The sequence below is a fragment of the Arachis ipaensis genome, chromosome B8, assembly GCF_059453495.1.
Source record: "Arachis ipaensis isolate K30076 ecotype BB chromosome B8, ASM5945349v1, whole genome shotgun sequence".
NCBI lineage: Eukaryota > Viridiplantae > Streptophyta > Magnoliopsida > Fabales > Fabaceae > Arachis > Arachis ipaensis.
In genome coordinates, this window is record NC_142443.1 from 99,777,058 (window position 1) to 99,849,146 (window position 72,089).

The following is a 72,089-nucleotide window of genomic DNA, read 5'->3' on the forward strand; positions in this document are numbered from 1 at the left end:
TGAATCCCTCTATGAAGCTTGGGAAAGATACAAGTAAATGATCAGAAGGTGTCCTTCTGACATGCTTTTAGAATGGAGAATCTTATGTATATTCTATGATGGTCTGTCTGAATTGTCCAAGATGTCATTGGACCACTCTGCTGGTGGATCTCTTCATCTGAAGAAAATACCTGCAGAAGCCCAAGAACTCATTGAAATGGTTGTAAATAACCAATTCATGTATACTTCTGAAAGAAATCCTGTGGATAATGGGATGACTCAGAAGAAAGGAGTTATTGAGATTGATACTCTGAATGCCATATTGGCTCAGAATAAAATATTGACTCAGCAAGTCAATATGATTTCTCAGAATCTGACTGGAATGCAAGCTGCATCCGGCAGTACTAAAGAAGCTTCCTCTGAAGGAGAAGCTTATGGCCCTGAAAATCCTGGAACGGAATAAGTGAATTACATGGGAGAATCCTATGGAAACACTTACAATCTTTCATGGAGGAATCATCCTAATTTCTCATGGAAGGATCAGCAAAAGCCTAATTAAGGCTTCAATAATAATAATGGTGGGAGAAATAGGTTTGGCAATAGCAAGCCTTTTCCATCATCTTCTCAGCAACAGACAGAGAATTCTAAGCAGAGCATCTCTGACTTAGCAACCATAGTCTTTGATCTATCTAAGACCACTCTGAGTTTCATTACTGAAATAAGGTCCTCCATCAAAAATTTGGAGGCACAAGTAGGTCAGCTGAGTAAAAGAGTTACTGAAACTCCTCCTAGTACTCTCCCAAGCAATACAGAAGAGAATCCCAAAAGAGAGTACAAGGCCATAAATATATCCAAAGTGGCCAAACCTGGAGAGAGTAAAAAGGCAGTGATTTCCAGTAAAGAAGACCTTGCTGGACGTCCACTGACCAATAAGGAGTTCCCTATTGAGGAACCAAAGGAATCTGAGGCTCATATAGAGACCATAGAGATTCCATGGAACTTAATGCTACAGTTCATGAGCTCTGATGAAGATTCTTCCTCTGATGAGGATGAAGATATTGTTGAAAAGCAAGTAGCTCGGTATCTAGGAGCAATCATGAAACTGAATGCTTTGGTTCAACTGAAATTACCTCAGAAGAAACCGGGTCCCGAAAAGTTCTTAATACCCTGCACCATAGGCACCATGACCTTTGAGAAGGCTCTGTGTGACCTGGGGTCAGGAATAAACCTTATGCCACTCTCTGTACTGGAGAAACTAGGGATCTTTGAGGTACAAGCTGCAAGAATCTCACTAGAGATGACAGACAAATCAATGAAACAGGCTTATGGACTTGTAGAGGATGTCTTAGTGAAGGTTGATGGCATGTACATCCCTACTAATTTCATAATCCTAGACACTGGGAAGGATGAGGATGAATCCATTATCCTTGGAAGACCCTTCCTAGCCCCAGCAAGAGCTGTGATTGATATGGACAGAGGAGAGTTAGTCCTTCAACTGAATGAGGACTACCTTGTATTTAAGGCTCAAGGATCTTCCTCTATAACTATGGAGAGGAAGCATGAAAAGCTTCTCTCAATACAGAGTCAAATAGAGGCCCCACATTCAAACTCTAAGTTTGGTGTTGGGATGCCACCATCATGCTCTGAGTGTCTGTGAAGCTCTATAAGAGCTCACTGTCAAGCTATTGACATTAAAAAAGCGCTTATTAGGAGGCAACACAATCCTATTTATCTATGTTAATTACTTTCTCATTTCATTTTTCATTGTTATTTTATGTTTTCTTTAGGTTGATGATCATGTGGAGTCATAAAAACAGCTGCAGAATTAAAGTAGAATAAAAAAATAGCATAAAAAAATAGCACACCCTGGAGGACAGGCTTACTGGTGTTTAAACGCCAGTAAGGATAGCAGAATGGGCGTTTAACGCCATGCAGGCAGCATTATGGGCATTCAAAAAAATGCCCAATAAAGAAGGAATCCTGGCATTTAACGCCAGTCAAAGTATTTGGCTGGGCGTTTCAACGAGGCAGTCAAGTGGGCGTTAAATGCCAGAATGGATAGCATTCTGGACGTTTAACGCCAGGATAACACAAGGGAGGTAATTTTGTTTCCAATTCGATTTTTTTCAATTTTTCCTGTTTTAATTCATAAGTTTTTTGCATCAAACATATTTTAAACGTTCATCTTTCAATTTCTATTTTCAAAAATTAATAATCTTTCCAATTCTTTTCAATTCTTTTTCAATTCTTTTCAATTTCTTCCAAAACGTTTTCAAAACTTACATATCTTTTCAAATTCTTTTTCAACTCTTTTTAATTTTTCTTGTATACAGTAATAAGTTTTCATAATTAATTGCATCATTCTTCTTCTACTCCCTTCTATCTTATTTTGCTCGAGGACGAGCAAAGCTTTTAAGTTTGGTGTGGAAAAGCTCAGCTTTTTGCTTTCCATAACCATTAATGGCACCTTTTTGCTTTCAAAAGGAAGAAGAAGCCACCATCACTAAGGTGGACCCGTTTTTTAATCTCCTTGTTTATTTTCTTTTCTATTTTTGGTTTTTATGCTATGTTTTGACTATGTTTGTGTCTTCATTACATGATCATTAGTGTTTAGTGTCTATGTCTTAAAGCTATGAATGTTCCATGAATCTTTTACCTTTCTTAAATGAAAAATATTTTCTGAAAAAAAAAAGAAAAAGAAGTACATGAATTTCGAATTCTATCTTGAAAATAGTTTAATTATTTTGATGTGGTGGCAATACTTTTTGTTTTCTGAATGAATGCTTGAACATTGCATATTTTTTATAGTGAAGTTTATGAATGTTAAAATTGTTGGCTCTTGAAAGAATAATGAAAAAAGAGAAATGTTATTGATAATCTGAAAAATCATAAAATTGATTCTTAAAGCAAGAAAATGCAGTGAAAAATACAAAGCTTGCAAAAAAAAAAAGGGCGAAAAAGAAAGAAAAAGAAAAAGCAAGCAGAAAAAGCCAATAGCTCTTTAAACTAAAAGGCAATGGTAAAAAGAATCCAAGGCTTTGAGCATTAATGGATAGGAGGGCCCAAAGGAATAAAATCCTGGCCTAAGCGGCTAAATCAAGTTGTCCATAACCATGTGCCTGTGTCATGAAGGTCCAAGTGAAAAGCTTGAGACTGAGTGATTAAAGTCGTGATCCAAAGCAAAAAGAGTGTGCTTAAGAACTCTGGGTACCTCTAACTGGGGACTCTAGCAAAGCTAAGTCACAATCTGAAAAGGTTCACCCAGTTATGTGTCTGTGGCATTTATGTATCCGGTGGTAATACTGGAAAACAAGATGCTTAGGGTCATGGCCAAGACTCATAAAGTAGCTATGTTAAAGAATCAACATACTAAACTAGGAGAATCAATAACACTATCTGAATTATGAGTTCCTATGGATGCCAATCATTCTGAACTTCAAAGGATAAAGTGAGATGCCAAAACTGTTCAGAAGCAAAAAAACTACTAGTCCCGCTCATCTAATTGGAACTAAGCTTCATTAATATTTTGAAATTTATTGTATATTCTCTTCTTTTTATCTTATTTTGTTTTTGGTTGTTGGGGACAAGCAAAAATTTAAGTTTGGTGTTGTGATGAGCAGATAATTTATACGCTTTTTTGCATTATTTTTAGGTAGTTTTTAGTATATTTTAGTTACTTTTTATTATATTTTTATTAGTTTTTATGCAAAAATCATATTTCTGAACTTTACTATGAGTTTGTGTATGTTTCTATAATTTCAGATATTTTCTGGCTGAAATTAAGGGACTTGAGCAAAAATCTGATTCAGAGGCTGAGAAAGGACTGCAGATGCTGTTGGATTCTGACCCTCCTGCACTTGAAGTGGATTTTCTAGAGCTACAGAAGCCCAATTGGCACGTTCTCAATTGTTTTGGAAAGTAGACATCTTAGGCTTTCCAGCAATATACAATAGTCCATGCTTTGCCCGAGATTTGATGGCCCAAAATGGCATTAAACGCCAGCCAGAGACCTATTTCTGGCGTAAAACGCCAGAACTGGCACACTTCTTGGTGTTAAACGCCCATTTTGGCACCCAGGGTGGCATTTAACTCCAATTTGAGGCATATGCACATGGAAGCTTGAAAACTCAGCCCAAACACTCACCAAGTGGGCCCTGGAAGTGGAATTCTGCACTATCTACACCTAGTTACTCATTTTCTGTAAACCTAAGTTACTAGTTTAGTATAAAAACTACTTTTAGAAATTCATTTAGCAACTTATGACCTTTTACATCTCATATTGTATCTTCTACAGCATGAGTCTCTAAACCCCATAGGTGGGGATGAGGAGCTCTGCTGTGTCTCAATGGATTAATGCAATTACTATTGTTTTCTTTTCGATCACGCTTGATTCTGTTCTAAGATACTCACTCGTACTTCAATATAAAGAATATGATGATCCGTGACACTCATCATCATTCTTAACTTGATGAATGCGTGCTTGACAACCACTCCTGTTCTATCTGAGCTCAACGTAGTCATTGGGCGACAGCTTGAGTACGTATCTCTTGGGTCTCTGATCCACGGATTTGACTTGCCTCTCCTGACAACAGAGCATTTGCATCCGTGAGATTAGAACCTTCGTGGTGGAGGCTAGAACCAATTGGCAGTATTCCTGAGATCCGAAAAGTCTAAACCTTGTCTGTGGTATTCCGAGTAGGATGTGGAGCGGGATGATTGTGACGAGCTTCAAACTCACGAATGTTGGGCGCAGTGACAGTGTGCAAAAGGATAGAGAGATCCTATTCTGACACAAGTGAGAACCGACAGATGATTAGCCGTGCGGTAGCTGTTCCTGGTATTTTTCATCTGAGACGAGAGATCTGATAGTTGATTAGCCGTACAAAAACCGTGCCTGGTATTTTTCATCCGAGAGGACGGATGGTAGCCATTGACAACAGTGATCCACCAACATACAGTGATGGACTGGCAGAAGTTAACCAATTAAGAGATTTCGAATAAGAGAATAGCGTTGCACGTATAGCTCTTAACCAGCTAAGATCTGCCTCACCAATTTAAAAAGGGTTGTCACAAATTTTAGAAATAAAAATACTGGAGTATGAGTCCCAGGTCGTCTCCCAATGAGTTGCAGGAATGAGTGCTAATTAATTAATCAGAAAATTCCCAGAAAGTTTGAGTTTTGATAATGAGTAATTAAAATAATTTTGAATTAAAGCAATAAAAATAAACTAAGAATAATTATTGATATTCCAAATAAAAGGCCTTGACTGGGGGAATAATTAAGTGGAAGTCCCATCCTTGTTGGAATCTTCTCAAGTGTAGTGTAAAGAGGTTGTTGTTCTCACTTGGTTAACCCTTACTGAAGAAAGAAAAGTATAGTGATTGAACTAACTCTTACCCGCAAATCCTAGTCCTCTTCCTTGGGAAGGTCCAGCGTTAGCAGATACAGAATTAGCCAATAACGTCCAATTTAACTAGGCACTCAAGCATTCCAACTCAAGTGTCTCCTCTTAATCAACCCCCATGTCAAGTAGAGGATCTACTCCATTGACATGAAATTAATAATCATAAAAATATAAGAAGACATAATTAAATAAAATTAAATAGAGAATTAAAATTAATTAAAAATAAAAATAACTCTATATATTAATAAACTCAAAATGTAACATATTTGAATAGAGTCAATAATCAAGTGAAAAGAGTAAGGAATAAGGAAACAAACTAAAGTAGTGCCTTCACAGAGGTAATGGCTCTTCAACATCCACAATCCAAAGCAAAAGCATAAACTATCAATGTAACACTAATCTAGATTTAGATTTAAAACTAAAGTAATCCTAATGTGATGAATCTGAATATGTGTGGATGCGAGTTGAGTTTCTGCATGTTCCCTAGCTTTAATCTGTGTTTCTGGGCCAAAAACTGGGTCACAACGCGGCCCAAAATCGCCCCCAGCGTATTCTGTAATTTCTTCAGATCGTGCAGGTCACGCGTACGCGTCGTCCACGCGTTCGCGTCGTTCAACGATTTTCCTTGTCACGCGTTTGTGTCAGGCACGCGTTCGCGTCAGGCACGCGTTCGCGTCGCTTCGATTTCTCCATTTCGCGCGTTCGCCTGAGCCATGCGCTCGCGTCAGTGTTTGCTAGTCATCTCCTTAGTTTCTTGTGTTCCTTCCATTTTTGCAAGTTTCCTCTCCATTCTCTAAGCCATTTCTGCCCTATGAAGCCTGAAACACTTAACACACGGATCACGGCATCGAATGGGATAAAGGAGAGTTAAAATGTATAATTAAAAGATCTCTAGGAAGCAAGTTTTCAATCATGGAACAATTTTGGGAAGGAATTGTAATATCATGCTAATCATATGAATAAGTGGGTAAAGACTTGATAAAACCATTCAATTAAACACAATATAAATCATAAAATAATGGTTTATCAACCTCCCCGCACTTAAACATTAGCATGTCCTCATGCTTAGCTTAAGGAGATAAAATAAATGAGTAGGGTAAAGGTATATATATATATGGCTAAGTGAGCTATTGAATTGAATCTTTGACAAGTCTAAGCTTTTGCCTAACACAATATACTCTATATAACTCTAGAATCATGCCTAGCTACCCAAAAATTTCCCACTTTGCATTACATACTCATGCATCAACTTTCTTTTAATTTTTTTTATCACATATGCATTGATCTTGGAGCTTAACTTAACTTAGAATTGGGGTAATTTGGTCCCCTTAGTTATTTATTTAATATTTTTGGATTTTTTTTAATAGGAAAATAAACATAGCTTATCAATGCACATGGATTTTTAATTTTTTACAGTTTCACATGAGTAGGTACCCAAATTTCCATTGTTTTATCATGACACATTCCCTTATTAACCCTTGTTCCCACAATTCTCCCATACTTAATTAACACACAATTTCTATCTTAAGCTAACCAAAGATTCAATTGGGATATTTAATTATTTTTTCGCTTAAGGCTAGTAATGTGGTAAAATATAGAACAAATGGGATTAAAAAGGCTCAAAGTGGCTAACAAAGGTAATTGAAAGGGTAGGCTTATTTGGGATAGGTGAGCTAAAATCAAACAATGGCCTCAATCATATGCATGCATATAACACATTAAACATTGGACATATAGGATGAAACAAAATAAAGATTACAATCATAGAGAAGTAAACACACCAAAAATAAAATATTTATGGTTAAATAATGTAACCATATAAATAAGCTCAACTCTCACAGGTTGTGTGTTCTTAGCTTTTTAAACTATGTTCCAAATACAACTTCAAACAAATTTAACACAAAAGTTTTTATTTAAATTAGTGAAATTTTTTCAAAATAGGGTCTTAGAAGAAACTTATTATTTTTCAATCAAGTAGAACATGCATGCAACTAATATTTGCTATGCAATTTATCCTATCTTAAACAAAAGAAAAATTAACTAAATATCCTATTTTATTAGTGTTTAGGGAAGAGAATTTACCTCTGGAAGTCAGGTACTGACCGACCTCCCCACACTTAAGGCTTTGCACCGTCCTCGGTGCCATCTGTCAGGAACAAAGGTGGGTTGGTAGCAGTGTCTCCACCATCGGGACCATCATGACTCCCTGTGCTGGTAAATGAAGTGGAGTCCGGGGTGTATGGGTCTTTGTCAGGACTGTAGTTTCCCATAAGTAGCTGATACCAGGGCATTTTGGCCAGTTTCACTTACATCTTGATTCAAGCAAGTTTTGGGTAAATAATCACTTACATCTTGATTCAAGCAAACATTGTGAATTTTACATGATTTCATGAGAATTATGCATGAATTAAATGACAAAATTGAATGATTCATGTCTTATAACTTGGATTAGAGCTTTGATGCACTGTATTGCTTGATTTCAGGACAAAGGAAGCAAAGAAGAACCACGTTAGTAGCCACGTTAGTCTAGCTAACGTGACCACTAACGTGGAATGGAGGCTAGCTTGCAACGTTAATGAGAAAAGTGATCGCCATTAACGCCTTCGTGAGCCATCATAGCCCACGTTAGTTGCCACGTTAACTATGTTAACATGGAAGCTAACGTGGAAGAGAAGTAGAACTCCAACGTTAGTGGTAAAAGTAAGTGCCACTAACGTTCCAAAGTGGCAGCTGGCCACGTTAAGAGTCACGTTAACTCAGTTAATGTGAACTCTAACGTGGATGAGGAAGATAATGCCAACGTTAGTGACACTCACCTTTGCCACTAACGTTGGACTAAGCTCATATTTGCCACGTTAAGAGTCACGTTAACCTAGTTAACGTGGACTCTAATGTGGAGGGAGCAAGGAATCACCAACGTTAGTGACACTCACCTTTGTCACTAACGTTGGATTAAGCCGCTATGAGCCACGTTAATTACATTAACGTGGAAGCTAACGTGGAGAAGAGGGATGATGAGCCAACGTTAGTGACACTCACCTTTGTCACTAACGTTGGAGATGGCTATCAATACCACGTTAGATGTCACGTTAACCTAGTTAATGTGAACTCTAACGTGGGAAGTAGGGGCGTTTTGAAGTGTTAGTGACAAAGGTAAGTGTCACTAACGCTCTCGAAGATTTGGCAAGCCTACGTTAAAGGCCACGTTAACTATACTAACGTGAACTCTAACGTAGGGAGAAAGGGGTACTCTCAACATTATTGAAAAAGGTAAACCCTAGTAACGTTTGCGAAGGGCCAAGAAGCAACGTTAGTGCCACTAACGTTGAAGTTAACGTGGACCATTTTTGGGTTAGGAACGTTAGTGAAAAAGGTGATTGTCACTAACGTTCTCGACCCCACAATTTCACTTAACGTTAACACCACTAACGCCCCAAGCTAAAGTCCATACCTACTGCACACTTTCTCTGCAAGTAAAGCTGAGCCCACTGAAGAAGATAACTGCTTCAACTCAAGATCCAAAGGCCCATATCCAAGACGTGAAGAAACAACTAGAAGATCAGAAGAATAGTATAAATAGGGAGAACTTTGAATTAGAAAGGAGCTTTTGGCATTATTAGAATTACTTTCTATATTTTTTACATTCTCAGCAACTTCTAGTTTAAGTTTTCAGAATGCATTCTCCATCTTTATTTTTCATTCCCAGAGCTATGAACAACTAAACCCCTTTCATTGGGTTAGGGAGCTCTGTTGTAATTTGATGGATCAATAATAGTTTTCATTATTCTTCTTCTTTCTTTTCTCTTGATTTTACTAAAAAGCTTTCAATCTTCATCCAATTGAGTAGTTATCTTGGAAAAGAAGCTATTCATACTTGGATCTCTTCGGAACCTTGGAAGAGGAATGAAGAGATCATGCTAGAAATGCTTTCTCATGTTGGACCAAATTGTGGTTTGGATGGATATAGTGACATATAATCCTACCAACACTTTGATTTGGAAATACATGTGGTATAATCAGTGACCATACCTCATCTATTCTCATGAGCAATTGGACCAAGGAATTGACTATTGATCAAGATTTGAGAGATTGAATTACCAAGGAATTGGAATTCAATCACTTAAGATTGCCAAGGAGATCAATTAATGCATTGATTGAGGAAGAGATGAAAATGAACTTGATCCGGAGGATGCAACATCTCCTAAGCCCAATGAACTCCCCATTTCTGATCTTACCCATTCTCTTTAATTTCTACCAATTACTTTTATGATCATCTTCCCCATTCCCATTTAAGATTCTGCAATTTATTTTCCGTCATCTATTTTCAGCTCTTTATTTCCAGCATTTACATTTTCTGCTATTTACTTTCCCGCCATTTAATTTCCTGCAACTCTCAAACCAAATTCTGCTTAGCTCAACTAGAACATTTCTCCAATTAAAGTTGCTTGACCAATCAATCCCTGTGTGATTTGACCTCACTCTATTGTGAGTTTTTACTTGACGACAATTCGGTATACTTGCCGAGGGAGATTTGTTAAGAGACAAGTTTCCGTGCATCAAGTTTATGGCACCGTTGCCGGGGATTGATTTTGTATCAACAATGATTAAATTGGTGGATAACTAGATTGAGCATTTTCCTTTTGTTTGATTTAGTTTCATCTGAGTAATTTACTTTCAGTTTTAGTTATTTCTTTCCCTTTACCTTTCACCCATTAGTAGTGTTACCTGCATTTTGTTTTAATATTTGGTTCGCTGACCCACTAACTGTTTGATATATTGCATCACTCACACTAACAACATTTCTACAGAAAATATTGTCTGCATCTATCTTTTTTGCTTGTGCCTTATTGGGTGTATGACAGGTAGAAGAAGCAGGGCTTCAACTTCCTTTGATTCTGAACCTGAGAGGACCTTTCTTAGATTAAGGAGGGAAGCAAGAGGGATGAGAGTAGTTGGTGCTGAGAAAGAGGAGGAGTACTTTGAACCGGACATGGATGAGAATATGGAGAACCATCATGAAGAAGAGGCTCACAACCATGGCAGAGAAGGTCCAGCGCATCAGGCTGGACAAGAGAGAAGAGTTATGGGTTCTTACATCAACCCAAATCCAGGAAACTATGGAAGTAGCATCCAAAGGCCAACCATACATGCCAACAACTTTGAACTAAAGTCACAGCTCATCACCCTTGTTCAGAACAATTGTTCATTCAGAGGAAGTGTCCAAGAAGACCCCAATTAACATCTAACCACCTTCCTGAGGATATGCGATACTGTGAAGTCTAATGGTGTTCACCCTGACACCTATAGACTACTTCTGTTTCCCTTCTCACTCAAGGACAAAGCATCTAAATGGCTGGAATCCTTTCCAAAAGAGAGTTTAGCAACCTGGGAAGACGTGGTGAACAAATTCTTGGCAAGATTCTATCCTCCTCAACGAATCAAAAGGTTGAGAGCTGAGGTATAAACCTTCAGGCAGCAAGATGGTGAGACTCTATATGAAGCATGGGAGAGGTTTAAGGACCTGACAAGAAGATGCCCGCCAGATATGTTCAATGAATGGGTGCAGTTGCACATTTTCTATGAAGGCCTTTCGTATGAATCAAAGAAGGCAGTAGACCACTCATCCGGGGGATCTCTGAACAAGAAGAAGACCATTGAAGAAGCCATAGATGTCATTGAGACTGTAGCAGAGAATGACTACTTCTATGCTTCTGAAAGAGGCAACACTAGAGAAGTGATGGAGCCGAACAATGTGGATGCACTGCTAGCTCAAAACAAGCTTATTACCAAGCAGTTGGCTGACCTTACCAAAAAGATGGAGAGGAATCAAGTGGCAGCAATCACCACCTCAGTAGCAGCTCAAGAAGGAGTGAATGAAGAAGCAGAGGGTGATCAGGAACAAGCTAACTACATTGGAAATTTACCTAGGCAGCACCACGACCCATACTCCAAAATATATAATCCCGGTTGGAGGAACCACCCAAACTTTGGGTGGGAAAACCAACAGGATCAAGGCCAAGATCAGAGACGCCACAACCCCAACAACAATGCAGCTCACCAACACTCCACACAGAAGTCATATCAACACCCACCTAACAACACCTCTCAACATCCATACTAAAGCCAAAATGCAGATTAACATACCCTTTGCTGAAGCAATAGAGCAAATGCCGCTCTATGCCAATTTCTTGAAGGAGTTGATGAACAAGAAGAGAAGCTGGAAGAACAATGATACTGTGATACTAACCGAGAAATGCAGTGCCATCATTCAGCATAAACTGCCCCAGAAATTGAAGGATCCTGGGAGCTTCCAGATTCCTTGTATTATAGGAGAAATAACAGTGGAAAAGGCTCTATGTGATTTAGGAGCCAGCATAAATTTGATGTCTGTAGCTATGATGAGAAAAATGAAGATTGAGGAGGCCAAACTAACAAAAATGGCCTTACAACTGGCAGACCGATCATTCAAGTTTCCTCACGGTATAGTGGAAGACTTGCTAGTGAAGGTAGGAGACTTTATCTTTCCAGCAGACTTTGTAGTGTTAGACATGAAGGAAGGAGCTAAGGCTTCTATCATCTTGGGTAGACCATTCTTAGCTACTGCCGGAGCTATCATCGATGTCCAAAAGGGCGAACTTACCCTTAGACTACACAATGAAACAATGATGATCAATGTGTTCAAGGCCATGAACTACCCACAGGAACCATTGGGAGAATGTATGAGGTTGGACTCACTGGAAGATGTAGTACAAGAGACTTTTGAAGAAGAAGAACTTGAGGGGTTAACAGAAGAGGAAGAATCAGCATCAAGCGAAGAAGCTGCAACAGCTAAGGTTCAAGCTCAGTGAACAATAGAGGAGAAGAATAGAAAGAAAGAAGCACCCAAACTTGAACTAAAGGCACTGCCACCCACTCTCAAGTATGCATATCTAGGAGAAAATGAAAGTTATCCAGTGATCATAAATTCATCCCTCAGCCAAGAATAAGAGGAAGAGCTACTCCAAGTATTTCAAAGGCAAAAAGATGCCATAGGATGGACCCTTGCTGACTTGAAGGGAATCAGTTCGGCCATATGTATGCATAAGATACTGTTGGAAGATGATGCCAAACCATCCATTCAACCCCAAAGGAGGCTGAACCCAGTCATGAAGGAAGTGGTACAGAAAGAAGTCATGAAATTGTGGCAAGGAGGAGTGATCTATCCGATCTCAGACAGCCCATGGGTCAACCTTGTACAAGTTGTTCCAAAAAAGGGAGGAATCACTGTAGTCCCCAATGAGAAGAACGAACTAATCCCTACAAGGACCGTCACAGGATGGCGGATGTGCATAGACTACAGAAAACTCAATGAAGCTACACGAAAAGATCATTTCTCCCTTCCTTTCATGGATCAGATGCTGGAAAGACTTGCAGGACATGCATATTACTGTTTTCTCGATGGTTATTCAGGATATAACCAAATAGTGGTTGATCTAAGAGACCAAGAGAAAACCTCCTTTACTTGCCCATATGGAGTGTTTGCCTACAAGCGCATGCCATTTGGGCTATGCAATGCACCTGCAACCTTCCAACGCTGCATGCTCTCCATTTTCTCAGATATGATAGAAAAATTCATCGAAGTCTTTATGGATGACTTCTCAGTATTCGGAGATTCCTTTCCTAATTGTCTAGATCACCTAGCCCTGGTGTTAAAGAGATGTCAAGAGACCAATCTAGTCTTGAACTGGGAGAAATGTCACTTCATGGTAACAGGAGGAATAGTCTTTGGCCATAAGGTGTCTAACCAGGGCATTGAGGTAGACAGAGCTAAGGTGGAACTCATTGAAAGATTACCTCCACCAAGTGATGTCAAGGCAATTAGGAGTTTTTTAGGGCATGCTGGCTTTTACAGACGGTTTATTAAAGATTTTTCAAAGATAGCCAAGCCCTTAAGCAATCTCCTTGTATCTGATACACCATTTGTCTTTGATGAAAAGTGCATGCTAGCTTTCGAAAACTTAAAAAAGAGGATGTCCTCTGCCCCTATCATTTCCCCACCTGATTGAAACTTACCATTTGAACTGATGTGCGATGCATCTGACTTCGCAGTTGGGGCAGTGTTAGGACAGAGGAAAGAGAACTTAGTCCATGTAATATACTATGCCAGCAAAGTCCTCAATGATACTCAAAAAAACTATACCACTACTGAAAAGGAGTTGCTGGCAATAGTTTTTGCATTTGACAAGTTTAGATCATACCTCATTGGTGCCAAAGTAATCGTTTTCACAGATCACACAGCACTTAAATATTTGTTTGCCAAGCAAGAATCAAAACCAAGACTAATAAGATGGATCTTGTTGTTGCAGGAATTCAACATTGAAATTAGAGACAAGAAGGGAGTGGAGAACAAGGTAGCGGATCACCTGTCCAGAATCCCTCATGATAAGGGTGGAACACATGGTACAAGTGTGAATGAATGCTTCCCAGATGAGCAGTTAATGACGGTTCACAAAGCACCTTGGTTTGCAAACATTGCCAATTTCAAGGCAACTGGGGCTTTACCTCCAGAGATCAACAAACATCAAAAGAGAAAGCTCATCAATGATGCTAAATATTTTGTCTGGGATGAGCCATATCTCTTCAAGAAGTGTCCAGATGGAATCCTGAGAAGATGTGTTTCGGAAGAAGAGGGACGAGAGGTCTTGTGGAACTGCCACGGCTCATGCTATGGAGGCCATTTTGGAGGGGACAGAACTGCAGCCAAGGTGTTACAAAGCGGATTCTTTTGGCCCACCCTTTTCAAGGATGCCAAAGAACTAGTAAAGAATTGCAATGAATGTCAAAGAGCTGGAAACTTACCCAAAAGAAATGAGATGCCACAAAATTTCATCTTAGAACTGGAACTGTTTGATGTGTGGGGAATCAATTTTATAGGACCATTCCCAACCTCATATTCAAACAAGTACATCTTGGTAGCAGTGGATTATATTTCCAAGTGGGTAGAGGCTATTGCAATCCCAACAAATGATAACAAGGTGGTCATGAACTTCCTCAGAAAGAATATCTTTAGCCAGTTTGGAGTCCCACAAGCACTCATCAGTGATGGAGGGAGCCATTTTTGTAACAGACCACTAGAAGCTCTCCTCCTATGATACAGGGTGAAACACAAGATTGCCACGCCTTACCACCCCCAAACAAGTGGGCAAACTGAGATATCTAATAGAGAGCTAAAAAAGATTATGAAAAAGACTGTGGGAGCATCAAGAAAGGATTGGTTGAAGAAGCTGGATGATGCTCTATGGGCATACAGAACGGCATTCAAAACACCAATCGGGATGTCCCCATACCAACTGGTGTATGGAAAGGCTTGTCATCTACCATTAGAACTGGAACATAAAGCCCTTTGGGCTCTCAAGCTGCTAAATTTTGATAGCATTGCTGCTGGTGAAAAGAGGGTCTTGCAGCTTCAAGAAATGGAGGAGTTCAGATCTTAAGCCTATGAAAATGCCAAGATTTATAAAGAAAAGGCAAAAGGAAGGCACGACCTCCATTTGACACCCAGGAGCTTCGAAGAAGGACAGCAAGTGCTCCTCTACAATTCCAAATTAAGATTTTTCCCTGGAAAACTCAAATCAAGGTGGTCAGGACCCTTTCTTGTCATAAAGGTCTCGCCGTATGGGCACATAGAAATCATGGAGGAAAGTTCAAAGAGGACGTTCACTGTGAACGGACAAAGGCTCAAACACTACATGGGCAACATGGGGGAAAACCCCAAAGTGAAGTATCACCTCAAATAATGGAGGAATTGTTGAGCTAGCGACGCTAAAAGAGCGCTTCGTTGGGAGGCAACCCAACCTAAGGTAGTGTTCTTTTCATTTGCATTTCAATAAAAATCACAAGTAGTTTTCCCCGTATTGTGAGGAGCTAAGTTTGGTGTTACACACCAAAGCAATACAAGAGTGAGTGTGTAATTCTAAGTTTGGTATTCCACCAAAAATTTCAGTTAGAATCACACTACACTCCTTCAAGGGCAAATTGCTAGATCCAACCAATCAGGGGAACCACTTAACAGTAGTTAGTTTCTAGTTCATAGTTGTTTTGTTGATAACAATACATGAGCTTTTCTACATGTATTCAACCTACTGTATTAGGCAAGGAACTAAGTTTGGTGTTCACACACCAAGTTAAGTTCAGAAATTCACAAGCATACATGCATACTAACTATTTCTCAAGTGCTTTGGGAACAAGCAACTTCCAACGACTTTGCAGGAATCTCCTGGAGAATTGGTGCACCATCATCCAAGAAGGCGAAGAAAAATGCAAAAAATTATGGATGATGACAAACAAGAAGGAGAGCGCGAACAACCTCATAAGTAAAAGGTGGTGGAGTTCCCTCATTATCCCATCTTTTTCAAGTTTTAAATAAGGAAAATCATGTATGAGATAGAACATGCTTCCATGGTAGTTTAGGTTTTTCAATGCTGTCTTTAGTATTTTTCTTGCCTTTTTCATATGTGTGCTGGTTCAAGTTACCTATCTTCATCTGCATCTTGCTTATTGTATGTTTGTCCTTTTAAGCTAAATAAAAAGAGATGTTATGAAAGACCAGAGTGGAGTTCAATTTGTGGAGTAAGTCCTTAAATTTGTGGTGTAGTAATCACTTAGCTAAGTTGGTTCACCAACAAGGTGGGAAGGCAACTATCTATCCTAAATCATATGCTTGAAACACACCCCATGATACTAGCTAAATAATAAGATCCCAGTAAGAAAAAGGAAAAGAACACTAAGAGTTGAAAAAGAAAGAAAGGTAATAAAGAATAAGGCTAGGCACCAAGGGCTTGAACCTTGAGGGATGTGTCTGTGGTGCTCTTGTACCAAGGATCTGCTTGGATGAATAAGTTCTTAGGAGTGCTTCATCACTTGGTAACTTGGGTTAACTAACCCGGGATTATCAACTGAAAATCCACTATCAAGAGCAACCTTGCTACAGAACATTTAGTAACCCAAAGAGGTGCTGGACACCAAGACCTCAAGGAAAGAAAATAACAAACCATGTGCCTGTGGTGTGCATGTATGGGGGAGAGAGACTTGAGGGAGTAAGTCCTTAGGGGTGTTTCAACACCTAGCACCTTGAACCAACTGGTTCGGGAGTGTTGGCTGAAAACTTATCTTAAAGAGTCGCCCTCTCACAGAACACTTAGCCTAAGGATGCAATAAACCTTGGAAAGACAAAGGGATCAATAAATAACAGTCTCAAAGGGTGCCATCAAGTGAGTATTCCAAGGTATGATAAAGGTCTGAAAGCCAGTAAACGAATGAACCTAAGTTGCTATGCATGAAACCCCATAAAACCAAGGACATGACTTCCACAAGAATGATTCATTCATCTTGTCATTTCATTCATCATTCTCTTGTTCCAGTATTTGCTTAGGGACAAGCAAGCTTTAAGTTTGGTGTTGTGATGCCAGGGCATTTTGGCCAGTTTCACTGACCTTTTCTTTATGGTTTTAGGGTAGTTTCATGCACTTTCTTAGGAAATAAGCAAATTTTGGGTAAATAATCACTTACATCTTGATTCAAGCAAACATTGTGAATTTTACATGATTTCATGAGAATTATGCATGAATTAAATGACAAAATTGAATGATGCATGTCTCATAACTTGGATTAGAGCTTTGATGCACTTTATTGCTTGATTTTAGGACAAAGGAAGCAAGGAAGAACCACGTTAGTAGCCACGTTAGTCTAGCTAACGTGACCACTAACGTGGAATGGAGGCTAGCTTGCAACGTTAATGAAAAAAGTGATCTCCATTAACGCCTTCGTGAGCCATCATATCCCATGTTAGTTGCCACGTTAACTATGTTAACGTGGAAGCTAACGTGGAAGAGAAGTAGAACTCCAACGTTAGTGGTAAAAGTAAGTGCCACTAACGTTCCAAAGTGGCAGCTGGCCACGTTAAGAGTCACGTTAACTCAGTTAACGTGAACTCTAACGTGGATGAGGAAGATAATGCCAACGTTAGTGACACTCACCCTTGTCACTAACGTTGGACTAAGCTCATATTTGCCACGTTAAGAGTCACGTTAACCTAGTTAACGTGGACTCTAACGTGGAGGGAGCAAGGAATCACCAACGTTAGTGACACTCACCTTTGTCACTAACGTTGGATTAAGCCACTATGAGCCACGTTAGTTGCCACGTTAATTACATTAACATGGAAGCTAACGTGGAGAAGAGGGATGATGAGCCAACGTTAGTGACACTCACCTTTGTCACTAACGTTGGAGATGGCTATCAATACCACGTTAGAAGTCACGTTAACCTAGTTAACGTGAACTCTAACGTGGGAAGTAGGGGCGTTTTGAAGCGTTAGTGACAAAGGTAAGTGTCACTAACACTCTCGAAGATTTGGCAAGCCTACGTTAAAGGCCACGTTAACTATACTAACGTGAACTCTAACGTAGGGAGAAAGGGGTACTCTCAACGTTATTGGAAAAGGTAAACCCCAGTAACGTTTGCGAAGGGCCAAGAAGCAACATTAGTAGTCACGTTAGTGCCACTAACGTTGAAGTTAACGTGGACCATTTTTGGGTTAGGAACATTAGTGAAAAAGGTGATTGTCACTAAAGTCCTCGACCCCACAGTTTCACTTAACGTTAACACCACTAACGCCCCAAGCTAAAGTCCATACCTACTGCACACTTTTTCTACAAGTAAAGCTGAGCCGACTGAAGAAGATAACTGCTTCAACTCAAGATCCAAAGGCCTATATCCAAGACTTGAAGAAGCAACTAGAAGATCAGAAGAATAGTATAAATAGGGAGAACTTTGAACTAGAAATGAGCTTTTGGCATTATTAGAATTACTCTCTGTATTTTTTACTTTCTTTGCAACTTCTAGTTTAACTTTTCAGAATGCATTCTCCATCTTTATTTTCCATTCCCAGAGCTATGAACAACTAAACCTCTTTCATTGGGTTAGGGAGCTCTGTTGTAATTTGATGGATCAATAATAGTTTTCATTATTCTTCTTCTTTCTTTTCTCTTGATTTTACTAAAAAGCTTTCAATCTTCATCCAATTGAGTAGTTATCTTGGAAAAGAAGCTATTCATACTTGGATCTCTTCGGAACCTTGGAAGAGGAATGAAGAGATCATGCTAGAAATGCTTTCTCATGTTGGACCAAATTGTGGTTTGGATGGATATAGTGACATATAATCCTACCAACACTTTGATTTGGAAATACATGTGGTATAATCAGTGACCATACCTCATCTCTTCTCATGAGCAATTGGACCAAGGAATTGGCTATTGATCAAGATTTGAGAGATTGAATTACCAAGGAATTGGAATTCAATCACTTAAGATTTCCAAGGAGATCAATGAATGCATTGATTGAGGAAGAGATGAAAATGAACTTGATCCGGAGGATGCAACATCTCCTAAGCCCAATGAAGTCCCCATTTCTGATCTTACCCATTCTCTTTAATTTCTGCCAATTACTTTTATGATCATCTTCCCCATTCCCATTTAAGATTCTGCAATTTATTTTCCGTCATTTACATTCCGCCATTTACTTCCAGCATTTACATTTTCTGCTATTTACTTTCCCGCCATTTAATTTCCTGCAACTCTCAAACCAAATTCTGCTTAGCTCAACTAGAACATTCCTCCAATTAAAGTTGCTTGACCAATCAATCCCTGTGGGATTCGACCTCACTCTATTGTGAGTTTTTACTTGACAACAATTTGGTATACTTGCCGAGGGAGATTTGTTAAGAGACAAGTTTTCGTGCATCAGTAGCTCCTTAAGGTATGTGAATCGGCGCTGGTTACGGTGCTCTCTTAGCTTTGCTTTGTGTTCCTGCCGATCCAACCTTTCAAGTATTTGGTGGAGCAGTTGGTTTGTTGTAGGTGCTTGTGGTGTGGAAGAAGAGGGAATATCTTCTGCTGGTTCTGTGCTCCGGTTGATAGTTACTGCTGGAGGTCTGATATACTTCCCGTTAGGGATGTACTGATCATCCCGTGGAAGCATGGCTTTGGTGTCCCCAGCCCTGTAGGAGACTCCGGCTACTGAGACGAGATCTAAAACAAATGCGGAAAAAGGTAAGTTACCCGCAATTTGTACGTGTCCTATAGTATCCTGAATGTGTCTTGGTAAGTTTAGAGGCTGGTCTGTAAGAATACACCAGAGTAAAACAGCCATGTCTGCAGTGAAGGAGGACTCGTGAGTGCTCGGAAATACATAGTGTGATATAATCTGTGCCCATACTCGAGCCTCCAAGGTAAGTGCTGAAGCCGATATGCCCTTAGGACGAGAACGATGGTATCCATGGATCCATCTGCTACCAGGTTGTGCTATGACTCTGAGAACGGCGTCCCAGTCAAATTGGTATGTCTGGCGCTTGAGTGAGGCTTCTTGGAATGCGTCCAATCCTTCTGGAGCAGGGGGAAGATCTAAAGTGATAATCAATGCACAGTAAAGAGGGATGTCGTTAACACATGGTCTAGACTACATGTGAAAAGTTCATCAAGGGTAATATAGCAAGTGCATGTGATGGCAATTGAATGCGAGATGTTTATTGGCATGCCGGCAAAGGCATGAGTAGCATAGATCAAGTATTCAATATCTAAGTTAGATTACCAAGTCTCTCAAACTGGCAATCTGTTTGTATTGACAATTATATTTAATCAATAAAATATAAAAGGAGTTTTGTGAAAAAAAAATAGGCATTAAGGTAGTAGAGTAGAATAATTAAAAATAACGTGTAATGCCATACGGACGTTTTTACAAACACTTAGCATGCATGGTAAATATGATGTTGAAAGTATGAACTTGAACATGCAAGCAACCCTATGAAAAAGTAATATATAATTGTCAAACAATTCCACAATATCTCACAAGCAAAATATAAAAGAGAATAATCACCCAATTAAGTATCCAACACCAATTAAAAGGGTTTAAAAGAAAAAGAGAGAAAAGAAATTGTAGATAATGAAAGAAAAAAAAGGAAAAGAAAAAGAAAACATAAACATAAATAAAAAGTAGAGAAAGAAAGAAAAGAACCTTGATAATGGATGTGAAATTTAAGGAAGGAGAAAGTAAGAAGTGAGAAAGAATAAAGAGGGAAGAAGGGGGAAAGAAAGAAATAAGGAGGGAAAAGAAAAATTAGGAATTGGGGAAGAAAATATAAGATATTTTGGCTGATTCGGATAAGATGTGCGCCGCATGTGATGCGGACTCGTGGGTCACGCGGTCGCGTGACTTGGTTTGTGCGAGTGGCACGAGATCAGCCTCGCGTTCGCGCGACTCTCTTTTTCAAACTCATTTTGCCAAAATTTAGGGTGACGTGTTTGCGTGGGTGACGCGATCGCGTGAATGGCCATATGTTGAAAACGACACGGCCGCGTGGGGGCACGTGGTCGCGTGGTAGGGCCTGTGCTTTCAGCATCATTCCAGCCCCACTCCATCATAACTTGCTGCCATACACCTCTTTTACGTCAAATTGTTGGGGCACGCGTTCGCGTGGGTGACGCGGACGCGTGGGAGGATCTTTTGAAGAATGACGCGGACGCGTCATTGACGCGGTCGCGTGGGCATGGTTATGCCTAAGGCGCGCCTCCAGCCACGCTCTCGCGTGACTCTCTGTTCACTTTTCTTTTCTTCCTAATGCACTTGTGACGCGGACGCGTCAGCGACACTGCCGCGTCGCGTGCGTGTGTTTTTTTTTAAATGCAGAATGCTAATGCAAACTATATGCAGCTATATGCAGAGGTGATGAGAAGAGTCATTAACATCATAAAAATAAAATAAAGCTAAAGCTGAAACAGAACGATCATACCATGGTGGGTTGTCTCCCACCTAGCACTTTGCTTTTACGTCCTTAAGTTGGACGCTCTTTAGGCTCATTCTGCTTCTATCAGTGGGTCTTCCAAGAGGAAAACCTCTAGTTCTTTATTATCCTTCATCTTTTCTCCATGGTAAAGCTTCAGACGATGTCCATTGACCTTCAGAAATTTGGAGCTAGTAGGATGACGCAGGTGGAAAACTCCGTATGGCTCTGCCTTTTCTACTCTGTAGGGGCCTTCCCATCTTGATCTCAGTTTACCTGGCATAAGCCTTAGTCTGGAGTTATATAGAAGAACTAACTCCCCTGGTCTGAATTCTCTCCTTTTTATATGCTTGTCATGGACAGCCTTCATCTTTTCTTTGTATATTCTAGAGTTGTCATATGCTTCTAGGCGAAGATTTTCCAGTTCTGCTAGTTGCAGCTTTCTTTCAGTATCAGCTTTCTCAAGATTCATGTTGCACTCCCTCACAGCCCAGAAAACCTTGTGTTCCACCTCTACTGGAAGGTGGCAAGCCTTTCAGTATACTAAGCAGAAGGGGCTCATCCCAATGGGTGTTTTGTACGCTGTTCTATATGCCTAGAGTACATCTTGTAGCCTGGCACTCCAGTCCTTCCTATGAGGTTTTACTATCTTCTCCAGAATACGTTTAATCTCTCTGTTTGAGACTTCTGCTTACCCATTTCTCTGGGGATGGTAAATTATTGCTACTTTATGAACTATCCCATGCTTCTTCAATAATCCTGTTAGTCTCCTGTTACAAAAGTGGGTTCCTTGATCGCTCACGATTGCTCGTGGTGATCCAAAATGGCAAATAATATGGTTTTTAACAAAGGAAACAACAGTGTTAGCATCATCATTGCGGGTAGGAATTACTTTCACCCATTTAGAAACATAATCTACAGCTAACAGTATATAAAGGTAACCATTAGAATTTGGAAATGGACCCATAAAGTCAATGCCCCAAACATAAAAAATTTCACAAAAAAGCATAATCTGTTGAGGCATTTCATCCCTCTTGGATATATTACCGAATCTTTGGCACGGGGAACAAGATTTACAAAATTCAGCAGCGTCTTTAAAAAGAGTAGGCCACCAGAATCCGCAATCTAGAATTTTTCTAGCTGTTCTTTGAGGGCCAAAATGTCCTCCACTCTCAGATGAGTGGCAAGCCTCTAAAATGGACAGGAATTCTGATTGAGGCATACACCGTCTAATTACCTAGTTAGCACCACACCTCCATAGATATGGATCATCCCATATATAATATTTGGACTCGCTTTTCAGCTTGGCTCTTTGATGCTTGGTAAAATTTGGAGGAAAGGTGTGGCTAACCAGATAATTAGCTACAGGTGCATACCAAGGAACTACTTCAGATACTGCTTGTAAGCTATCAAATGGGAAATTATCATTTATAGGTGTGGAATCATCCTTAATGTGCTCAAGGCGACTCAGGTGGTCTGCCACTAAATTCTGGTTACCACTCCTATCTTTAATTTCTAAATCAAATTCTTGCAGTAGCAGTATCCAACATATTAGCCTTGGTTTGGACTCCTTTTTAGCTAATAAATATTTTAGAGCTGCATGGTCTGAGTACACTACTACCTTAGTACCAAGTAAATAGGCTCGGAATTTGTCCAGAGCAAAAACAATAGCTAGAAGCTCTTTTTCAGTAGTAGTATAATTAGATTGAGCAGCGTCTAAAGTCTTAGATGCATAAGCGATTACAAAAGGATCCTTACCTTCGTAGTGATCCAGCGTCGCTCCTACTGCATGGTTGGAAGCATCACATATAATTTCAAATGGCTGGCTCCAGTCTGGTCCTCTTACAATCGGAGCTTGTGTCAGAGCAATCTTCAGCTTATCAAATGCCTGCATACAATCCTCACTGAACTCAAACTCAATATCTTTCTGCAGCAATCTGGATAAAGGCAGTGCTACCTTACTGAAGTCCTTAATGAATCTCCTGTAAAAACCTACGTGGCCAAGGAACGAATGGACTTCCCTCACGGAAGAGGGGTAAGGTAAACTAGAAATAACATCCACCTTTTCTGGATCTACAGAAATGCCAGTATTAGACACAACATGTCCTAGTACAATTCCTTGTTTTACCATAAAGTGACATTTTTCAAAGTTTAATACAAGGTTTGTACTGACACATATATCTAACACTCTAGATAAACTATCCAAGCAAAGGCTAAATGAATCACCATATATGCTAAAATCATCCATAAAAACCTCCATACAGTTCTCAATGAGGTCAGAGAAAAGACACATCATGCATCTTTGGAAGGTAGCTGGTTCATTGCATAAGCCAAAGGGCATTTCTTATAAGCATAAGTTCCAAAAAGACATGTAAAAGTAGTCTTTTCCTGATCTTCAGGAGCTATATGAATTTGAAAGTATCCTGTATAACCATCTAAAAAGCAATAATGGGATTTACTTGACAGGCGATCAAGCATTGGATCAATGAATGGCAAGGGGTAATGATCCTTGCGAGTAGCTTGGTTGAGACGCCTATAGTCAATGCAAACTCTCCATGAATTCTGCACTCTAGTTGTCAGGAGCTCTCCATGCTCATTTCTTACTGTTGTGACTCCAGACTTCTTGGGCACCACTTGTACTGGACTGACCCATTCACTATCTGAGATGGGGTAAATGATATCTGCTTCAAGTAGCTTTGTCACTTCTTTCTTGACAACTTCTAAGATGGTGGGATTCAATCTTCTTTGAGGTTGACGGATAGGCTTTGCTCCTTCTTCTAAGAATATTTTGTGTTCACAAACTTGAGGACTAATGCCTACTATATCCGCCAAGCTCCATCCAATTGCTTTCTTATGTTTTTTCAGCACACTGAGTAGCTGTTCTTCTTGTTAAGAAGTGAGTTCCTTCGCAATGATAACTGGGAACTTCTGCTTGTCCTCAAGGTAAGTGTACTTGAGGTGTGGAGGAAGGGGCTTTAATTCTAATTTCTGCTCATAGCTAGGCTCTGGATCATCCGGGGCTGGTGATAATGGTAAAGTGTTCTCATTGTTTTCAGAAACTGTCCCCACACTTGGACCTTGCTCCATGTACTTCTCTTCTAATTCCTCCTGGTGAACTTTAGCTACAGTTTCATCAATAATGTCACACTGGAAGATAGAATGTTCTTCCGGAGGATGCTTCATAGCTTCATCTAAATTGAAACTCACTGTTCTGCCATCTATCTCAAAGGAGTAAGTTCCTGAGGATGCATCCAGCTTGAACTTTGAAGTCTTCAGGAATGGTCTTCCAAGCAGGATTGAGGATGGTCTTCCTGAGTCATTAGGGGGCATTTCCAGGATATAGAAATCAATGAAAAATGTGAACCCCTTAATGCTCACTAGTACATCTTCAGCAATTCCAACTACTGTAATAATGCTTTTATCTGCTAACACAAAACGAGCTGCCGACCTTTTTAAGGGAGGGAGCCTCAAAGTATCATATATAGACAAAGGCATTATACTAACACACGCTCCTAAATCACATATACAGTTAGAAAATATCACACCTCCAATGGTACAGTTAACCATACATGGACTTGGATCACTACATTTTTCAGGTATACCTCCCATTAAAGCAGATATAGAACTACCTAAAGGAATAGTTTCTAATTCATTAATCTTATTTTTATGTATGCACAAATCTTTTAGAAACTTTGCATATTTAGGTACCTGTTGAATAACATCAATAAGGGGAATAGTTACCTCGACCTTTTTGAATATTTCTACCATTTTGGGATCAAGTTCCATCTGCTTTCTGGGCTTCCTTGTAAGTTGTGAAAATGGGACAGGGAGGGTGCTATTTGAAGCTTCTGCATCCCTTGGTGCTTCATTCTGTAGTTGAACTTCTTCTTCTTCAACTATGTCTTGTACGTCCTCTAACTCTTCGGCATCTTCCACTTCCACCACACACTCTGTTGGCACGTGTTCTGGTGGGCTTGGCTCCTCATGGTTCCTCTCCTGTAATGTAGTTCCAGACCTCAAAGTGATGGCGTTGATGCCACCCTTGGGATTAGGCAATGATTGAGAAGGAATTCCACTGGAGCTTAAAGGTTGATGTGCGAAATTAAGTGAGGAATCCATCCGGAAGACGAGAGCTTGTAAAGTGGCAGTCAAGCCATTCAGACTAGAGTTCAGCTGCGCCTGCATGTCTTGTTGTCCTTGCACAAGAGAGTGGAGCATCTCGTCATTTGATGAGGAATTAGAATAAGTGATCTGAGGAACTTGTTGTTGGTTGTGCTGGGTTCCTTGTGATTGTCTTAGGTGAGGTGCCCTGTAAGGTTGGTTCTGATTCTGCTGTCTGTTGTTATTGTTATTCCACCTCTGATTTCCATTATTGTCTCTGCCTCCTCTGTTATAGTTGTCTGAAGAGAGGAACTTTTGAGTGGTCTAGAATTCAGAATAAATTCCCGTTGCAAGTATAGCTTCTAAACCAACAAAAGTCCTTTCTTACAAACGTTTTAGTTGTCACAAGTAACAAACCCCTAAATAAATTGATAACCGAAGTATTTAAACCTCGGGTCGTCTTCTCAAGGAACTGCAGGGAGGTATGTTCTTATTATTGGTTATGAGTTTTGTAAATTGGGGTTTTGAAGGTGAGAAACAAGTAATTTAAATGACAAATGAAATAAATAAATAACTGTAAAATAAACTCTTGGTAGGGTATGAGAAATTGGAAGTCCTATCCTAGTTATCCTTATCAATGGTGATGAGAATTGAATTTTAATCCCACTTAGTTAGCCTTTACTGAAGCAAAGAAAGGTCAAGTGGACCAATTAGTTTGATCCTCAGGTCCTAGTCAATTCCTAAGAAAGAACTAGAGTTATTGGAGTTTAATTCAATTAGCAAAAACAACAATTATCAATCACGTTGAGTTTGACAACTCATGAGTTACCAATTACTTAACCAAAGCCAAAAGGGGAAAAGTAAACTTACTCGAATAAAGATGTCTTCAGATTGGAAGCAACAGTAACATAAATAAAAGAAAGCAATCATAAACTGAAATACCTCAAATAACATTAATTAAGAGAATCATATGTAACATGGAAGAGTTTATAAATTAAATTGTCAAAGTAATTAAAAAAGGGAATATTGAACCTGATAAAGAGTTGGAATACTAATCTTGAAATAATAAGAAATCCTAATCCTAAAACCTAAGAGAGAGGAGAGAATCTCTCTCTCTCTAAAGACTACATCTAAACTATGAAAAGTGAATAATTGGAGATCTCTCTCTGAATGGATGCATTCCCCCACTTCATAACCTCTAATCTGTGCCTTCTGGACTTGGATCTGGGCCAAAAAGGGCTTCAGAAATTGCTGGGAGCATTTTTTGTAATTTCTGGTGCGTGGCGTCTGTCACGCGTCCGTGTGGGTCACATTGTCGCGTCATCTGGAGTTTTCCTTATCACGCGTTCGCTTCGGTCATGCGTCTGCGTCATCTATGTTCTGCTCATGGCGCGCGCCCGCGTTAGTCTCACGTTCGCGTCGCTGCCTTTTCGTACTGGGCATGCGGCCGCGTCGTCCATGCGTTCACGTCGCTGCCAGCTTCTTCAAAAACTCCATTTTGTGCTTTCCTTCCATTTTTGTATGTTTCCTTTCCATCCTTTAAGTCATTCCTGCTGGTGTGCAGAAATTGTGATTACACTTTAATTATGTAAAATTCATCGCTCTTTCTTTCCCTGGTAATGGCGCCAAAAACATGATGCCAATACCATGGTTCACAACTTCGCACAACTAACCAGCAAGTGCACTGGGTCGTCCAAGTAATACCTTACGTGAGTAAGGGTCGAATCCCACGGAGATTGTTGGTATGAAGCAAGCTATGGTCACCTTGTAAATCTCAGTCAGGCGGATATAAAATAGTAATGGAGTTTTCGAAAATAATATAATAAAACAGGGATAGAAATACTTATGTAAATCATTGGTGAGAATTTCAGATAAGCGAATAGAGATGCTTTCGTTCCTCTGAACCTCTGCTTTCCTGTTATCTTCATCCAATCAGTCTTACTCCTTTCTATGGCTGGCTTTATGTGATACATCACCACTGTCAATGGCTACTTTCGGTCTTCTCTCGGGAAAATGATCCAAATGCCCTGTCACGGCATGGCTAATCTTCTGGAGGCATCACCCTTGTCAATGGTTTCATCCTATCCTCTCAGTGAAAATGGTCAACGCACCCTGTCACGGCACGGCTATTCATCTGTCGGTTCTCGATCATGCTGGAATAGGATTTACTATCCTTTTGTGTCTGTCACTACGCCCGGCAATCACGAGTTTGAAGCTCGTCACAGTCATTCAGTCATTGAATCCTACTCGGAATACCACGGACAAGGTTTAGACTTTCCGAATTCTCTTGAATGCCGCCATCATTCTAGCTTACACCACGAAGATTCTGGTTAAGAGATCTAAGAGACACTCATTCAGTCTAATGTAGAACGGAAGTGGTTGTCAGGCACGCATTCATGGGTAATGATGATGATTGTCACGTTCATCACATTCAGGTTGAAGTGCGAATGAATATCTTAGAAGCGAAATAAGATGAATTGAATAGAAAACAGTAGTACTTTGCATTAATCCTTGAGGAACAGCAGAGCTCCACACCTTAATCTATGGAGTGTAGAAACTCTACCGTTAAAATTACATAAGTGAAAGGTCCAGGCATGGCCGAATGGCCAGCCCCTTAAAACGTGATCACAGGATCAGAATACAATCCAGGATGTCTAATACAATAGTAAAAGGTCCTATTTATAATAAACTAGTCACTAGGGTTTACAGAAATAAGTAATTGATGCATAAATCCACTTCCGGGGCTCACTTGGTGTGTGCTTGGGCTGAGCTTGAGTGTTACACGTGTAGAGGTCATTCCTGGAGTTGAACGCCAGTTTTGGTGCCAGTTTGGGCGCTCAACTCTGGTTTTGGATCCTTTTCTGGCGCTGGACGCCAGAATTGGGCAGAGAGCTGGCGTTGAACGCCAGTTTGCGTCGTCTATTCTTGACCAAAGTTTGGACTATTATATATTGCTGGAAAGCCCTGGATGTCTACTTTCCAACGCAATTGGAAGCGCGCCATTTCGAGTTCTAGAGCTCCAGAAAATCCACTTTGAGTGCAGAGAGGTCAGAATCCAACAGCATCAGCAGTCCTTCTTCAACCTCTGAATCTGATTTTTGCTCAAGTCCCTCAATTTCAGCCAGAAAATACCTGAAATCACAGAAAAACACACAAACTCATAGTAAAGTCTAGAAATGTGAATTTAACATAAAAAATAATGAAAACATCCCTAAAAGTAACTAGATCCTACTAAAAACATACTAAAAACAATGCCAAAAAGCGTATAAATTATCCGCTCATCACAACACCAAACTTAAATTGTTGCTTGTCCCCAAGCAACTGAAAATCAAATAGGATAAAAAGAAGAGAATATACTATAAATTCCAAACTATCAATGAAACATAGCTTCAATCATATGAGCGGGGCTTATAGCTTTTTGCCTCTTGAATAGTTTTGGCATCTCACTTTATCCATTGAGGTTCAGAATGATTGGCATCTATAGGAACTCAGAGTTCAGATAGTGTTATTGACTCTCCTAGTTCAGTATGATGATTCTTGAACACAGCTATTTTATGAGTCTTGGCCGTGGCCCTAAGCACTTTGTTTTCCAGTATTACCACCGGATACATAAATGCCACAGACACATAATTGGGTGAACCTTTTCAGATTGTGACTCAGCTTTGCTAAAGTCCCCAATTAGAGGTGTCCAGGGTTCTTAAGCACACTCTTTTTTTGCTTTGGACCTTGACTTTAACCGCTCAGTCTCAAGTTTTCACTTGACACCTACACGCCACAAGCACATGGTTAGGGACAGCTTAGTTTAGCCGCTTAGGCCAGAATTTTATTTTTGTAGGCCCTCCTATTCACTGATGCTCAAAGCCTTGGGATCCTTTTTATTTGCCCTTGCCTTTTGGTTTTAAGGGTTATTGGCTTTTTCTGTTTGCTTTTTCTTTTTCTTTCTATTTTTTTTCACTATTTTTTTTTCTGCAAGCTTTGTTCTTTGCTGCTTTTTCTTGCTTCAAGAATCATTTTTATGATTTTTCAGATTATCAAATAACATGTCTCCTAGTCATCATTCTTTCAAGAGCCAACATATTTAACATTCTTAAACAACAACTTCAAAAGACATATGCACTGTTCAAGCATACATTCAGAAAACAAGAAGCATTGTCACCACATCAATATAATTAAACTAAGTTCAAGGATAAATTCGAAACTCATGTACTTCTTGTTCTTTTGAATTAAAACATTTTTCATTTAAGAGAGGTGATGGATTCATAGGACATTCATAACTTTAAGACAAAGTTACTAACTACTAATGATCATGTAATGAAGACACAAACATAGATAAGCACATAACATAGAAAACGAAAAACAGAAGAAATAAGAACAAGGAATGAATCCACCTTAGTGATGGTGGCGTTTCCTTCTTGAGGAACCAATGATGTCCTTGAGCTATTCTATGTCTCTTCCTTGTCTTTGTTGCTCCTCTCTCATTGCTTTTTGATCTTCTCTTATTTCATGGAGCATGATGGAGTGCTCTTGATGTTCCACCCTTAATTGTCCCATGTTGGCACTTAATTCTCCTAGGGAGGTGTTGATTTGCTCCCTATTTTGTGGAGGAAAATGCATTTGAGGCATCTCCGGGATCTCATGGTGATGAGCTTCCTGCGCCTCTTGAGCTCCATGAATGGGCTCTCTTGCTTGCTCCATCTTTTTCTTAGTGATGGGCTTCTCTTTCTTAATAGGAATGTCTCCTTCTATGAAAGCTCCAGCTGAGTAACATAGATGGCAGATAAGATGAGGAAAAGCTAGCCTTGCCATGGGGGATGACTTTTCGGCTATTTTGTAGAGTTCATTAGAGATGGCTTCATGAACTTCTATTTCCTCTCCAATCATGATGCTATGAATCATGATGGCCCGATCCACAGTAACTTCAGATCGGTTGCTAGTGGGAATGATTGAGCATTGAATGAACTCCAACCATCCTCTAGCCACAGGCTTGAGGTCCAATCTTCTTAGTTAAACCGGCTTGCCTTTGGAGTCAATCTTCCATTGAGCTCCTTCCACACATATGTCCATAAGGACTTGGTCCAACCTTTGATTAAAGTTGACCCTTCTAGTGTAGGGGCGTTCATCACCTTGCATCATGGGCAAGTTAAACGCCAACCTCACATTCTCCGGACTAAAATCTAAGTATTTCCCCCGAACCATTGTAACGTAGTTCTTTGGATCCGGGTTCTTACTTTGATCATGGTTCTTGGTGATCCATGCATTGGCATAGAACTCTTGAACCATTAGGATGCCGACTTGTTGGATGGGATTTGTTAGAACTTCCCAACCTCTTCTTTGAATTTCATGTCGGATCTCCGGATACTCATTTCTTTTGAGTTTGAAAGGGACCTCGGGGATCACCTTCTTCTTGGCCACAACATCATAAAAGTGGTCTTGATGGGCTTTGGAGATGAACCTTTCTATCTCCCATGACTTGGAGGTGGAAGCTTTTGTCTTCTCTTTCCCCTTTCTAGAGGATTCTCCGGTCTTAGGTGCCATCAATGGTAATGGAAAAACAAAAAGCTTATGCTTTTACCACACCAAACTTAGAATATTGCTCGCCCTCGAGCAATAAAAGAAAGAATAGAGGAAGAAGAAGAAGAAAATATGGAGAAGAGGGGTGAAGTGTGTTTCGGCCAAGTAGAGAGGAGAGGGTTGTGTTGTGTGAAAATGAGGAAGAATGGAGGGCTATATATAGGGGAGGAAGGGGAGTTAAGGTTCGGCCATTTAGGGTGGGTTTGGGTGGGAAATTGGATTTGAATTTTGAAGGTAGGTGGAGTTTATGAGGTAGGTTTATGGGGAAGAGTGGATGGATGTGAGTGGTGAAGAAGTGATGGGGAAGAGAGATTGAGGTGATTGGTGAAGGGTTTTGGGGAAGAGTATTTATGGGATTGTGTGAAAGAGGGGTGAGAAGAAGTGAGTGGAGGTAGGTAGGGATCCTGTGGGGTCCACAGATCCTGAGGTGTTCAAGGATTTACACCCTTGCACGCAACTCTGGGCGTTCAGCGCCAGGTTGGTGCCCATTTTGGGCGTTCAACGCCCATTTACTGCCATTTCTGGCGTTGAACGCCAGAACCATGCTTGTTCTGGGCGTTCAGCGCCAGGATGCTGCCCATTTTGGGCGTTCAGCGCCAGAACCATGCTCTGTTCTGGCGTTGAACGCCAGGCAGATGCTTCCTCCAGGGTGTGATTTTTCTTCTGCTGTTTTGGATTCTGTTTTTAATTTTTCTATTTATTTTGTGACTCCACATGATCATGAACCTATAAAGACATATAACTAAGAAAAATATTGTTAGATAAAAATTGGGTTGCCTCCCAACAAGCGCTTCTTTAATGTCAATAGCTTGACAGTGGGCTCTCATAGAGCCTCACAGATGTTCAGAGCATTGTTGAGACTCTCCAACACCAAACTTAGAGTTTGACTGTGGGGGCTTTGGTTGACTCTGCTTTGAGAGAAGCTTTTTCTGCTTCCTCTCCATGGATGCAGAGAGAGATCCTTGAGTTGTAAACACAAGGTTGTCTTTATTTAATTGAAGGATCAATTCTCCTCTGTCCACATCAATCACAGCTCTTGCTGTGGCCAGGAAAGGTCTTCCTAGGATGATGGATTCATCCTCTTCCTTTCCAGTATCCAGGACTATGAAATCAGCAGGGATGTAAAGTCCTTCAACCTTTACTAACACGTCCTCTACTTGTCCATAAGCCTGTTTTCTTGAGTTATCTGCCATCTCTAATGAGATTTTAGCAGCTTGCACCCCATAGATTCCCAGTTTCTCTATTACAGAGAGGGGCATGAGGTTTATCCCTGAACCAAGGTCACACAGAGCCTTAAAGATCATGGTGCCTATGGTACAAGGTATTATGAACTTTCCAGGATCCTGTCTCTTCTGAGGCAATGTCAGTTGATCCAGATCACTTAATTCATTGGTGAACAAGGGAGGTTCATCTTCCCAAGTCTCAATACCAAATAATTTGGCATTCAGCTTCATGATTGCACCAAGGAACTTGGCAGCTTGCTCTTCAGTAACATCCTCATTCTCTTCAGAAGATGAGTACTCATCAGAGCTCATAAATGGCATAAGGAGGTTCAATGGAATCTCTATGGTCTCTATATGAGCCTCAGAGTCCTTTGGTTCCTCAGAGGGAAGCTCCTTATTGATCACTGGACGTCCCAGGAGGTCTTCCTCCTTGGGATTCACGTTCTCTCCTTCCCTTACAGGTTCAGCCATGGTGCTTATGTTAATGGCCTTGCACTCTCCTTTTGGATTCTCTTCTGTATTACTTGGGAGAGTACTAGGAGGGATTTCAGTGATCCTTTTACTCAGCTGGCCCACTTGTGCTTCCAAATTTCTAATGGAAGACCTTGTTTCATTCATGAAACTCACAGTGGCCTTAGATAGATCAGAGACTAAGTTTGCTAAATTAGAAGTATTTTGTTCAGAGTTCTCTGTCTGTTGCTGAGTGGATGATGGAAAAGGTTTATTATTGTTAAACCTGTTTCTTCCACCATTATTAAAGCCTTGTTGAGGCCTTTGATCCTTCCATGAGAGATTTGGATGATTTCTCCATGATGGATTATAGGTGTTTCCATAAGGTTCACCTAAGTAATTCACCTCTGGTATTGCAGGGTTTTCAGGATCATAAACTTCTTCTTCATAAGAAGCCTCTTGAGTACTATTGGATGCAGCTTGCATTCCATTCAGACTCTGAGAAATCATATTGACTTGCTGAGTCAATATTTTGTTCTGAGCCAATATGGCATTCAGAGTATCAACTTCAAGAACTCCCTTCTTCATAGGCGTCCCATTACTCACAGGATTCCTCTCAGAAGTGTACATGAACTGGTTATTTGCAACCATATCAATGAGTTCTTGAGCTTCTGCAGGCATTTTCTTTAGGTGAATGGATCCACCTTCAGAAGTATCCAATGACATCTTTGATAGCTCAGATAAACCATCATAGAATATATCCAGGATGGTCCATTCTGAAAGCATGTCAGAAGGACACTTTTTGGTCAACTGTTTGTATCTTTCCCAAGCTTCATAGAGGGATTCACCATCTTTTTGTTTGAAGGTTTGAACATCCACTCTAAGCTTGCTCAGCTTTTGAGGAGGAAAGAACTTGGCTAAGAAAGCCGTGACCAGCTTATCCCAAGAGTTCAGGCTGTCTTTGGGTTGATAGTCCAACCACACTCTAGCTCTGTCTCTTACAGCAAAAGGGAAAAGCATGAGCCTGTAGACTTCAGGATCCACTCCATTAGTCTTAACAGTATCACATATCTGCAAGAATTCAGTTTAGAACTGAAAAGGATCTTCGGATGGAAGTCCATGAAACTTGCAGTTCTGCTGCATCAGAGAAACTAGCTGAGGTTTCAGCTCAAAATTGTTTGCTCCAATGGCAGGAATGGAGATGCTTCTTCAATGTAAATTGGAATTTGGTGCAGTAAAGTCACCAAGCATCTTCCTTACATTATTATTATTTTCGGCTGCCATCTCCTCTTCCTGTTCGAAAATTTCTGACAGGTGCTTGCTGGTTTGTTGTAATTCAGCTTCTCTTAGTTTTCTCTTCAGAGTCCTTTCAGGTTCTGGATCTGCTTCAACAAGAATATTCTTGTCCTTGCTCCTGCTCATATGACAAAGAAGAGGGCACAGAAAAATAATAATAATAGAGATCCTTTTTTTTTAGTAAGGGAGAGATGTTAGTAGATGAATAAACAAATAGAAGGAGATGAGAGAGAAGAAAATTTTCGAAAATTATTTTTGAAAAAGGAGTTAGTGATTTTCGAAAATAGTTTTTGAAAAAGGTTAGTAATTTTCGAAAATTAAAATTAAAAATTGAAATAATTAGTTAATTAAAAAGAAATTTTGAAAAAGAGGGAAGATATTTCCGAAAATGAGAGAGAGAGAGAATTAGTTAGGTGGTTTTGAAAAAGATAAGAAACAAACAAAAAGTTAGTTAGTTAGTTGAAACAAATTTTAAAAATCAATTTTGAAAAGATAAGAAGATAGGAAGTTAGAAAAGATATTTTGAAATCAAATTTTTGAAAAAGATAAGATAAGAAGATATTTTTGAAAAGATATGATTGAAATTAGTTTTTGAAAAAGATTTGATTTTTAAAATCACAATTAATGACTTGATTCACAAGAAATCACAAGGTATGATTCTATAACTTAAAGTTTGAATCTTTCTTAATAAGTAAGTAACAAACTTGAAATTTTTGAATCAAAACATTAATTGATTATGTTATTTTCGAAAATTTGATATAAAAATAAGAAAAAGATTTTTGAAAAATATTTTTGGAATTTTCGAAAATAACTAAGAAATTTGAAAAAGATTTGATTTTTGAAAAAGATTTTGAAAAAGGTGAGATTTTTAAATTGAAAATTTTGATTTGACTCATGAAAACAACTAGATTTTAAAAAATTTTGAAAGAGTCAAATCTAATTTTTGAAATTTTAAGAGAGAAAAAGGGAAAGATATTTTTTTATTTTTGAATTTTTATGATGAGAGAGAAAAACAGAAAAATGATGCAATGCATGAAATTTTTAGATTAAAACAATGAATGCATGCAAGAATGCTATGAATGTCAAGATGAACACCAAGAACACTTTGAAGATCATGATGAACATCAAGAACACATTTTTGAAAAAAAAAATTTAATGCAAAGAAAACATGCAAGACACCAAACTTAGAATTCTTTAATGCTTAGACACTAAGAATTCAAGAATGCATATGAAAAACAAGAAAAGACACAAAATATGCAAATACAAAGATCAAACAAGAAGACTTACCAAGAACAACTTGAAGATCATGAAGAACACTATGAATGCATGATTTTTTTTGAAAAATGCAAGATGCACATGCAATTGACACCAAACTTATAACATGACTCAAGACTCAAACAAGAACACAAAAAATATTTTTGATTTTTATGATTTTCTAATTTTTTTGTATATTTTTTATTTTTTTATTTTATTTTTTTTTTCGAAAATTATTTGAAAAACAAAAATAAGGATTTCAAAATTTTCAATATGAATTCTAGGAATCTTATGCTCTAAAGCTCCAATCAAAGGGTCAGGCATGGCTTAATAGCCAGCCAAGCTTTAGTATGTAACTCAGACATGACACGTCTAACATGCCCTACAGTCGTATTAGATATGGCTTTACAGCCAGCCATGCTTCATGAAACACTAGAATTCATTCTTTAAAAATTCTGAAGAAAATTACATTTTTGAAAACACATTTTTTTTTGAAAACAAAGGGAAAATTTTTGAAAGAATTTCAGATAATTGGTGATAGAAATACTATAATAAAACAGGGATAGAAATACTTATGTAAATCATTGGTGAGAATTTCAGATAAGCGAATAGAGATGCTTTCGTTCCTCTGAACCTCTGCTTTCCTGCTATCTTCATCCAATCAGTCTTACTCCTTTCCATGGCTGGCTTTATGTGATACATCACCACTGTCAATGGCTACTTTCAGTCTTCTCTCAGGAAAATGATCCAAATGCCCTGTCACGGCACGGCTAATCGTCTGGAGGCATCACCCTTGTCAATGGTTTCATCCTATCCTCTCAGTGAAAATGGTCAACGCACCCTGTCACGGCACGGCTATTCATCTGTCGGTTCTCGATCATGCTGGAATAGGATTTACTATCCTTTTGCGTCTGTCACTACGCCCGGCAATCACAAGTTTGAAGCTCGTCACAGTCATTCAGTCATTGAATCCTACTCGGAATACCACAGATAAGGTTTAGACTTTCCGGATTCTCTTGAATGCCACCATCATTCTAGCTTACACCACGAAGATTCTGGTTAAGAGATCTAAGAGACACTCATTCAGTCTAATGTAGAACGGAAGTGGTTGTCAGGCACGCGTTCATGGGGAATGATGATGATTGTCACGTTCATCACATTCAGGTTGAAGTGCGAATGAATATCTTAGAAGTGAAATAAGATGAACTGAATAGAAAACAGTAGTACTTTGCATTAATCCTTGAGGAACAGCAGAGCTCCACACCTTAATCTATGGAGTGTAGAAACTCTACCGTTAAAATTACATAAGTGAAAGGTCCAGGCATGGCCGAATGGCCAACCCCCTAAAATGTGATCACAGGATCAGAATACAATCCAGGATGTCTAATACAATAGTAAAAGGTCCTATTTATAATAAACAAGTCCCTAGGGTTTACATAAATCCACTTCCGGGGCCCACTTGGTGTGTGCTTAGGCTGAGCTTGAGTGTTACACGTGTAGAGGTCATTCCTGGAGTTGAACGCCAGTTTTGGTGCCAGTTTGGGCGTTCAACTCTGGTTTTGGATCCTTTTCTGGCGCTGAATGCCAGAATTAGGCAGAGAGCTGGCGTTGAATGCCAGTTTGCGTCGTCTATTCTTGACCAAAGTATAGACTATTATATATTGCTGGAAAGCCCTGGATGTCTACTTTCCAACGCAATTGGAAGCGCGCCATTTAGAGTTCTGTAGCTCCAGAAAATCAACTTTGAGTACAGGGAGGTCAGAATCCAACAGCATCAGCAGTCCTTCTTCAACCTCTGAATCTGATTTTTGCTGAAGTCCCTCAATTTCAGCCTAAAAATACCTAAAATCACAGAAAAACACACAAACTCATAGTAAAGTCCAGAAATGTGAATTTAACATAAAAACTAATGAAAACATCCCTAAAAGTAACTAGATCCTACTAAAAACATACTAAAAACAATGCCAAAAAGCGTATAAATTATCCGCTCATCACCTGCCTTAGAAGATCTGAAACTACTCAACACATAAATCACGGCATCGAATGGTAATAAAGAGTAATTAAAATAAATAATTTTAAAGCATAGGAAACATGTATGTCACATATATTACATAATAAGGAAGGAAAAGTAAAACCATGCAATTTACATGAATAAGTGGGTGAAAGATTGAATAAATCTCTTGAATTGAGCACAATATATATCATAAAATATGTGTTTATCAACCTCCCCACACTTAAACAATAGCATGTCCTCATGCTAAGTCCAAGATAAAGAGTAAGGTAAGATTAAAGTGGTGGAATCTCATGCAATGCGATCTATCCTAAATGCAACTACCTAAATGAATCATGCAATTCTAATTTGTTATTCACTTGTATATAAAACTTACATGTAGTTAAATTAATTCACATTCTCAAGGAATCAAATATGCATAGCCAAACCTAGATAATGTTAAAGCACTTTTACAATTGAGATGTAAAAAGTATTTTTTTAAACTTGCAAGACAATTAACAATTTAAGCAGAGATATATGGTGATGAGCTATTGAACCCTCACTGGATTTGGTGTTTACTCTCTAGTCACTCAGTGTTTATTAGGTTAATCACTCTATTCTTCTTTTTATCCTTACTTTCTATAGCTTTGTTCTTCATCTAACCAATCAACAATTATAGAATACAGACATACAAAAATCATGAGGTCTTTTTCAAGGTCGTAATGGGGCCAAGGTAAAGGTAAGGGTATATGTATAAGGCTAAGTGAGCTAATAAGTGAATCCTTGATTAGTCTAAGATCTCACCTAACATACATATTTTGTAATTCAAAGCTTCTTAACCTATTTGCCCAGATTTTTCTCACTTTGTATTGCAAGCTCATTAACTTAAATTTTATCCCAGGTGTATTAATTCTTTTTATTATATATATATATATATATATATATATATATTTCAATTGGGGAATTTTTGTATCCCTTTTATTTAAATAAAAATTTTTTTTAATGCACATGGTAATTCAATTGATTTCACATGAGCATGCTTCCCAAAATGTTTATTTTGAGTATTTTTATTCTTTTTAACTTTCTACCCTGGTTTCTATCATCCATGTTCTCATAAAGTTCCTCCCACTTAAACGATACACAATTTCTATCTTAAGCTAACCAAGGATTCAACTTGGAATTTTTATTTTGTTTTTTTGCTTAAGGCTAGTAATGTGGTTTATAGAACAAGAGGGGATTAAAAAGCTCAAGGGGGCTAACAAGGGTGATGTAAAAGGTAGGCTAAGTTGGGATAAGTAAGCTAAACAAGTAATGGCCTTAATCATCTCTTAGTATGTATCTATACTCTATAATTGGACATATAGATTAAAACAAACCAAAAAACATCAGAATAAAAAAGAAGGGCGAAACACACAGGAATAAAAATTATGGTTTGAATGTAACCATACAATTAAGCTCAAAACGCGCAGGCTGTGTGTTCTCTAGCTCAAAAAAAATCATATATCAGTTATACATGTCATGCAAGTAGAAATTAAGAGTTCCCATTATTCTCAATGTAAAATTTTTGGGTGGCTTTAAAGTTTTAGTGTTCCTCCTTGATGAAATGTTGTTAACTAACTAACATGTTATGTTCTATATACAAGGTGTATGGATTGTTTTTATTCTGTTAAAGTCTCTAGTTTACTTTCTTTTTATTTTCAATTTAAACCAACTATCACATGCTAAAAGGGTAAACTATACTAATTAATCCACATATTCTATAACTAATAAGTTGGAATTGCAACTAAACTAACTGGCTAATGGTATAAACTAAAGTGAAAAATGCAGAAAGTAGAGTAAAAACATATGAAAATAACAATGTATAAGTACTGAAAGATAAAAATAAAAATAAAGATAAAAATACAGAAAAATAACCAAAATAAAATAAAAGAGTCTGTAGTGGTTCACCAAAAAATACGCCAGAGATGGCAACCTCCCCACACTTAAAATAAAGCATCGTCATCGATGCTCACTCAAGCTGGGTGTGAAGGAGTATCATCACTGGAAGGATGGGCTGCTGGAGTCTCGATGGTGGCCTGAGGATCTGCAGACTGGATGAGCGTGCGAAGATCCGTCTGCTGTAGAGGAGGCTCTGACTGGATAGGAATCTCTGGATCTACGGCCTGTATCTGGTGTGGCTCCCCCTGCTATGGCGCAGCCTGCTCCGGTCCTGCCTGTGCAGCCTGGGTGGGGGTCTCCTCCTCGTGAGCATCCTCCTCCACCTCAGATGTACCAGAAGGGGTGTCAGGCTCGGAGGGAATTTCGCCGCCGGAACGGATCATCAACTTGACGTGCTCATAGTGTCGCTTGTTGCGACGCTCCATACGATCCAAGCGGGCGAAGAGGCGATGCACCAAATGGTAAATAGGCTCAGGAGCAGCTGGAGGTGTAGTGGGTGGGCAGGTGCAACAGTGGAAGAAGAGGGGGCAGCTGAAGGTGTGGCTGTCTCATCAGAAGCAGTAAGGAATGAAGGTCTGTAGCCTAAAGCCAGAAAGTTCCTGCTGTGAGGAATGATCTTCTTGCAGTCTGCAGCAGGTGGCTTCTCATCAGCATCCTTCCAAGGCACGTCAGCTCGACGGCCTAGCTGGGTGACCAGGTAAGGGAAAGGGAGGGTGCCTCTGACATGGACCCTGGCCATATAGTGCCGGATGAATTGTGGCAGGTACAGGTCCTTATCCTCCATCACACACCAGAGGAGGGTGATCATAGCAGCATGCAGCTCCGTCTCATGAGTGCTCGGCATAATAAAGTTACTCAGGATCTGGTGCCAGAGCCGAGCCTCATCATTCAAGTATATCCGCTTGATTTCTTTAGGCATGGTGGTGTTCTTACCCATGACCCATGGGACAGTAGGGTCAAGGGCTATCCTCTCCTTGACAGCATCCCAGTCGAATCTCAGAAACCTCATATCCTCTTCAGCATTTTGGTAACCATCAGGCTGATCTGACTTAGGCTGAAGGCGCAGAATATCCTCAATGGCCTCTTCAGTGACCAGTATCTATTTCCCTCTGAGGTGCACTGTATCTAGGGAAGTCTTGAAATAATTGCAGTAAAACTCTCTTACCCAAGAAGCATTGACCTCAGTCAAATTTCTCTCCAAGAAGAACCAGCCTCTTTGTTTGATCTGATCGGAGGTGTACTGCTGTAGTTCTTCTGGAATTTTCAAAGTCCACTCCAGGTACAGATTTCTGGAGGTAGCAAACACTGGATACTTCAGCTCACAGTATCGGTTTGCAAACTTAATTGGATCATTGGCAGGGAGGAGCTGGTCAGCCTTCTCCTGCGGGGTAAAGTGCTTCTCCCGCCAGGAGTCATCATGCATAAGCTCCAGGAGAGACATAGAGGATTCACCTCTTTTCCATTTGCCAGTTGTTGCCTTTCCTTTTCCTTTTCTTTGAGTGTCAGACATCCTGAAAAACAGAAATCTAGGATATAACAAAAGCAAGAAAACAAGTAGGCAAATAACAAGATAAGCACAAAGTGGCAAAAGAGTAGTAGAATAATGAAATGAGTTGAATAATTATGCATTTTGGAGTGTGTTGGAGTTTAAAAAGCTGAGATGAGAAAGTTCAATCCAAAATGTAATATAAATAGAATTTATGTTAATTAGGAAAAACCATAATCATGCCTTTAGTTAAAAAGTAAAAGGAAGGAGTTAGTCAAAAAGCAGAGGGGGTTGTTAGAAAGTTAAAGGTGGTTTTAAATTGAAAAAGAGGTTAGAAAGCAAAAATCAGTGAGTTAGTAAAAAGAAAGTCAGAGTAAGTGGCATGATGATTGGTTTTTAAGTAACAAGAATTTCACAATTTGAAGCAATAGACAACTCATATTCAAGCAAGGAAATCAAGTTGTTGATGATTCATATAGATATACCAATAACGAAAATTTGAAATCAAATCATCAATAATGTGATTTCTTAACCAGGAAAACAAAAGGAATAAGAATGCTGGCCCGTGCATTCATGAATTGGTTTTGGAAGAGCTAAGGAATGCAAAATTGAAAATGCCAAAACTAATACATGAATGAGAATCAAAATGATTTACAGAAAATTGGACAGCATTCCGGCAAAAATTGGATGTTCCCGGAAAATAAACAGCAGCATAATAGTTCATATAAATTAAAATAAAGCCTCGAATAGAGATAGATAATATGAACATGAAAGAGCAGTCGCAATAGCAGCATGAACAGTAAGAACATCATATAAACAATACTTAGATCACAGCAACAACAGAATTGCAAAAATTATAAAACAAGTAGCAAGAATAGCGTAATTAATCAGGCCTAAATCCACTAATCACATCCTAGCTACCTAACCACCTATAATCCACTACAAACATGCATCTCTAACTATCCTAAATTTAAACATAAACTGAAAAAAAAATATGCAAATAACTATGAATGAAAGAAAGGTGGCGTTCGGCGGAACATGGTAGGCGTATGAACTAAGCTAAGGAACTGAGAGATGGCGGGGGTGTGGTTACGGTGGTGCTGCGGTGGCGTAGGGTGGCGCGGCGTCAAACCTTGGTGGCGGCAGGGATGGTGTTGTGGTGTTGGGTGAGGGCTGGGGTGGTTAAGGGGGAAGGAAGGGAGGGGGTGGTGGTGGTGAGAGGCACGGCGGTGACGGCGCGGTAGTGGTGGTGTTTGCGGAGGGGGCAGCGGTGGTGGAGGGAAGAAGAGAAGAGAAAGAGAAGAAAGAGAGGGAAGGAAGAAGGGGGTGGCGTCGCGGTCGTGGCTGGGTGGCCGACGGTGGTACGGCCGGTGGAGTTGGTTGGGGTGGTGGTGGTGGGCGCAGGGGAGGGTTGCAGAGAAGAAAGGGAGAAGAAGGGGAATGGGGGGTGCGACAGGGTAGGGTTTCACGTCTCTGGGGGTTAGTGAATTTAGATCCACGTAAACGTGTGGGGCACGCGGTAGCGTGGCTTGGCTGGACGGGGGGGTTGACGCGATCGCGTGAGTGATGCGATCGCATGGAATGAGTAAAAGGATGAATGACGCGGTCGCGTGAGGCATGCGACCGCGTCGCTGGAAATTGTGCTAAACGCACAATTCCAGCGTCATTTCAGTGCAACTCTCTGTCTTCTTTGGGGTGTTGTGAAATCCACGCGATTCGTGCAAGTGATGGGTTTTGTGCAAGTGATGCGTTCGCGTGATGGACGCGAACGCGTGGGTCATTTTGTGCTAAACGCACATCAGCCGCACGACTCTAGCCCAGATTTCTGGGCGTTGGATTTTTACGCCGATTTCCAGATCACGCGGCCGCGTGAATGACGCGGACGCGTGGGGGTGTTTTTCGCAACTGACGCGAACGCTTTAGTGATGCGATCGCATCGCACGCCTTCTCTCTTCTCTCTTCTCTCTTTTTTTTTAACATGAATGTATGCAATTATGCAGTATGCAATGCGAAATGCAAATGTTATGAATAGCATCCAGGTTCAATAAAAATACTATAACATAAAATCAAACAGTACGAAATAAAAATTGAAAAAGGAACGACCATACCATGGTGGGTTGTCTCCCACCTAGCACTTTTAGTTAAAGTCCTTAAGTTGGAAATTGGATGAGCTTCCTGTTATGGCGGCTTATGCTTAAATTCATCTAGAAATCTCCACCAATTTTTGGAATGCCAACAGCCTCCGAGATCCCAAACTAGGCATGTGAAGCTTTTGAGCAGCTTCAAACAGGTCCTTAGGCTCCCGGGGTGACGAATGTTAGAATATTTGCCAGGATCCCAAACCTTGCTTTTAAATCCGCCTTCGTATTGATCTATATTTTTCCATCCGGGCGGTTCAGAAATTAGATTCTCACCAAGATGACCAAACGTTTTCCGAGATCCATTCGATTGAACATGAGACCAATCCGTGCACTTCGAGTTGAAGCGTGGAACCTTATTGAACCTTGTGCACCAACTCTGAGTACGAGCCATTTCCCTCCTACTCTTAAAGCCGCAGAGAGCTCTAAGCTGGCCATCTGTTTCAAGCAAACCATATTCAAGTGAAAAAATAAAGTTAAAGGGTAAGGATTGTACCCACTTGAAGCTTGTATTGGGTGGTAGTGGCCTTGGGATAGGTGTTTCCAGTGGTTCTGTAAGTTCTACTCCCTTGTAATCTTCTGTGAATTTCTCCACTTCCTTACAAAATTCTTCAAATGCAACATCGTCCTGATCAAAGTCTTCTATGTCTTCCTCATCACTCAAGTCATAAGCTGGAGGTTGAGAGAAATCTACCTCTGCATCATCTTCGTATTCACTCGGGGAAGATTCTTCAATCTCGGAGAATTCACTTGCGGATGCAAGTTCATTACTAGGAGAACTTGACTTGAGATTATCATCATCAAGGAAACTGGTGTCTTGGGTCATTCCGTCTAGTTCCTCATAAAATACCTGCCTTGGGGTTTGTGCACTATCCTCCTTAGTATCAATTGTAACGTCCTTGACGGAATTCTTCGCAACTCTGGGTTCCCATGGAGGTTCAACATCTCCTAAATCTTCAATCAGTACTTCTTCTTCTTGGGTAATTTGAGCTTCCTCCAATTGTTCCAGAACAAAGTTATGCTCATTACTGCCCACTGGAGTTTCTAGTGTCTCCTTCATACTACGTTCGTCATTAGATTCTCCGCATAAAGCTATTGGAGTTCCTTGAGGGTTTAAACGTCTGGAAGATAATTGATGTATTGCTTGCTCCAGCTGATGAAGGATTGTATGAAGTTGATCTACTGTTTCCTTGAGGCGAGCCTGTGATTCTCGAGGTGATGGATTTGGACATGGTACATAGGGAAGTGGTGGTGTTTGGGAGTAATTGGATTGGAATTGGGGTAGATAAGGATCGTATGGTGGTGAATGGTGAAAAGGAGCTTGTGAGTGTGGTGGTCCAAAGTTATGTTAAGAGGATGGTCTATAGGCACAGGGTGGGGCTTGTTGGTAGTTACAAGGCTGTCCACCATATCTATTAGCTTGGTTTGCATTGTATAATGGTCTTTGTCCATGATATCTTGGAGGGTGTTGTTGCCTAAAGGGTTGATCAAATCCTCTCGGCTCCATCCATCTTTGATTGCTTAGACCTTGATGCATATTCCTGTTATAGCTTTCACTCCTTTCAATAATATTAGAACCAAACTCAAATCGAGAGGGGTGAGAATTCATAATGGCAAAAAAATAAAAAGGAAAAAACAAAAACAATTAAACAAATAAAAGAAAAATATTTACAATAATCAATAATAAGGCACACGATTGCAGTTCTCCGGCAACGGCGCCATTTTGAAGAGAGGAACTTTTGCATGGTCTAGAATTCAGAATAAATTCCTGTTGCAATTATAGCTTCTAGACCACGCAAAAGTTCCTCTCTTCAAAATGGCGTCTAGAATTCAGAATAAATTTCCGTTGCAAGTATAGCTTCTAAACCAACAAAAGTCATTTCTTACAAACGTTTTGGTTGTCACAAGTAACAAACCCCTAAATAAATTGATAACCGAAGTATTTAAACCTCGGGTCGTCTTCTCAAGGAACTGCAGGGAGGTATGTTCTTATTATTGGTTATGAGTTTTGTAAATTGGGGTTTTGAAGGTGAGGAACAAGTAATTTAAATGACAAATGAAATAAATAAATAACTGTAAAATAAACTCTTGGCAGGGTATGAGAAATTGGAAGTCCTATCCTAGTTATCCTTATCAATGGTGATGAGAATTGAGTTTTAATCCCACTTAGTTAGCCTTTACTGAAGCAAAGGAAGGTCAAGTGGACCAATTAGTTTGATCCTCAGGTCCTAGTCAATTCCTAAGAAAGAACTAGAGTTATTGGAGTTTAATTCAATTAGCAAAAACAAAAATTATCAATCACGTTGAGTTTGACAACTCATGAGTTACCAATTACTTAACCAAAGCCAAAAGGGGAAAAGTAAACTTACTCGAATAAAGATGTCTTCAGATTGGAAGCAACAGTAACATAAATAAAAGAAAGCAATCATAAACTGAAATACCTCAAATAATATTAATTAAGAGAATCATATGTAACATGGAAGAGTTCATAAATTAAATTGTCAAAGTAATTAAAAAAGGGAATATTGAACCTGATAAAGAGTTTGAATACTAATCTTGAAATAATAAGAAATCCTAATCATAAAACCTAAGAGAGAGGAGAGAACCTCTCTCTCTAAAGACTACATCTAAACTATGAAAAGTGAATAATTGGAGATCTCTCTCTGAATGGATGCATTCCCCCACTTCATAACCTCTAATATGTGCCTTCTGGACTTGGATCTGGGCCAAAAAGGGCTTCAGAAATCGCTGAAAGCGTTTTCTGTAATTTCTGGTGCGTGTCGTCTGTCACGCGTCCGCGTGGGTCACGCGGTCGCGTCATCTGGAGTTTTCCTTATCACGCGTTTGCTTCGGTCATGCGTTCGCGTCATCTATGTTCTGCTCATGGCGCGCGCCCGTGTCAGTCACGCGTTCGCGTCGCTGCCTTTTCGTACTGGGCATGCGGTCGCGTCATCCATGCGTTCGCGTCGCTACCAGCTTCTTCAAAAACTCCATTTTGTGCTTTCCTTCCATTTTTGTATGTTTTCTTTCCATCCTTTAAGTCATTCCTGCCTTAGAAGATCTGAAACTACTCAACACACAAATTACGGCATCGAATGGTAATAAAGAGTAATTAAAATAAATAATTTTAAAGCATAGGAAACATGTACTTCACATATATTACATAATAAGGAAGGGAAAGTAAAACCATGCAATTTACATGAATAAGTGGGTGAAGGATTGAATAAATCTCTTGAATTAAGCACAATATATATCATAAAATATGTGTTTATCATTGTCCCTCCAGCCATGGTTAGAATTATCCTTCTAGCCTTGATTGGAGTTGTCCTGCCATCCATGGTTATAGTTGCCACTTCGGTTGTAGTTGCCAACTTGTTGATTGTATCCTTGATTCGGGCGGTCATAGAAGTTGTGAGTGGCTACCACAGTGTTGTCTTCCTGTTGGAGTTGCGGATATTCATCAGTATAATGACTATAATCAGCACCGATCCCGCATACTCTTTGTGGAACCAACTGTTGGCTTTGTTGTGGTGGGAGAGGCTGAGCTTGTTGTGCTTGTTGTTGATTCAACTGTATCTGTTTTAGCAGGTTGGTAATTTCACATATACTCTGTGTGAGAGCAGTAGTTTCAATGCTAGAAGAAACTTCGGCGACAGCTTTGGGATGGTTGCGCCTCTGTCTGTGATTCCTAGTGGACTCAGCTAAGTCGCTAATCAGCTGCCATGCTTCATCTGCGATTTTGTACTTTTTCAAAGAACCTTTACTAGCACTTTCCAGTGTAGTCTTATCCTGGGGGTTCATGCCTTGAGTGAAGTAGCTGATCAATACTAGTCTATCAATCATGTGATGGGAACATGCGTCCAGGAGATTGTTGAAGCACTCCCAATATTCGTAGAGAGTCTTGGATTCACCTTGAATAATCATTGAAATCTCTTTCTTCAATCTATCAGTAACTTCAGCTGGAAAGTATTTTTCCAAAAATTCTCTTCTAAGCGTATCCCAGTTAGTAACAGTTGCTTCAGGTTGGGTGTAGTACCATTCCCTCGCTTTTCCCTCAAGAGAAAATGGGAAGGCGGTTAACAGAATAGAAGTTTTATCTGCACCATGACGTCTAACAGTAGAACAGGCTGTCTGGAAATCCCGAAGGTGCTTGATAGGCTCTTGAGCAGGTAAGCCATGAAACTTGGGCATCAAGTTAATTAGTGCAGTCTTTAGTTCAAAATATGCAGCCAGATTTGGATGACGCACTTGATACAGTTGCAGTGTGAAGTTTGGGGCTCCTGCCTCCTGGAGAGTAATTCTCCTAGGTTCTGCCATGTCACCTGCACGTGAATCAACTGAATCTGTAGTAAATGAGCTTGTCTCGCTCTCAGATAGCGGCTCAGATTCACCCTCAGATGAGATTGGTAAATCGATAACAATCACTTCACCACCCTCAGAGGCTAACCGACGTCGAGTTCGTCTAATATGTGAAAGAGTTCTTTCAATTTCAGGGTCAAATGGGACTAAACTCGGATCAGGAAATGAACGCGTCATTCAATGAGAAAGACATGAAGCTCATGGCAACAGAAATAAAAATAAAATATGCAAATAAAAATAAAAATATGTACACTAATTAATAATCTAGCACACTATTGTAACTCCCCGGCAACGGCGCCAAAAATTGATGGACTGACAGAAGTTAACCAATTAAGAGATTTCAAATAAGAGAATAGCATTGCACGTATAGCTCTTAACCAACTAAGATCCGCCTCACCAATTTAAAAAGGGCTGTCACAAATTTTAGAAATAAAAATACTGGAGTATGAGTCCCAGGTCGTCTCCCAACGAGTTGCAGGAAAGAGTGCTAATTTATTAATCAGAAAATTCTCAGAAAGTTTGAGTTTTGATAATGAATAATTAAAATAATTGTGAATTAAAGCAATAAAAATAAACTAAGAATAATTATTGATATTCCAAATAAAAGGCCTTGATTGGGGGAATAATTAAGTGGAAGTCCCATCCTTGTTGGAATCTTCTCAAGTGTAGTGTAAAGAGGTTGTTGTTCTCACTTGATTAACCCTTACTGAATAAAGGAAAGTATAGTGATTGAACTAACTCTTACCCGCAAATCCTAGTCCTCTCCCTTGGGAAGGTCCAGCGTAAGCAGATACAGAATTAGCCAACAACGTCCAATTTAACTAGGCACTTGAGCATTCCAACTTAAGTGTCTGCTCTTAATCAACCCCCATGTCAAGTAGAGGATCTACTCCATTGACATGAAATTAATAATCATAAAAATATAAGAAGACATAATTAAATAAAATTAAATAGAGAATTAAAATTAATTAAAAATAAAAATAACTCTATATATTAATAAACTCAAAATGTAACATACTTATTTGAATAGAGTCAATAATCAACTGAAAAGAGTAGAGAATAAGGAAACAAGCTAAAGTAGTGTCTTCACGGAGGTAATGGCTCTTCAACATCCACAATCCAAAGCAAAAGCATAAACTATTAATGTAACACTAATCTAGATTCAGATCTAAAACTAAAGTAATCCTAATGTGATGAATCTGAATGTGTGTGGATGCGTGTTGAGTTTCTGCATGTTCCCTAGATTTAATCTGTGTTTTTGGGCCAAAAACTGGGTCAAAACACGGCCCAAAATTGCCCCCAGCGTATTCTGTAATTTCTGCAGATCGCACAGGTCACGCGTACGCGTCGTCCATGCGTTCGTGTTGTTCAACGATTTTCCTTGTCACGCGTTCGCGTCGTCCACACGTTCGCGTCATTCGTGCAGATTCCAATCCACGCGTTTGCGTCAGGCACGCGTTCGCGTCGCTGCGATTTCTCTATTTCTCGCGTTCGTGTGAGCAATGCGCTTGCGTCAGTGTTCGCTGGTCATCTCCTTAGTTTCTTGTGTTCTTTCCATTTTTGCAAGCTTCCCCTCCATTCTCTAAGCCATTCCTGCCCTATGAAGCCTGAAACACTTAACACACGGATCACAGCATCGAATGGGATAAAGGAGAGTTAAAATGTATAATTAAAAGATCTCTAGAAAGCAAATTTTCAATCATGGAACAATTTTGGGAAGGAATTGTAATATCATGCTAATCATATGAATAAGTGGGTAAAGACTTGATAAAACCATTCAATTAAACACAATATAAATCATAAAATAATGGTTTATCATACAGCTTGCCATTGAATGAAGCCATGCGTGTTTAGAAAAGAAGACAGTAGGAAAGCAGAGATTCAGACGACAGAGCCTCTCCAGAACTTCAACATGTTCCTCATTACTGAATAACAAGTAACACTTAATTCATGTTATTTACTTTTCATAAACAAAAATCATTTTGATCACTAATCTCCTGACTAAGATTTTCAAGATAACCATAGTTTGCTTCAAGCCGACAATCTCCGTGGGATCGACCCTTACTCACGTAAGGTATTACTTGGACGACCTAGTGCACTTGCTGGTTAGTTGTGCGGAGTTGCAAAGGTGTAATTGCAATTTCGTGCACCAGAACTCTATGTGGTCAATTTTATAACCATTGACGCTAGCCTACTACTAAGTCAATTAGTAGCTAGGTTAGGACTTATGGATTGATGTTGATCATGCCTATTTGATGTACTTTAAGCGTTGAAGTAGACATTGTATGTATTTCAAGCATAGAAGTAGAATAAATAGGTTGGTCCCATTTATTCTATTGAGAAATTCTAGACCAGCGATAATTCTCACTATCAAACACCTTATTGTGTATTGTTTAGTTGTTGTTTGCAACTTCCGTTAGATAGTGCTCAAAACATTATGAGAGTATCCTTTTGTCCAATACTTGTGGTAAGGCACGATGTGGTTGGCCCTTTTATGACTTTTATTAATTTCCTTCCTTGCGCCTGACTTTGTATAATCGGTCTCAGCCTAAGTTATTTTTACAACTCTGTTTTTTATCTGACTTCTTTGAGGTCGTTTTGTACGAGTCATTGACGAACGGATTTTTGATGGTAAAGAATTCACAATAAATTCTCGTTGCTAGTAGAGTTTCTAAACCAACAATAATCCTTTCATACAAAAATTTGGTTGTCACTTAAACAAACCCAATACAATTAAACCGAAGTATTTAAACCTCGGGTCGTCTCTCAAGGAATTACAGGGAAGTGTAGTTTATTATTGGTTATGGAAAAGTATCTTTTTGGGTTTTTTGAAAGGTTGAACAAGGAATGTAAATGACAAGAAAATAAACTAATAACTAAGAAAAGTCTTAACAAGTATTGAGAATTGGAACTCCTATCCTCATTATCATAATCAATTATGATAGTAATTGTCTTTTGCTTTCACTTAGTTAACCTCTAACAATGAAGAATAGTCAAGTGAGAAAAGTGAACTTAAGTTCACAAGTCCTAATCAAAGACTAGATTTAGTGAAGCTTAAACCAACTAGCAAGTCTCAAATACCAATCAATAAAATACCTTTGATAATTCAAAAGTCTCCAATTAATCAATCCAAGTTAAGAATAGGAAAATCTAACTTAAAACCCTCCCAAGCATTTTATCAAATACTTGGAAGGCACAACATAAAAACATAGAAAACTAGCAAGGAATATTAAATCCAAACAACCAATTGCAAACATCAATGACTAACAAATAATAGAAGAAGCAATAAATATGAAATACCTCAAATTGCATTAAATAGAAAATCAAATCTAACATGAGAATTCATAAACTAAATTGACAACATAGAGTAATCAACAAGGGAAATAAAAAAACTAAAGTGCTAAAATAAATAAGAGTAGAAGAGAAACTAATTAAACTAAAATAGAAATCTGAAATTGAGAATAGCTAAACTTAAGAATCCTAAAACCTAGAGAGAGGAGAGAGCCTCTCTCTCTAGAAACTACATCTAAACCTAAAATTATATGAATGAATATTGTATCGTCAATGAATTGTTTGATTCCCTCACTCTGCAGCCTCTAATCTGTGTTTTTTGGGCTTGAAACTGGGCCAAAAGGAGCCCGGAAATCGCTCCCAGCGTCTTCTGTAATTTCTGCACGTGGCGCATGTCACGCGTACGCGTCGCTGCCAGCTTCTCAAAACTTCATTTTCTTGTGTTCCTTCCACTTTTGCATGCTTCTTTTCCATCCTCTAAGTCATTCCTACCCTATAAAGCCTGAAAACACTTAACACACAGATCATGGCATCGAATGATAATAAAGGGTAATTAAAATTAACAATTTAAGAGCCTAGGAAACATGTTTTCAACTATATCCAGAATTAGGAAGGAAAATGTAAAACACGCAATTTATATGCATAAGTGTGAGAATAATGGATAAAAATCCACTCAATTCAATACAAAATAAACCGTAAAATAGTGGTTTATCAATCTCCCCACACTTAAACATTAGCATGTCCTCATGCTAAGCTCAAGAGAACCAAAAGAGTGAAAGCAGAATGGTGGAACTTATGCAATGCAACCTATTTAGATGCGAGCTACTTACATGCATCATGCTATTCTAATTACTATCTATCTATATATATAAGCATACATGTGGTCAAATTGAGTCAAATTTCCAAGAAATCATATATGCACAATCAAGGACTAAATCAATCATATCAAAGCATATTCATAATTGAGTTGAGTTAATCAAAAGTGTTCACAAACTTGCAAGACAAGCAATGATCAAATATAGACATATGGAAATGAGCAATTGAACCCTCACTGGATTTGTATATGCACTCTAATCACTCAAGTGTTTAGGGTTGAACCTCTCAAATCTCATCTAATCATGCTTTCTAAAACTTTGTTCTTCATCTAACCAATCAACAAATATCTAGTGTACAAATACAAACATCATGAGGTCTTTTCAAGGTTGTAATGGGGCTAAGGTAAGGGTGAGGATATATGTATGGCCAAGTGAGCTGTCATATGAATCTTTGACTAACCTAAGTTCTCACCTAACACATATACACACTCTATACAATTCTAAAGTCAAGCTTAACGACCCAAATTCTCACTTTTGTATATTTCACATACTCATGTCTCAATTTTCATTTCATCACATATGCATTGATCTTTTTATTAAACTTAACATTAGGGTGATTTTTGTCCCCTATTCATTTATTTCTCTCTCTCTCTTTTTTTTTTTAAATGAAGGCTTAGTAAATCAATGCATTTGGTTTTTATAATTTCACATGAATAGCACCTAAATTCTCAATATTTGTCAATAGAAACAATACACATTCTCATTAACCAAAGTTCCCACATATTCCCACACTTAGTTGGCACACAATCTCTATCTTAAGCTAACCAAAGATTCAAATAAGGTAATTAGTTGTTTTTTCGCTTAAGGCTAGTGATGTGGTAATATAAAGAATAAATGGGGATTAAAAAGGCTCAAAGTGTCAAAAAAAAGTAAATGGAATGATAGGCTATTTGGGATAAGTGAGCTGATAATAAATGATGGCCTCAATCACATATATGCATGAATATACTAAATAATGGACACATAGAATGGAACAAAGTAAAGATTGCAATTATAGAGAAGAGAACACACAAGAATAAAAATTATAGTTAAATAATGTAACCATATAATTAAGCTCAAGAGTCTCCAATTACTCAACCAAAGCCAAAAGGAGAGAAATCTACACTAAAATCCAACCAAGCATTTTCTCAAACACTTGGAAGGCACAACATAAAAGCATAGAAAAGCAATAAGAGATAATAAAATCCAAACAACCAATTGCAAACATCAATGATAACAAATAGAAGAAAGCAATCATAAAAATGAAATACCTCAAATTGCATAAAAAGGAAAATCAAATCTAACAAGAGAATTCATAAACCAAATGGCAACATAAAGTAATTAACAAGGGAAATAAATAAACTAGAATGCTAGAACAAATAAAAGTAGAAGAGAAACTAAATTGAAATAGAGTATAAATATAAAATTGAAAATAGCTAAACCTAAGAATCCTAAAACCTAGAAAGAGGAGAGAGCCTCTCTCTCTAGAAACTACATCTAAAACCTAAAATTATGTGAATGAAAGTTGTCCCATGAATTACTATGATTCCCCCACTCTGCAGCCTCTAATCTGTATTTTTTGGACTTGAAACTGGGCCAAAAACAGCCTAGAAATTGCCCCCAGCAATTTCTGATACGTACAGCACGTGATTCGGTCACGCGTACGCGTCGCTTGTCTGCCGCACTATCCATGCGTATGCGTCATCCACGCATACACATCGCCTAACAGCAAGGCAACTATGGCAAAATTATATCATTTTGAAGCCCTGGATGTTAGCTTTCCAACACAACTGAAACCGCCTCATTTGGACCTCTATAGCTCAAGTTATGGTCAATTAAATACGAAGAGGTCAGGCTTAACAGCTCAGCAATTCATTCAATTTCTTGTATTCCTTCCACTTTTGCATGCTTCATTTCCATTCTCTAAGTCATTCCTGCCCTATAAAACCTGACACTTAGCAAACATATCACGGCATCGAATAATAATAAGAGAGGATTAAAAATAGTGAAATTGAGGCCAAAGAAGCTTGTTTTCAATCAGAGCATCAATTTGGGAAGGAAAATGTAAAACATGCGAATTCTATGAATAAGTGTGAATTTAATGGATAAAATCCATTGAATTAAGCACAAGATAAACCCTAAAATGGGGTTTATCACACCTATCTACTTGCATGCAACTAAATGCAAAATGATTCTACCTACTTGGTTAAAAGTAAATCAATTCTCCAAGAACGTATATGAACATGTAGGGCTAAGTAGTATGATGATTCATGAATCCCACCATTTCAAATATAAAAATGAAGTTCAAATAGACTTGCAAGAAGAAAGCTCATGAAAGCAGGGAACAAGAAATTGAGCATCGAACCCTCACCGGAAGTGTATCCGCTCTAGTCGCTCAAGTGTATAGGGTTGATTCACTCAATTCTCTTCTAATCATTCTTTCCAAGATTTTTTTTTCATCTAACAATCAACAATTATTCAATACATGCATACATTTATCATGAGGACTTATTCATAGGTTGTAATGGGGCTAGGGTAAAGGTAGGGATGCATATTGTTAAGTGAGCTTGAAATTTGCATATTTGATTAGCCTAAGCTCTCACCAAACACATATAACAACCTATACAATTCTAATGAACAACCTAACTACCCATGGTTCCCACTTTTTCACATACTCATGCATTCTCTTTAATTCACATTCCATATGCATTGTTATTATTACTTTGCTTTGAGGCATTTTTGTCCCTTTTTTATTGCTTTTATTTTTCTCTTTTTCTTTTTCTTTATATATATATATATTCTTCTTATTTGTCTTTCTCATTTTTTTCTTTAAAGTATATACGAACATATCAATGCATATGGTTTTACATATTTAATGCTTGAGTATGTACCCAATCCCATGATTTTCAACAAAAATACAAAATACACTTTTATCTCAACCAATGTTCCCAAGTTTCCCATACCCAAATGATACACACCCTCACTAGCCTAAGCTAATCAAAGATCCAAATTAAGGGACATTTATTATTTTTCACTTAGGGATAGTGATGTGCTAAAATTAAGAACAAAAGGGATTAAATAGGCTCAAAATTGGCTAACAATGGTTGATGAAAGGTAGGCTATTTGGGTAAGTGAGCTAAATGAAATGATGGTCTCAATCATATAAATGCATTCATACATGAAATAATGGACATAAAGAACCAAACAAATCAAAGATTACAATCATATAAAGAGAATAATACACACAAGAATGAAAATAGTGGTTATATGATGTAACCACACAATAAGGCTCAAAACTCACATGCTTATGTGTTCTTAGCTCAAAAACCTTTTCCAAAATTAATTCCTTCAAGCAAGTTCAACACATTTTTTTTTCAAATTGGTAGGGTGCCCTAAAATAGTTTTCTTGGAAGAGAAATCATCACCCTAACCAAGTAGTCCTAACATAAAAATGGGTAGAATATGTACAAACTCTAACTATCATGCAACCTATCATGCAATGCAACACTAACTAACAAAGAAGATTAAGAATTGGTGTTGAAAAAGGGAGTGGTTACCCATGGAGGTCGGTCCTCGACCTCCCCACACTTAAAATTTGCACTGTCCTCGGTGCATGCAAAGAAGAGCAAGGTGGACGGATTGCTACAACTGATGAGCTCCTTCAAAAGGTTGTGCGAAGGGACTTGCTTGTTGTCCCATTTAGAAGCTTTTCCTTTCCCTTTATGGTGGCCAGCCTAAAAAGAGTAAAAGAAAGAAAATTAAGCCCACAACGAAGATATTAAAGCAAATAGAACATAGGCGGGGGTTAATGCCAAATAAGAGTAGGGTTCTCAACTACATCGTAGCTACAACATGTAAGTAAGAGTAGTGATGCGGGTGGAAACTATCTCTCAACAAATTTTCTTCGGCAAGTGTACCGAATTTGTCGTCAAGTAAAAACTCACAATAGAGTGAGGTCGAATCCCACAGGGATTGATTGATCACGCAACTTTAATTAGAAGAATGTTCTAGTTGAGCGAATCCAGAATTTGGGTTGAGAGTTGCAGAAAATAAAATGGCGGGAATGTAAATAACAGAAAAGTAAATGCTAGAATTAAAGAACTGGAAGTAAATGACTGAAAATAAATTGCAGAATTGTAAATGGGAATGGGGGATTTGCTCATAAAAGTAAATGGCAGAAATTAAAGAGAATGGGTAAGATCAGAGATGGGGAGTTCATTGGGCTTAGGAGATGTTGCAATTCTCCGGATCAAGTTCATTTTCATCTCTTCCTCAATCAATGCACTCATTGATCTCCTTGGCAATCTTAATTGATTGAATTACAATTTCTTACAATTCAATCTCTCAAATCTTGATCAATAGCCAATTCCTTGGTCAATTGCTCATGAGAAGAGATGAAGTATGGTCACTGATTATACCACATGCATTTCCCAAATCAAGTATTGAGAGGGTTATAGTCACATACCCATCCAAACCCAATTTGGTCCAGCATGAGAAAACATTTCTAGCTTGATCTCTTCATTCCTCTTTCAAGGTTCAGAAGAGATCCAAGTTTGAATAGCTTCTTTTCCAAGATAACTACTCAATTGGATGAAGATCGAAAGCTTTCAAGTAAAATCAAGAGAAAAGATAGAAGAAGAATAATGAAAATTAGTATTGATCCATCAAATTACAACAGAGCTCCCTAACCCAATGAAAGGGGTTTAGTTGTTCATAGCTCTAGAAAATGAAAACAAAGATGGAGAATACATCATAAAACTAGAAATTGCAGAGAAGGTAAAATACAGAGAGTAGTTCTCTTTTTCCCTTCTTCCAGAACTTCTTCAACAATTCAAAGCTACTCCTATATATACTACTTCTCTCAGCTTCTAGTTGGCTCTTCAAGTCTTGGGCCTTTGGATCTTGAGTTTGAAGCAGTTCTCTTCTTCATTTGGGCTTGGCTTTACTTGCAGAGAGAAAGTGTGAAGTGGGAAGAGACTTTAGCTCAGGACGTTAGGGGTGTTAACGTTTAGTGAAAATATGAGCTCGAGAACGTTAGTGACAATCAACTTTCTTACTAACGTTCCGAAGTAAAAGCTACGTTAACTTCAACGTTAGTGGCACAAACATTGCCACTAACGTTGCCTCTAAGTCCTTCGCACACGTTATTGAGACTTAACATTCCCAATAACTTTGAAAAGCCCCCTTTGTTCCCACGTTAAAGCCCACGTTAACTTAGTTAACATGGCTCCTTAACGTGGGCTTGCCATCCTTCGAGAACGTTAGTGACACTCAACATTGTCACTAATGTTCTAAGGTGCCCCTATGCCTCACGTTAGAGTCCACGTTAACTAGGTTAACGTGGCTTCTAACGTGGCCATGCTTAGCCATCCCTAACGTTAGTGACAATGTTGAGTGTCACTAACGTTGGCCATTCTTTCACTCATCAACGTTAGCTTCCACGTTAACTAAGTTAACGTGGAAGTTAACGTGGCTCCTTGGGGGGTTGTGTGGTTGCTTCCAATGTTAGTGACAATGTTGGGTGTCACTAACGTTGTCGACCATTCTTGCTTCTTACGTTAGCTCCCACGTTAACCAAGCTAACGTGGGAGTTAACGTGGTGTGTTTCTCCTTAGGCCAACGTTAGTGACAATGTTGAATGTCACTAACGTTGGCGTTTCTCCCCCTTTCTAACGTTAGAGGCCACGTTAACTAAGTTAACGTGGACTCTAACGTGGCCACTTATGAGCATTTGCCAATGTTAGTGACAATGTTAAATGTCACTAACGTTGGCTCAACTTCCCCTCTCCACGTTAGAGCTCACGTTAACTTAGTTAACGTAACTCTTAACGTGGTCAATGATGGCTTCGAGAGCATTATTGGCAATCACTTTTCTCATTAACTTTGCAAGTTACCTCCCATTCCTTGCTTCCTTTGGTCCTGAAATCAAGCAATAGAGTGCAACAAAGTTCTAGTACAAGTCATGGGCAATGCAGCATACAATTTGTCACTAAACTCATGCAAAATCCTCATGAAATAATATAAAATGCACAATGTATGCTTGAATCAAGGTGTAAGTGAATATCTATCCAAAACTAGCTTATTTCCTAAGAAAATGCATGAAACTAACCTAAAAACAGTAAAGAAAAGGTCAGTGAAACTGGCCAAGATGCCCTGGCATCAAGTAGGGTTCTCAACTACGTGGTAGCTACAACATGTAAGTGAGAGAACAATATGAGCTAAGGCATATCAACTAACACTTGATGCAAGAATAGAGTCAAAGCATAAGTAAATGACATGAAGAGCATGTTGAGCATCAAGTTCAAACAAGAAAGAGTGGGTCATGAAAGACATGCAAGTTCATATCAATGCACAAAGGATGCAAGAATCATCAAAGGTTAAGCATTGACTTAGAAATTTCATCACTCATCAATATCAAACAAGTCAAGAAGTACCAAAATTAACCAAGAAATTCTCAACAATTGAGTAGAATAATTCAACACCCATATTAAAATAAGAAAATTAGAAAAGAAAATAAGAACAAGCTATACAAACAAAATTAAAATGCAGTGAATGAAAGTATATAAAAGCAATAAATAAAAGAAAATGAAAGACGAGAAAAATAAGAAGAGAAAACTTAAAAAGAGGGAGAAGAAGAAATAAAAAGAAGTAAGAAAGAAAAGATGAGAAAGGTGAGAACAGAAGAAAGGGAAGAAAAGAAATGGAAGAAGGGAAGAGAGAAGAAGAAAGAAGAAGAAAGAAGAAGAGAAGAGAGAAGGAACAGGGGAAAAACAAAGCGCGAAGGCGACGTGCGCACTTCGTCCACGCGTACGCGTCGAAAGCAGGAATGGCGAGTGACGCGTAAACATCAACTACGCATACGCGTGAGATGCAGAAAAGAAAGGGTGACGCGTACGCGTTAGTCATGCGTACACGTGGGCATCAATCGTGCTCTCAGCACAAACACAACACCACTCCAGCACAACTCTCTGATTTTTGTACCAAGAGTCTCATCATCACATACGACTCGTGCGCGTCGGCCACGGTTACGCGTGGCTCGCCCCTTTTATTTTTAAGAGCATAAAATAGAAACAGGGCACTCTCCTAACCTATAAACATTCTAAAGCAACCAAATTCAAATCTAACAAAAATCTTTTTAGTTTTTGAAAAATTCTCAAAGACAAAACAAACAAAACTTGCACTTCAAGCAAAATTCAATCCAAAACAACTATTCTAATCAAAACATGAATCTAACAAGAAACCTATCAATCAAAGCAATATGTACAAGGGTATAGAAAATAAGAAAAACTACCTACAATAGAAACTCAATTCATCCATTGATTATATCTACAAGAGAATGGAAAGAGTTTACCATGGTGGGGTGTCTCCCACCTAGCACTTTTATTTATTGTCCCTAAGTTGGACAATTGGGAAGCTCCTTGTTATGGTGGCTTGTGCTGGTACCCTTCCTTGAACTTCCACCAATGCTTGGATTTCGAGTAAGCTCCTAATTTCAAAATCAATGGCACCAAGCTTTGATGAAGTTCCACACAAGCTAAGGGCTCCCAAAATTGATCCTCATATATACCCGGATCCCAAATCTTATTTCTACACCATCTTCAAGTTGATCAAGACAATTCTATTTGGGTGGTAAGTGATCCAAATTCTCAAGTAAACACCAAAGCATCTTCCTAGAGCCTTTTAATTGAGAACTATACCAACCATTGCACTTAGACTTTAAGTTTCCAACCATAAGGAAACTTGATTGGCATTTCCACCCACCAATCAATTCTCTCTTGCTCTTGACTCCACAAAGAGCTCTAAGTTGACCATCCGTTTTAATCAAACCATATTCAAGTGGGAAAGTAAATATTAGAGATAAGAATTTTACCCTCTTGAATGTTGTGTTGGATGGTGACTTAGGAAGGGATATCTCCAATGGTTTTGCAAGTGTCATTCCCTTATGCTCTTTGTTGACTATCTTCACCTCTTGGCAAGCTTCTTCAATTTCAATTCCTTGTTCACCAACTCCTTCTATACATCCCTCATTCCTCAAGCCATGTGTTGGAGGTTGTGCATGATCCTCCTTGTCATCAATTCCATAACACAATGAGGTAGGTTCATCAATTCCAAAAGACACATTGGTTGGTGTGGAATCATCTTCAATGGTGGAGTTTGCTTGCTCAACTTCTTCCACCTCTTGTTCAACTTCTCCTAGGTCTTCAACCACTTTTTTCTCTTCAATAATCTCTTCCTCCTCCACTTGTTGCAAGATATATCCCATCTCCTTGTCCTCAAGTTGGGATTCTAAAGTCTCCTTTATGCTCCACTCTTCAGTTGATTTCTCACCTTCATCTGTGGAGATGCTTTGTCTACGGTATAAATCCCATGAGTCCAAGTTGGCTTTAATTTTGGAAAAGTTAGCCTCAATAGCTTCATTCATCCTTTGGGCTTCCTCTTGCTCCTTTTGACGGATGATTGCTTGAAACTGATCCATTACTTCCTTGAGACGATCCATTGGCTCTTGTTCCACTTGACTAACATAAGTAGGATCATATTGCTATTGGATGGATGGATATCGGTGTTCTTCCATAGAGGGTTGTGGTGGAAAGGGAAATTCATCTTGTGGTTGAAATTTCTCATAGATGGGAGGTGGTTCACCTTGGTAATAGTATAGAGGTGGTGGTTCTTGAGGGTATTGGGGTTGGAATTGTGGTGGTTCTACATATGGTTCATATGGTCCACAAGGTGGTTGGTATGGTGGATATGGATTGGGGTCATATGGAGGTGTTTGGTAGTATGAGACTTGTGAGTATGATGGTTGAGGGCTATATTGTGAAGGGGGTTCATAGGCATAGGGTGGTGGATGTTGATAATCACAAGGGGGTCCACCATAGCCATTTGATTGGTATGCATCTTGGAATGGCTCTTGCTTATAGCACAATTGGGAAGGTTGTTGCCAAAAAGAGTGATCAAATCCTTGAGGCTCCTCCCATCTTTGATTGTTCCATCCTTGATACATGTTGTCATTGTAATTTCCATCTCCTACAACATAGTTGGAACTAAACTCATAGCCAAATGGGTGAGAATTCATAGTGAAAAGAGGAAATAAAGATAAAAACTAATAAGAAATAAAGAAAACAAACTCCTAACTACTAGCAAAACCAAGAAATAACCAAAGGGGGAATATTCACAATATGGATATATTCACAATAGCCAATAATATAACACCATTGCAATTCCCCGGCAACGGCACCAAAAAATTGATAGTGAGAATTATCGTTAGTCTAGAATTTCTCAATAGAAAAAGAACCTCGTTGTAAGCATAGTTCCAAACCAACTAATAACTCTCAATCAAATTTTAACATTGGTTATCACAAGTACAAACCCCAATGAAAATAAATCGAAATATTCAAACCTCGGGTTGTCTCACAAGGAATTGCAATAAAGTGATCAATTATTGGCTAGAAGGAACAAGGAGGGTTTAATTTGGTAATTAACAAGAAAAAGCAAGAAAGTAAGTAACAATTAACTAATAAAGAAAGGGAAAGAACTCTTTATTAGACATAGGAATTGAGATCACCCATCCTTGTCTACAAACCATATATTGACAATTATGAGGGACCAATCCATTTAGTCTACTTCTATGCTTGAAGTGCGTACAATGTTTACTTCAACGCTTAAAGTACGTCAAATAGGCTGGATCGACATCAATCCATAAGTCCTAACCTAGCTACTAATTAACTTAGAAGTAGGCTAGCGTCAATAGTCAAATTGACCACATAAGGTTCTCAAATCACCAATTCAATGAGACCCAATGACTCAAGGTCAGTCAATTCCCTTAGCCTAGGCCAAGAGTAAAGAAAACTACTCTAAAACTAGTGAACATATTTTATCAAACACCTAGAGTGCAATAAAAGTAAATATCATAAAATGCAAGAATTAATGAAAGCTATAACTAACAAAGGCAAGAAATCAACAATAGCAAGTGAGGTAAACATCAAGAGACATAGAAATATAAAATTGCATCAAAAAGAAATTGAAATCAACAAGAGTGCATGAACATAAAAGAGAGCAAAATAAGAAATTAACAAGAGAAGTAGATAAACTAAAGTGCTAGAACAAATAAAAGTAAAGGAAAACTAATGAAAAAAGATTAAAATATAGATATAAAAGGAATTGAAATAAGAACCCTAAAATCTAGAGAGAGGAGAGAGCCTCTCTCTCTAGACTTCTACCCGAAAACATGATGAAAACTAAACTATGACCCCTTCCCCCATTCCCTTGCAATCCTTGGGTGCAAAAGCATCAGAAATGAGTTGGATTTGGGCCTCCTTAAACTCAAAATCGCCCTCAGCATTTTGTCTTTAGTGAAGTCACGTGCAGCTTGTCACACGTACGCATGGGTCACGCGTACGCGTCGCATTGCAAAATTACTCACGTGTGCGCGTGGGTGACGCGTGCGCGTCGCTGGTAGATCTCCTTCTCACGCATACGCATGGGTGACGCGTGCGCGTGGCCTTGAGTTTAGCAAATCTCGTTTCGACATGAATTCTCTATTTTTGCATGCTTTTTCTTTATTCCTTCAACCCAATCTTTGCCTTCTAATCCTGAAATCACTTAACAAACATATCAAGGCATCGAATGGAATTAAAGTGAATTAAAATTAGCAATTTAAAGGCCTAAAAATCATGTTTTTACTCTTCGGCACAAATTAGGATAAATTCACAAAACCATGCTGTTTCATTGAATAAATGTGAGAAAAGTTGATAAAATCCCCTAAATTCAACACAAGATAAACCACAAAATTAAGGTTTATTAGTATTCCCAAAAACTACCAACTATTACATAAAAGAAAGTGTTAAAGCCCACATGTCGGGCTACCAAAATAAACACCGAAAGTAATAAAATTCAAGACTTCTTGCTTGTAAGGGGATTGAGAGCCTCACCAGTGGTAGCGTATTTACCCTCAACCGAAGGAGAAGGAGGAAGCATGGAAACTGGCATGGCCAAAACGATCTCAGGGGCCGACGAAGAAGTCTCTGTAGTAGCTGCTTCGTGAAAGGAGTCATCAAAAATGGAAAAAGCCTTCCGGCCCTGAACAGCCCGGAAGAAGATCCATCCCAACTTCTTAGTAGAGCTGTACGGCTTGGTCGCAACAAACATGTAAAAGAAGACATTCAAAGTAAGTAGGACATCCAACTCCTGACATAAGAGTTGGAACATTTTCATAAAAGCCCAAGAGTTCGGGTGAAGTTGAGTAGGGGCAAGGTTGGAAGATCGCAACACCTCTACCTCAAAGTCTGTGAAAGGAAGTCAGACACCTAGCCTAGTGAAAAAGTAATCATAGGCATAAATGAGAGGTTGTTCAAACTCCACTATAGGGGGAAAACACACTCTTTCCTCAGGCTCGAACGGTTCTAAAACATAGCTCCTCTCATCCTCCCTATTCTCACAAATACTGTGATGTCTACGGAACTCATTGCAAAACTCCTTATCAGTTACAGCGACACAACTGAAAACAATACTATCTACCCAAACCCGAGGAGCAGGAGGAACCTTAGTCGGCATATTCAAAATAACCTTGTGAGACATACGCTACACCTACAAGCGCAAAATAAAGCAGACAGTCACTGACAGAAGTTGGAACTCGTTCAATACAAGTCAGGTAAAACAATTAAATCAAGGGTAAGCCATTATTTTCAAAATCTTTCTACACAACAAATAAATGGCGCCTCTTCGACACAAGACTATGCTAAAGACGGCACCATTACATGCAGTACACTGCATAACAGACAACAGTTATGCCAACAAGGATTCGTTCAAGAAAAAGAGATAGTCTTTGTAAATCTTTTTTGGCAATAAATGTTTCCTCTCCCTAAACACTCCATATCGAAGCAACAAAGCAAATATTCTCTAAAACAACAAAAAGAAAGTGCAAAGATAGCAAAAGCAAGCCCCATACGATTAGAAAGGAAAACTTAAGGGAAAGAAAAAATGAGAACTAACCTTGAACGAGATAGAGAGCACCTTTAAAATAGCAAAATACGAACGATCCTCTTCATGACAGTGAAAACAAGCAACGCTTCAAATGCCAAGATTGAAAAATCTTGAGGAAACAGAAAAAGACGAAATGGCACAGAGGAGCACTTTGGAGAAAGAGAAAATAAAACAGCGTCTTAAGAAACAACAGAAAAGAGAAGAAGAGTTGGAAAATCCCCTTTATAAGAGACAAATGAGTCAAAACAGCTCCTTTGCACCCATTTAAGTAGGCGCGGATCTCAAGGAACAACTGTCACGCATCATTAAAGTACCACCAACGTTTGAAATTTCAAACACCTTGGGTGGACCAACGTGCTCAAAGGGCTGACGTCTACAGCAACGGCGCCAATTATGAATGCTTGAGCCCGACCTATAAAAGGAGCAGACTCAAGTAGGGGCATTGTTCATGTCCTGGCCCAATAAATAGAAGCCAGGCCCAACAACGCAAAAAGGCCCACCAATATAGGCGAATTTCGTGACAAGCCCAACCTCTTTAAAGAGGTCGGACAACAACCAAGAGGTCCAGCTCTACTTGACATAACAAGTAACTGCCTCCTTTTATCTCTCCTACTATCTCTACTTCATCTAGAAGGTAGATCCCAACAAACTCTCAAGATAAAGGAAATGCTTATCTATTAGAAAAGATAGATCTACTCCAATGAAGGTGGTTATCTACTCTACCATAAATACACTAGAATCCCCAGGTACAATTCGCGTTCTACTCTACTAAAAACCTGTCTAAAGTCCTTGCTAACTTTAGCATCGGAGTCACTTACAGTTACCACCCTTTACCTCCTCACGAGGAACTCGGACAGCCGGCACCTAGTGCGTGAAATTAGAACTCGCACAACTTTACCGACAAGTGCACCGGGTCATCTAAGTAATACCTCAGGTGAGTGAGTGATGTGTGGAAAACGATCCAACACGAAACTAACCGGCAAGTGTACCGGGTCGCATCAAGTAATAAAACTCACGTGAGTGAGGTCGATCCCACAGGGATTGAAGGATTGAGCAATTTTAGTTTAGTGGATGACTTAGTCTAGCAAATCAAGAGTTGATTTGAGTGATTTGTAATTTGCAGAAACTAAATTGCATGAAAAGTAAAAGGGAAGAGGGGAAATTACAGTAAAGAAAAGAGCAGGAAAGTAAATATGCTGAATCTTAAAGAACAAGAAATTAAATGGTAGAAACTTAGAACGCAAGAAATGTAAATTGCAGAATCTTAAGATGCAAGAAATTTAAATAACTTAAATCGTAAAGGGAATTGGGATTTGGATTTGCATGAATTAAACAAGAGAAAGTAAAATTTAACAAACAGAAATGTAACAGATGGATTCAATTAAACCGGATCTTGAATAAAAATGAGAATAAGCTTGGTGTAGCAACGAAACAAGGAAATTGAAATTGAAAGCTGTAGATCTCAGGACTCAAGAGACTAGATAGCCAAGTCTAGATCTCACTGCCTTCCTAGATCCAGCAAGAACAATTGCAAAGGAAATGAAGAAAAGTAAATTGCAGGAATAGTAGAAGAGGAAGCAATTAACAAAAATGGAAATTCAATTATGCAGAAAATTAAACAAGATCTCAAGGTGAGATTGAAACAGAAGTTCTTCAATTCTCCAACCCAAGATCCAAAGTAAGAAAAGTAAAGAGTGCTGAGCAAGAACAAGGAAGAAGAGAGATCAATTCTCCTTCCTAATTCTCTTAAATTCTAAAAATAACAACTAAAATGTAAAGGTGAGTCTCTCTAAGTGTTCTAAGAATTCTCAAAGAAAAGCTCCCGGAAAACTTAAATCCTAAGCTATTTATACACTTTCTTCAAATAGTCTTCAAGCCTTGAATTGGGCCTTTGCTCTTGATGGAATTGGGTTGATAAAAGCCTCTGTTGATTGCACTTGGAGTTGGAGAGAAACCCATTGTGAATCGGGACATAAAGCACAAAAGCTTGAGTCAAAGTTTGAGGTAAACTTTGGCTCAAGCTTTTTATACCAACCACCCCCTTTTGCTGCTATCCACGTTTGAGCTAAAGTTTGAGGTCAAACTTTAAGCCAAACGTGGATCCCCTTGTATGCATGTGTGGCGCCAACGTTTGCCAAAAAGCTTGAGGTAAACGTTGGCGCAAGCTTTTTTCCTCCAGGGTGTTGGTGTGTGGCGCCAACGTTTGCCAAAAAGCTTAAGGCAAACGTTGGCGCAAGCTTTTTCCTCCAGGGTGTTTGTTTTGTAGTGCCAACGTTTGCCAAAAAGCTTGAGGCAAACGTTGGCACAAGCTTTTGCTCCATCCAAGGTGTTTTCAACTCTTCCAAAAGTTTAAGCTAAAGCTTGAGGCAAGCTTTGGCTCAAGCTTTTTGGTTTTCTCTTTTTCCTAGCCATTCCTTCTTTCTTTAACCTTCTTCAAAACTCTTTTCACCTATCATCAATCAATCAAAACAATCAAAGCTATGCTCCAAATCATGAGATTGTGTTTCTTTCATAATATATGACAATTATAGCACAAAATATCATGAAATTGCATTAATTTATCAATGGTTGATTGAATCAAAGGAAACATGAAATTCTACCCAATTGGCTTACTTATGGCTCAAGAAAGTGCATAAAATCAATTGAAAACAAAAGAAAAAGACTAGTGAAACTAGGCTAAGATGACATGTCATCACAACACCAAACTTAAAGCTTGCTTGTCCCCAAGCAAGAAAAGAATTATTGAGAAGAAAGAATGAAATGGAAGAAGATGTTCATGCTAGCAGAATATTATTGGTAGCTCATGGGGTTTCATGTAGATATGTAAACACTCACTTCTTATTGATATTTAGGCCTAGAAAGTCTCCTTCAAGCATCAAGTAACACACTGCTATGACCTCTCACTTATTACTTTATCCTTGGTCACTGTTTCCACCCCCCCCCCTTTTTTTTATAAGGTTTAGTTCAGTGTCATGTGTAACAAGCTCTTTTCTTCATTCATGCTTGACACATTATTCACTATAGACACTTGGCTCACATTCCTATTTAGAACATTGATGCCCAGCACCTCTTTGGGTTACTAAATGCCTTGTAACTAGGTTTCTCTTGATAGTGGACTTTCAGTTGATAATCCCAGGTTAGTTAACCCAAGTTACCAAGTGTTGATGCACTCCAAAGAACTTAATAATCCAAGCAGATCCTAGTACAAAAACACCACAGGCATATATTCTAAGGTTCAAGCTATTGGTGTCTAGCTTTATTTTCTTTCTTCTTTTGTCCTGCTGCCACCTTTGGCTTTTTCTTTTCTCTTTTTGTTCTTCTTTTTAGTCAAGGACTTTTATCTTGTTGAGATTCATAGACAGTGAGCTATTTTCTACTTAAAAGGAGACAGTCTAGTCCTTTTATTCCCTAAAAGTGAGCTATCATACAATCACACATACATACCACCACTCACTATTATTGTACTTCCCGCTAACAAAGAACTATCTTACTTCACATTCCAAACATTTCTTTTATTGAATTACAGATGCAGGGGACAAAGTTTGCATTTAGTTAAGTGAAAGTAAACACACAAGCACACACTTAGACTAGCTTATTTATTTCAAAAAAAAATTGATTCTACTTGTACTAGATGAACACTTTAGCAAGATATAAATCATAGCATCTCTCAACAGCTGAAGTTAAGTATAGATACAACCTATTGGTTTGCAGTTCTTTTGTCCTTCTTTCTGTTGGTCCCCTTTTGAGTCATGGTGCATAATGTCTTCAATTGGTGGTTAGTTCCCTACATAATTCTCAAAAGTTGCTTGCTTCTCAAGCCCTTAGGTGACTGGTTAATATGCATGAATTGAGTGTGGCTTTTGGATTTAATTTGGTGTGGGAACACCAAACTTAGTTCCTTGCCACTTCCTCTGATGCAATAAGTTAACTATATGTAAAATCTTGTGTTCTTGCTAAAGGTTATGAAGTTAAAACTAGAGAGCAATTAAGTAATTGAATAATCTATTTGATTTCTTGGAGCTAGTATTGTGCAAGAAGTGAGAATGTGTTTTTAAATGATGTTTTGGTGGAACACCAAACTTATAATCCTTCATTCTCCTTTAAATTGTTTTGGTGTGTAACACCAAACTTAGCTCCTTGCAATGCATACTAAATATTCAACATTTTTATTGAAAAGGCTATGAAAAGAAAACTACCTCTGGTTGGGTTGCCTCCCAACAAGCGCTCTTTTAATATCACTAGCTTGACATTGGGGCTTTCTTTCATGGTGGTTGATGGTTATAGTGCCTCAACTTGTCCCCTCTGATTGTGAGCTTCTTCTTTGTTCCTTGGTGTTCTATCTCAGCATGTTCTAGTGAGAGTATTTTGCTCACAGTATAGTAATCATCAATCTGTTGGCTTGCTCCCAGTTGTTGATAGACTAACTGCACTTTGTCACCTTTGGAGAGCCCTTCTGTTGGAATTTTTTTGTTCTTCCAACCCTTTTTGATTCTGTTTTCATTCTTCTTCCTTCTTCTTATTGATCCTTTCTGCTTGCAAGTGGGCTTTATTTTGGGATTCTTCTTCTTGATAACTAACACATCAATGCTTTCATGAATCCCTTCATTGCTTTGTACAAGTTCTTTTTCTTCCTCCCATGCTGCATTATCTACTTCTTGCTTTGGGAGGTGACTGCTGATCATTTTGTCAATTTCTTCCTTCCTCTGCAGTTCTATCTTGTCAGTTTCCATGCTATCTTCTTTTTCATTGATGAACTTTATTTCTGGAGAGACACTCAGTGTGACACTTTCATCATGTAGCCTAAGGGTCAACTCTCCTTTTTCTACGTCTACGATGGCCCTAGCAGTGGCCAAGAATGGCCTTCCCAGTATAATAGAGTCACCATCATCCTCATCAGATTCCAAGATCACAAAATCAGCAGGAAAAATGAATCTGTCTACTTTGACTAGAAGGTTCTCAACTATACCCCTTGGGTACACTACTGATTTGTCCACCAATTCTAAAGACATCTGTACTGGTTTCACTTCTTTCATGCGCAGCTTTTTCACTAGAGAGGAGGGCATCAGATTGATACTAGCCCCTAGGTCAATCACAGCGCCTTGCTGATGGTCATGTTACCAATGGCACAGGGTAGAAAGAAACTCCCAGGATCTTCACGTTTAGGGGGAAGTCCCTTTTGAATCAATGCTCTGCATTCTTCAGTGAGCATCACAGTTTCCTTTTCTTGCCAACTTCTCTTCTTGTTGATTAGCTCCTTCATGAACTTGGCATATAGGGGCATTTGCTCAAGTACTTCAGCCAAGGGAATGTTGATCTCTAGCTTCTTGAAAGTCTCAAGGAACTTATGAAAGTGTTGATCCTTTCCCTCCTTGTTGAATCTCTGGGGATATGGCAGTGGAGGTACAAAGTTCTTCTCTACTTGTTACTTTTGATTCTTGGTTGGCTCTTCAATTGCTTCATTCCTCTTTTTTGGAATTTTTGATTGTTCCTCCTTTTCTTGAGTTTGCTTTGAAGTTCGCTTGCTTGCCATTGCATCATCACCATTGGCTTCCTCTGCGTGTGTTGGCTTTTCTCCCTCTATTGGCCTTTTGCTGTTCTCCGCTTGCTTCCTTGTAGTGTCATTGTTGCTCATCAATGTCCTCCCACTTCTTAACTATATTGCCTTGCATTCTTCCTTAGGATTTGGAATTGTGTCACTTGGCAGGGAACTTGATGGTCTCTCTGTTGCCAGGTGTTTAGAGAGCTGGCCAATTTGCCTCTCCATATTCTTTATGGAGGCTTCTTGATTTTTGGCTGTCATTTCTTGGTGTTTCCACATTTTGTCTATCAAGGTTTCCAGGTTATTGATTCTCTGAGAGTCATGTGAAATTGGCTGGTTATGGGGTGTTGAGGGTTGGTGGTAAGTGTTTTGGTTTGTGGGTTGGTTATTGGATGGATAATGGTTGGAGTTGGGGTGGTTGTTTTGGGGTTTTCTGTAAGGGTTTTGGGTGGTTTGCTGCTGGTTGTTGTTTTGGTTGTTTCTTGAAGTGTTTTGATTTGAATTTCTTTGCCATGGTTGTTGGTTTTGGTTATGGTTATCTCCCCACCTTAGGCTTGGATGGTTCTTCCATGAAGGGTTGTAAGTATCACCATAGACTTCATTTGACCCAGAATTTTGGTTGTGCATGTACTAGACTTGCTCCTGCTGTTGCTCCTCTTGAGTTTCTTCATTTGTTCCCCATGTGGTTGATGGTTGATTAGTGCTTACTGCTGCAACTTGTAGGCTATCAATCCTCTTGGCCATTTGCTCAAATTGTTGTTGAATCTGCTGCTGCATCAATTTGTTTTGAGCTAGGATTGAGAACACTCCTTCCAACTCCATCACTCCCTTCCTCTGTGATGGTTGGCGTTGCCTTTGGTGAGCGAAGAAATACTGGTTGTTAGCTACCATATCAATGAGATTTTGAGCTTCTTCTGCAGTTTTCATGAGTTGCAAAGAGCCTCCAGCTGAATGATCCAAGGCCTCTTGAGATTTCAATGTCAAGCCTTCATAGAAATTCTGCAATCTATTCCACTCATTGAACATTCCAGGGGGACACTTCCTGATCAGAGCCTTGTACCTTTCCCATGCCTCATATAATGGTTCAACCTTCATTTGGGTGAATGTTTGTACTTCAGTCTTCAATCTGATAACCCTTTGAGGTGGGTAAAATTTGGCAAGGAATTTGCTCACTAGATCATCCCAATTGTCAATGCTGTCTCTTGGGAAAAATTCCAACCATTGGGTGGCTTTGTCTCTGAGAGAGAATGGAAATAGCAGTAGCTTATAGCTGTCAGGATGCACTCCATTGGTTTTAACAGTGTCACAAATCCTCAAGAAAGTGGACAAGTGTTGATTTGGATCTTCAAGTGGTCCTCCTCCATTAACATTTGGTGTATGAATGCTACTCCCACAATGTCTAGGATTTGTAAATGTGTAGGAAGCCAGAACTCTTCTCTGTGGTGGATTATTGTTGTTATTAGCTGCTCCTCCTTATGGATTAGTTGGAATTGTTGTATGTTCCTCCATATCTTGGAATTCTTCTTCTTCCGAATCCTCTTCTCCAACAATGTTTTTCCCTCTTTCAGCTCTTCTTAATCTCCTGAGGGTTCTTTTGTCTTGTTCACAAAAGGTTGGTATAGCTCTCCTTGTCCCTGACATGCAAACAAGACATAAAAATCATACAAAACCAGAAGGATAGCAATACTTCAATCCATGATGAAATTGTAGTTAGCTCAAGCAAAAATTCAAACAGTTAGTGGGTTAGTCCAAAGTTAGAGAAACGGAAAATAAAAATGCTAGATCTAGATCTCCACTTCACTTAATCATTGTCAATCTATTTCAATCCCCGGCAACGGTGCCAAAAACTTGATGTGTGGAAAACGATCCAACACAAAACTAACCGGCAAGTGTACCGGGTCGCATCAAGTAATAAAACTCACGTGAGTGAGGTCGATCCCACAGGGATTGAAGGATTGAGCAATTTTAGTTTAGTAGATGACTTAGTCTAGCAAATCAAGAGTTGATTTGAGTGATTTGTAATTTGCAGAAACTAAATTGCATGAAAAGTAAAAGGGAAGAGGGGAAATTGCAGTAAAGGAAAGAGCAGGAAAGTAAATGTGCTGAATCTTAAAGAACAAGAAATTAAATGGCAGAAACTTAGAATACAAGAAATGTAAATTGTAGAATCTTAAGATGCAAGAAATTTAAATAACTTGAATCGTAAAGGGAATTGGGATTTGGATTTGCATGAATTAAACAAGAGAAAGTAAAATTTAACAAACAGAAATGTAATAGATGGATTCAATTAAACTGGATCTTGAATGAAAATGAGAATAAGCTTGGTGTAGCAACGAAACAAGGAAATTGAAATTGAAAGCTGTAGATCTCAGGACTCAAGAGACTAGATAGCCAAGTCTAGATCTCACTGCCTTCCTAGATCCAGCAAGAACAATTGCAAAGGAAATGAAGAAAAGTAAATTGCAGGAATAGTAGAAGAGGAAGCAATTAACAAAAATGGAAATTCAATTATGCAGAAAATTAAACAAGATCTCAAGGTGAGATTGAAACAGAAGTTCTTCAATTCTCCACCCAAGATCCAAAGTAAGAAAAGTAAAGAGTGCTGAGCAAGAACAAGGAAGAAGAGAGATCAATTCTCCTTCCTAATTCTCTTTAATTCTAAAAATAACAACTAAAATGTAAAGGTGAGCTCTCTCTCTCTAAGTGTTCTAAGAATTCTCAAAGAAAAGCTCCCGGAAAACTAAAATCCTAAGCTATTTATACACTTTCTTCAAATGGTCTTCAAGCCTTGAATTGGGCCTTTGCTCTTGATGGAATTGGGTTGATAAAAGCCTTTGTTGATTGCACTTGGAGTTGGAGAGAAACCCATTGTGAATCGGGACATAAAGCACAAAAGCTTGAGTCAAAGTTTGAGGTAAACTTTGGCTCAAGCTTCTTATACCAGCCACCCCCTTTTGCTGCTATCCACGTTTGAGGTCAAACTTTAAGCCAAACGTGGATCCCCTTGTATGCATGTGTGGCGCCAACGTTTGCCAAAAAGCTTGAGGCAAACGTTGGCGCAAGCTTTTTTCCTCCAAGATGTTGGTGTGTGGCGCCAACGTTTGCCAAAAAAGCTTGAGGCAAACGTTGGCGCAAGCTTTTTCCTCTAGGGTGTTTGTTTTGTAGTGCCAACGTTTGCCAAAAAGCTTGAGGCAAACGTTGGCGCAAGCTTTTGCTCCATCCAAGGTGTTTTCAACTCTTCCAAAAGTTTGAGCTAAAGCTTGAGGCAAGCTTTGGCTCAAGCTTTTTGGTTCTCTCTTTTTCCTAGCCATTCCTTCTTTCTTCAACCTTCTTCAAAACTCTTTTCACCTATCATCAATCAATCAAAACAATCAAAGCTATGCTCCAAATCATGAGATTGTGTTTCTTTCATAATATATGAC

The 72,089-nt window shown here is 39.0% G+C and overlaps 3 non-coding genes across 3 annotated transcripts in view; 1 reads left to right on the top strand and 2 right to left on the bottom strand.

The window, feature by feature from the left end:
* Positions 1-67, bottom strand: part of LOC148548992 (small nucleolar RNA R71) — a 108-nt gene extending 41 nt beyond the window's left edge. Inside the window, exon 1 of the small nucleolar RNA XR_015898190.1 lies at positions 1-67. This exon is cut by the window's left edge and continues 41 nt beyond it. This is a non-coding gene — a small nucleolar RNA (small nucleolar RNA R71).
* A 10,760-nt stretch (positions 68-10,827) lies between these two features.
* Positions 10,828-10,934, bottom strand: LOC148548993 (small nucleolar RNA R71). The gene has a single exon (XR_015898902.1). It is a non-coding gene; the product is annotated as a small nucleolar RNA R71 (small nucleolar RNA).
* A 22,389-nt stretch (positions 10,935-33,323) lies between these two features.
* LOC148548994 (small nucleolar RNA R71) lies at positions 33,324-33,431 on the top strand. The gene has a single exon (XR_015897255.1). It is a non-coding gene; the product is annotated as a small nucleolar RNA R71 (small nucleolar RNA).
* The last annotated feature ends 38,658 nt before the right edge of the window (positions 33,432-72,089 follow it).